At 47.0% G+C, this 60,000-nt stretch overlaps 1 pseudogene; it reads left to right on the top strand.

The window, feature by feature from the left end:
• Positions 1-27,479: 27,479 nt before the first annotated feature.
• LOC114682773 lies at positions 27,480-30,630 on the top strand (annotated as a pseudogene).
• Positions 30,631-60,000: the final 29,370 nt, after the last annotated feature.

The following is a 60,000-nucleotide window of genomic DNA, read 5'->3' as shown; positions in this document are numbered from 1 at the left end:
CTTGTGCATTCTCTACCGGGATTGCACGAGGATGCCGTCAGAGGGCCAGGCCAATGGACCCCCAGGGATACATACCCAGATACATTCTCAGAGGACCCTACAGAGACAACCCACCCGCTAAGGTGTTTCTACCCAGACAGCACCTCATGAAGACTCAGACAGATGCTTGCAGACAGACATAAACAGGCCCAGACGCTCCCATGTAGACTCAGCCAGACACCAGACCACCCCACACAGGGGGACCTGCACCCAACCCCAGACGTGCATGCACGTGAATGCAAGCAGTACTCATACACCTCCGCATAGCCCTGCTGTGCCCCTTGCTCAGGCCCGGGCAGAGCCTAGCCTGATTACGATCTCATCTGTCAGCACTGCCACCCAGATGGAGAGGGCCTGGGAATGGTGCCCCGGGGTCTCCCGCCCTGCTACAGGAGCAGGTTTAGAAGTCAGGTCTGCTATTGGGCCAGAGATGGGGACCCTGGAGTCAGGTGTGGGAGGAGTTCCTCTCAAGATCCAGAATCAAAGAGAGAGAAGGGGGATAACCAGCAAGGATACTAGAATAGAAAGACAATGATGGAGACACACAGGGTGGAGACAGAGATGCAGGGCAAGAGGGAAAGAGACACACACATGGGCAGCAGGGACAGAAAGGACAGCACCATGAAGAGATGGAGTCAAAGTGACAGAGAGGGACCAAGGGGAAGACAGGGAGACGGAAAGATTGAGACAGAGAAGGGCAGACTCAGAAATGGAGGGAGATCCCAGCACAGGCTCAGAGGCTGAATGAGGCCATTCCAAAGGATAGAACAGAAGACATGAGTCCTAGGGCTGTTGAAGAGAGACCCAGAGAATGAGAAAGTGGAACCTAGGTCAGAGCAAGAAGAGCCAGGAAAAGCAGGTGGGCTAACACCGTGGCCCATGTGGCAGCCTCTGTCTGCGGACCATACATTTTGTGAATATGGGGTTGTCCTGAGATCCACATACAGGTTTATCACAGGCAGTCTGCAGGGGCCAAAGACTCCATCAAGGGCCTATCCTACTCTATCAGTCCCCGCCCACAGAGTAGGGAGGTCCAGGGGAGATGGAAGAGCAATCTTCTTAGCCCTGAGGACCATGAGTAAGGCACTTCACTACTTTGGCCCTTCCTACCTTCGTCTGTGGTTAGGATATTTATAGAGCTCTCTGTGACAGAACATGCACCCTCTCTGTCAGTGGTTGGCTAAATCCTAGGGAGGCCACAGTGGAGATGGCAGTCTAGTAGATGAAGGCTCTGAGTAGACAGTAGATGGATGATGGGGAAGGCCCTGGGAAGTAGGTTGTTCATTCATGGAAAGAACCACCCTGAGGCCTGTGGGGAAGCTTCTCTGCCTGCTAGGGTCGGGAGAGAGTGAGGCATGGAGAACACTGGAAGCCGAGCCAGTACCCTGGGGAGGCAATGAGACTGGAGTAGCTTCACAACCTACCCCCTTCTGGGCTAAAGTGCTGGGTCATGTCAACAGGCCCTGCCCCTCCCAATTTCATGCTGAAGTTCCTGATATGGCCTGCAGGTATAACTGGGCATCTCCTGGCTCCCTCATCAGTTGAGGCCCACCGAGGGCCTCCTATGCTACCAGAACACCAGGACTCCAGGAGCAAGCAGGCCTTCAAACTGTCGCTTTTGTCTCCCTATATACCTTCGTTCTCTCTTTGGCACAGTGCCTAGGGACCCAGACATGGAGATGATTTGACTCACAGTGTCTCTTTTGGGCTCCTGGGCTCCCTGGAAGACAAATGAAGCAACAGCCAGGTGCTGACCAGCTTGAGAGATGCTGCCATTCCCTTTCACAGACCAGAAAGTTGAGCAGCAACATAAAACTTGGGGTCTGTTGGATATTCACAGCTTAGATGAATCCATCCCTACCATACCAGGTACCATGGCTGGGGCATGTGGGCAGTTCAAACTCCTTCTAGCATCCTGCAGAAGCAGAGGAGGTACCAGGGGAGCAGGGATGGGTTTTCAAGGTGGAGAGCTGTAAGAGGCTGTTTTCTCAGGATGCATGGGGGACTTGTTGAGTTTCAGGATCAGGCAACAGACTTCAAGTGCTTAAGGTGGCTGGAGGCCAGAGGAGGGTGCAGAAGAACCGCATGGACGTAGCTGCACAGGAGAGTTCCAGCTATATTGCTCCTAACAGCTGCTGTTGCAGCTTTCCCAAATAGTCAGAGTAGAAATGCAGTTCAATTGGCAGAGTGCTGACATAACATGTACCAAGCCCTGGATTCAATCCACCAGATGTGGTGGTGCATAGCATTCAAGAGGAAGAGCCAAGAGGATCTGGCGCTAAAGGTCATTCTCCATAGTGTTTTCAAATCCAGGCCTGACCTGAGACTCTTTCTCAAAAGAAACCATCAAAAACAAAACAAAACAACAGCAGCAGCAACAAAACAAAACAAAACAAAACAAAAAAACAAGAAGTAAATGGTCTCCACCTCCTCCTGTGGATATCTTCTCCAGCAGGGGTATCTCACAGACCCAGAGGAGGGAGAATTCTCAGCATCTACAAAGTTAACCCGAGATCAAACATCCCCTAAGCATTCATTGAACAGTATCTATGCTGGTGCCATGTGTAACCATGAGAGCACAGATGCAGGCCAGAGAAAGGAAAGCATCCTGGGAGAAAGGTTCACTGACAAATTGGATAAGAGAGTAGGAACTAACTCTGCACATGAGAGGAGGGAGCAACTGTGTGTGCAAAGGCCCTGAGATCCAGAGAGCTCAAGGCACTGTGTGACTGGAGCTTTCAGATCAAGGTCCAGGATGGTGGGAGGTGAGGTAGGAAACATGGCAGCATGCTTGGGTCATTATTCCAAGAGCACCAAAAAGGTGTGAACTCTGAGTCAGGGCAGGAGGGGTGAGCTGAAGGGAGCCTTCAGCCAGCTAAGTCCTGGTAGATGTCCTAGTTAGGGTTCCTATTGCTATGATGAACACCATGACCAAAGCAACTTGGAGAGGAAAGGGTCTATTTAGCTCACACTTCTACATCATAGTCCATCACTGAAAAAAGAACAGGAACTCAAGCAGGGCAGGAACCTGGAGACAGGAACAGATGCAGAGACCATGGAGGGGTGCTACTTACTAGCTTACTCCCCATGGCTTGCTCAGCCTGCTTTATAGAACCCTGGACCACGAGCCAGTGATGGTACCACCCACAATGGGTTGGGCCCTCCCTCATCAATGACTAATTAAGAAAATGCCCTACAGACTTGCCTAGAGCCTGATCTTATGGAGGCATTTTCTCAAATGAGGCTCCCTCCTCATTTTGTGTCAAACTGACACAAAACTACCAGCACAGAAGAGGTCAGAAGAGTTAGCTAGCTGTGAGGGGAGGTAGAGGACAAACAGAGTAGGATCATGCCTGGGCAGATGGGGTCATAGGACCCTCCACCCAGTGAGAGAAGACATTGGGAAGGACAAGGGTCCCCAGGCTTGGTACTTGAGGTTTTAATGCCTTTAAAACATCAAGTATGGGCTGGAGAGATGGCTCAGTGGTTAGGAGAACTGACTGCTCTTCCAGAGGTTCTAAGTTCAATTCCCAGTAACCACATGGTGGCTCACAACCATTCATAATGGGATCTGATGCTCTCTTCTGTCCTACAGCATACATGCAAATAGAGTGCTCATATATATAAATGAATAAATCTTTTTTTAAAAAAGACATCAAGTACAGGTCCATTTCTTCCTAATCCTTGGGTCCTCCCCCTCTTCCAAGAGGCTCCCAGGCAGGTGTGGGAGGCATGAAAGGCACCTGGGACACACTCTCCTGAGTCTAGCCCTCCTGAACAAGTTGATCACAGGCTGGATGTGGCTCCATGACAATCAGTCTTGCCCACATCTCTGATGCAGGGCTTGGGACCCGCACCAGTTTCTGGGCTGGAAGCCAGCCAGGTGCGCCAGACTGCACACTGTGTGGGCTCTGCCCCGGGGTCTTCCTCCTCATCTCCCTTTCCAAACTCCAGCCCAAATACCACTCCCTCACCCGCGGATCTTCCCTGTTTAGCACACCTGTCTACCTCAAAATACAGTGCCTACTTTACTGTCATTCCCGCTTCGGACCAGCCAGTGTCCACCAGCCTCGTGTGTAAGGTGACAAGGTGAGGACAAGGCTGCGGACATAATTCAACTCTCCTCCTTCCAGCTGCTGAAAAGTTCAAAACTCCACGCCCCTCTTCATCTTTGCCCCCAGCACAATGCCTGGCGCATGGCAGGTCCTTAATAAATATGTCCTAAAGAGCTGAAGTATTCAGTGTTGGAGCCCAGCTTCGGAGGCAGACGCTACAGCAGATTCTGGGCAAAGCACCACCTCTCTGAGCTTCGGAAATCTGTGATGGGTTTGTGTGAAACCCAGGTAGTAACACCCGCTTCGCTTCGTAGTTTGTGGCCCCTGAAGAGTCTAACTATCCTGTAGCCACAGCATTTCGTGGAGAGTCTGGGCAGGTTCTTGCCTTGGAGCAGAGGCTGTTTTGTTTGCCATCTGTCAGCTAATACGCCTTTATGTGTCTTTGCTCCACGGAGAGAGGCGTGGGAGGCAGCCCCACAGGAGGATGGCCTTGGTGGTTCTCAGACAGAGCCTGGTGGGGGTGGGCTTTGGGGCGGTTCAGGGCAGAGGGGGTGGCTGCAGTCCTGGAGCTGTCCCAGGAGGCAAGGCCCTGGGGACTGGGGAGGAGGCGGAAGCCGGAGCCGAGGAGGGATCCGGCGGAGTGAGGAGTGCTGACATCCTGTTGGGCGGAGGGGGGGCAGGGGGCGCCCACCTTCGGACTGGCCAGCTCCGGAGAGAGCTAGACAAGCCCCGCGGGCGTCCGAGGTGGGACCTGGGGTCCCGCCCGGGAGCGTCGCAGTCGGGCGGAGGGCGCCCCCTCGCGGTGCACATCGGCATTGCCCCGAATCGAGCGTCTCCTCGGTAGCCTAAGGTCCTCAGGGTGAAATTCTCCAGAGACATCAGAGAGACAGGAGATCCTTTGTAGGCTGGGGGTACTGTCGTCATCAAAGCTAGGGTGATCATTGTTAAGTGTCTGGGTGTACCAAATCCTGCAATAGGCGAAGTGGAGAGCTGGGACAGGACCGAAGCCCAGGGCCTCTGGGCTGGCACACAGATTCCAGCATGCCTGCCTTCCTTTTAGATCCCTTCATCAACAAAACCTCTGGGCCCCAGTGTGAGAGGCAACCTAAGAATGGAAGGAGTGAAGAGCTGTAAGCTATCATCCTTGGCCTGTGGGACTCACTCTATTAGTGGCCTCCCTTCTGAGTGGTGTGTGTGTGTGTGTGTGTGTGTGTGTGTGTGTGTGTGTGTGTGATAAAGGACCTGAATGTGTGAGAGTATTTGCATGTGTATGGGGGCAGTGTGTCCCCTAATATCTGTGCTTGTCATATGTAGAGTCTGTGTCGATCCAGGTCGGGTGCTCAGGTACAGATGGGCCTGTTCATGGTACACAGGTTGGGAGTGGGTGTATCGAGGCCATGAAGGGGGAGGCCACCCTTATCACCTTCCATCCAGCAGAGGGCTGGCTGAACCCTGTCTTGCCTCTTACTCTAGCACCCAGGATCAACCCTTTCATCTCCCTATGCCCTCCATGTCCAGCACTCCAGGTTTCCTTTGAGAGATGAGAAATCAAGATTTAGAGGGTCTGATTTAAGGACCCTTGAGCAAAAATCATGGAGCACAGCTCTGTTCAGCCTCCTGGCCTTAGGCTGAATTCTTTCCTCTCCCAGGAGGGCCCTGGACACTCTCTGCCCAGCCTGAAGAAGGGGTGTGGACAGGTTTCAGGGCTGGGCTCTGTGGAGAGCAGTACACAAGAGACCCAGTGTCTGCCCTGCCTCCCCTCCTGGCCCAGCTCCTCTCAGAGGGGTGAGGGAGTGTCCAGCGTCAGACTGGGCAGAGAGGCATGTGACATTCCTGCTCACCAAGGGACCAGCCTGGGTATTGGACCCACTTGCCCATACCAGCCCTCAGATGACTCTTACTGGGTGGGATGAGGAAGCAAATCTCTGCCCGGGCCTGGGGCTCTGGTGCCAGCTCTTAGCTGGCATTCACCCGGACCCAACGTGCTTCAGCTTGTCCTGCTCTGAGGAGGGATGGATGAGTAATTGAGATCACGGTGATACCAACAGCATGTACTAATAGGAGCATGTTCATGGCTACTGTTTGCTGAGGTCTGACTGTGAGCCTTTGCTAGGCTCTTTATATAAGGTCTGGGAGGCAAGGAAACCCAATGTTAGGGTCTGAGACCAGCTGTGTGACTTTGGGCAAGTTGCTTAACATTGCTTTGCCTCCTTTCCTCCACTCTAAAATGACAATTTATTATATAAAAAATATTCAAACCAAGTGTAGTGGTGCATGACTCTAATCCTAGCACTCGGGAGGCAGAGGCAGGCAGTTCTCTGTTTGAAGCCAGCTTGGTCTATGTAGTGAATTACACATTTGCAAGATCCTGTCTTAAAAAAAGGGTAGAGGGGCTGGAGAGTTAAGAGCACAGGATACTCGTCCAGAGAAGGTTCAGTTCCCAGCACCCACATGGGCGCTAACAACTGTAACTCCAGGTCCAGAGAATCCAAGGCCCTCTCCTGGCCTACTGGGCACTGCACACGTGGTGCACAGACATACAAGCAGAACAAAACACCCTTGCACATCAAATAAAAAAAAATATAAAAAATGAAATTAAAAAACATTAAAAACCCTTCCTTGGCATTGAGTAACACCAGCTCCTGTTTTGGGGTCTCCTTGGTGGCTCATGGCAGCCGGGATGGTAGGTTTTGTTGTTGTCACTTGATGAAGAGGAAACCGGGACTGACCGCTTTGAAATGGTCTAAAACAAGGGACTGTCCAAGTTGAGTGTTGACCCTAGCCTGAACCCATCGCTCGCAATGGCGCCTGTCTTTAGTATTGACGGGGCAGTTCCTAACTGGTAGGAACAACCCTCTGAGCCCAGAAAGGACTTTCCCATGAATCATTTGACTCGGTCCAGATCCTTAAGAAAGGTGTTTAAAGTCACCCACGCGCTTTCCCTCCCGTCCTGGCTTGCACCCCCTAGAGGACAATATCAGAAAATGATTTCCTTCTGGCACTACAAACCAGAGTGAACTAATGAGTGAATGACACTGGACACCTGAGTCAGGGCAGAGGAATTAGGAGGAGCCACCCTGAAAAGCAAATGTCTGTGTTGGAATGGAAGGGGCAGGTGTAGCCCTCCCCACACACACATACACACCCACACAGCCACTCACAATCTAGATCTAGAGACACATGCTGGGTGTAATTTAGGAGCTTTGTAGTCATCTCTTTTAATCCTCAGAATATCTCCCGTAATTCTCAAAACTTGTTTAGTACAAATTAACAGTCAGCCTGGTTTTCCAGATAAAGAGCTTCGAGCCGGAGCCCACGGAGCCCACGGAGCCCACAAGGTCATGCAGCTTGTTTAGCTGGCCGGGAACACTGGTCGTCCACATGCCTCTTCCAAAGTCAGGAGGGAACTGAGGAGGTGCGTGTGCAAAAACTGCAGGCCTGGTCCGGCTCTCCTTGGCTTCTAGAACCAGGAAAGGAGGCTTTAGGTGTAGCTCTGATGGCCCCTCACTTTCCTCTTGGCTCGCCCCGGGGTCCCACAGCTCGCACCCCGGCTGCTCCAAGCAGGGCAGAGCATGCAGCGGGATAACTGAGTCGGCACCTGCGTCCAGGGCGAGGCATTGGGTGACACAGGCAGGGTGGCCTGGAGCCAGATGAACACTGAGAGCCACTCTTGCAGTCTGGACACAGCCCCCACTCCTGGGGGGCCGAACCCAGGGGTTGCTGTGGCCTGCTGGATCCCCGGGGCTCCCTCAGAGCAAGCCAGGAACCGCCCTGCCACCGGGCCAGTGCGTTGTTTTTCCATCAACAAGCGGCTTACGTAAACTCCCCGCCGCCGCCGCCGCCGCCGCCTCACTGCTATGCCAGCGCGGGGGAGGCGCCCTATCTGATCGGGGAGCCGCCAGTGCTGGGGTACCCTGCGTGCCCAGGCATAGGCCACCAGCGCTCAGGCAGGAGAATGAGGTCCCCTCCCCTACATCCACCCAGGGGACCACAACTTCACTCTGTGATTCCAGTGCCCTGTCCTGCACGGAAGACTCTTTCACCTGGCCCCAGGGAGGAGGACAGGGTCCCTAGAGAGATGTGGGATGGCCAGCCACCAGCTCACCCGCCCTGCGCTCCTCCAGTGTGTCAGCGGAGGGGGAGCGGGGCAGTGGAGGAGGCAGATTGGCATCTGAGGGTGAAGACTAGAGCAACAATAAACAAGAAATCCGCAAACAAAGCAAAAACAAAACCACTTTTTATCGAGAAAGCTTTCCAAAATTATAGAAAAGTTACTATAGACCCGTGAACCTTCACAAGCCCTTCCTGGAGTCCCCAGTTGTGAAACTTTTGCCCCTTTGCAACCTTCTCCAAGGTACCTTCGAAGCAACAGCATAGTACTCTTTGCATTTTACAGATGGCAACACTGGTGTCGAGAGCCCTGAAGTAGCTTCTCCAAGAGACCGAGGGAAACTGGAATTTAGATTCATACCTCAGCTGAAAACAATTGACTCTGTGTTTTCTTAATTTTTAGAATTACATTTATTTATTTTGCGTGTGAGAGACATTTGGAGGTCAGAAGTCTGTTCCCACCTCCCACCTCGTGGGCTCAGGGATCAAACCTCCAGGTTCACAGGGCTTGGTGGCAAGCACCTTTATCGACTGAGATATCTCAACACTCCCTTCCCCCCTCCCCGCCCCCCCCCCCCCCGCCTTTTGCTTTCTTTGTAATTTATTTTTTAAAGTTACATTCCCCCACTTCCCTCATGGCTACCCTATACACATAGTCCATGCAAATATACAGAACTTTCCCTAGACATTCCTTACCAAGAACATTCTTGTGCATTTTTCCACAGACATCCTCTGCGCATGAAAGTGCATCCCAAAGACATTTCACAAAAGGTCTTTGTTGTTGTTGTTGTTGTTGTTGAGTGTGCAAGACTCTGCACGTTGCCATAGAGATTTTTCCATATCGGAAATTGAAAACAACGCCACTCTTTTAAACCAGTGCATATTATTCCACTGAGCTGACACTTGGACACTGCCTCTACCAGCTCCCCAGGGCTTAGGACGCAGGCGGCTTCCAACCTATCATTAGCGTAAGCGGAGCCGTGGCCAATGTGTGCACTAGAACTGCACATGGGTGAGGATATTTGCATGGTGGATTCCTAGAGATGAAAATTGTGGGTTAAAGGGTATGCAGATTTTTAATTTACTCAGATATTGCCAAATCACTCCTCAGGGAGGTTGCCCCAGTGTTCCCTCCCACTTACAATGAATGGAAATGCCTGTTTCCCACACCCGTGCCAACACAGCATGCTATCAAACTTTCTGATCTTTGTCAATCTGTTAGATAGAAAATGGTATCTTAGAGCTGTAATCTCATTTCTCCTGCTACAAGGGAGGTTGACCGTGTTTTCATCTGACTAAGAATCATTTACGTTTCCTTTCCTGGGAAATGTTTGTTTATCTCCTCTGCCTATCTTTTTAATTAGGTTGTCCACCCCCCTTCCTAATACGTAGGAGCTCTTAAAATAACAGAGATAGCAACCCTTTGTCAATAACATATGATATGTCTGCAATGTATGTGCCTTTTGACTTTGTTTATGTCATTTTCTCTTGTGGAAATAAAATAATTTTATGTGGCTAAATGTATCCATCTTTCCATTTTTAGACTCAGTTTTGCTTGGAATTCATTCCTAATAGGACTTTAGTGTAGGAATGGCTTTGAAAGTGCGTTCTCATTGTCTTTTTTCCAGAATTTGTTTTGGTATAAAGTGTGAGGATGAGATTTAGCTATTTCTTTGTGGGTGGCTATCCTGTTGTTCCCCTACCATACTTACCTTTTTCCCTTTTTAATGCTGTGTGTGTGCGTGTGTGTGTGTGTGCGTGTGTGTGTGTGTGTGTGTGTGTGTGTGTGTGTGCATAAACACAAGCAAGCCAGAGACCTCAGGTTCAGAATCCTTCTGCTTCTACACTTCCCAAGCTGAGACTGCAAGTGGTCCCACCACATCTGTCCTTGAACTTCGTGTTTATGGAATTATACAGTGAGTACCCTAAGTGAATGGCTTCTTGCTCAGCACAGTCATGATGTGATTCCATACATGGCTGCTCTTGGTGGTGTGTCATTTTCCTTTTGCCCCTGTATAGTTCCTCAGTGTAGACGTCTACCACAATTCATTTATGTAGTCTTTCCCCACTGGGTGTGTAAGTTGCTTCCAGCTTGGGACCTATCTTAGTTACTTTTATATTGTTGTGAAGAGACACCATGACCAAGGAACTTAAAAAAGAAAGCATTTAGATGGCAGTTTGCTTACAGTTTTAGAAGGTTAATTCATGACCATCATGGCGGGGAGCATGGTGGCAGGCTGGCAGACATGGTGCTTAGCTAAGAATTTATAATCTGGACAAACAGGCAGCAGGAACAGAGAGGGAGACCTCAAAGCCCACCCCCAGTGACACACCTCCTCCAACACACCTCTGAATCCTTCCTAAACAGTTCCATCAATAGGGAAACAAAATTCAAACATATGACTCTATGGGGGCCATTGTCATTCAAACCACCACAGAACAACTTTGAACAAGGCTTTGGTGAGCATGTGCAGCAGATTTTAATGGCGATTACATGCACTCAGGCCTATATTCAGCTTTGAGATGGTTGGGTCATAGGATGCTTGTATGTTTAGGAGAGCAGCTACTTACTACTTTTGTTATACATTTGCAAAAATCAACAAGTGACTAAATATGCGTACAACAGCACATGAGCCCTGAAGGCCTTCTCAAGGACACTTCTGGTCTCCTTTCCTTGTAGGTCAGAAGCCCTGACTCCATCTCCTGTCTCCCTTCCTCCCTCCCTTCAATCAACCACCCACTGTGGACTCTGGGCACTGAACTGGGCCCTGTGAACACAGGTGACTTGAGTGGAAGGGAATGACTCATCATGTAAACATGATTAGGTTTCCATCTGCCCATTTGACTGTTTCCTCACTGGGGCAAGAAGCTACATGAACAGTTTGGAAAGTATGTTTGGTGTGGTCTATCTTAGGGACCATGAAATCCTCAGAATGTTTAGGACATGGGAACAGAGGGCAGTATCATAGATATAGGCAGATGCCCCTTGGTGTGTTCAAATGCACAGTCAACAATCACACTTGCTGGCTGGGAGCCATTTGTCTTACAGTTACAACAGAGAAATGATGATCTGGGCTTATTTGTGTGGATGTGTTTTATTCTGCATTGAGGTAAAACCCCTAGATGGCCTTGAACTTACTATAAAGCCCAGGATGACCTTGAATGACTGAACCTCCTACCTCTACCTTGAGATTACACCATACCCAGTTTTAATGCAAGAGGCAGCATCAGGGGAGCACTCTCATGGCACTGGACACTACACAGGGCACTTGATCAGTCTCCTCCCAAACTCTTGCAGTGATGCAGGGCAGAGAGTGGACTTAAGCATTAATGTAGGGAGTTAAGTAGCTTCCCCAGCTAGCACAGGGTAGATGTGGAATTCAAACCCAAACTGATCTGTGAGATGCCTAGCCTGTGTTCTACATATCTAGTCTCCATTGCATCTTTCTCTGAGATCCCACAAATCATCATGTTCAAAGCTCCTGCTGGTGACTGGGAAGAGTGACTGAGGAAATCCTCTGGAAGCGGGGCTTTGAGATCAACATAGAAAACCCACAGCATGCTTGTTTACTAGCAATGACTGAATAGAAAATGTCACCCTACTAAAATAAGATGGAATGTGAAAACTGTAAGAACTTAGTAATCTGTTGACCAAAGATGTGTAATCATGCTATGGAGAATGTGTAAATATGAATGGAGAACACACACACTCATACATATATATATATATACATAGAATAAAGACACACCTACATACACACACATAAACATATACATGCACATGCATAGACACACAAGTGTATATACACACATACATACCACATAGATATACACTCACACACACATAGGCACACCAGTACATATAATCACAGATACACATATAAACATCACACACACACACACACACACACACACACACACACACACACACAAGAATCAATAGGGGGATAGATCTGGGGATGCAGCTTAGTTGATAGCTCCATGCATAAGGCCCTGGGTTCAATCCTTAGCCTTGAATAAAACCAGGCATGGTGGCACACCTGTTATCACAGAGCTTTGGAGATGAGGCAGGAAGATTACAAGTTCAAGGCCATTCTCAGCCACATAGTCAATCTAAGACCAGCCTTGGGCTACATAAAACCCTGATAAAAAGGAAAAAGAAAGGAAAATAACAGAGCAAGTTCATGGAAAAGGAAATCCAATGTCCTTCATTTTCCACATTTATTCACAGCATCAGTACCATATCAGTTCCAATGAGGTTGCTCATGAAATCTGCCAGCCTGATTCTAAAATTCTAAAAAGGTAAACACGAGAAGGGTAGGAGCAATCTAAGATAGGACTGGCATGGGTGCGACCTGGCAAATAATCTGCCTTGTTTGTAGAGCCTGGTTAATGACCCTAGCCTGGCGGTTAGTGTGCGTATGGACAAATGAACCACCAGAAGGAGCGGGGAGCCCACGGGGAGAGCAGGTTACACAGGATGCCATGAGATGACACTGCATCAGGGCTCCTCCAGGGAACTAGGCACAGTGACGTCCCAGTGCTTGGAAAACTGAGGCAGAAGGATCACCTGAGTTCAGGAGTTTGAGAGTAACCTGAAAAACATAATCATTTTTTTCCTAAAATAAAAAACAAAAAAAAAACCCACCTTTTTTGTGGAAGGTGGATAAGTCAAATGAAGTTTGGATCAGTAACTTTCCCTTCAGGAACTGAAATCAGCCCATCTTACACCATACACCATGTGAAGGATGACAAAACCAACCCCACAGGCATCCTCTGACCTCCACACATTTGTCTAGGGTGGCCTGGAGATCACAGACCCAGCTGCTTCTACCCTCTGAGTGCTGGAATCATAGGCATGCACCACCACACTTAGCTTTTTGTGTTTTGTTTTTAGTTTTGTTGAGATAGGGTCTTCCGTAGCCCAGTTGGCCTCTAACTCACTAAGCAGCTGAGGCTGGCCTTGCACTTGTAGAGTCCTCCTGCCTCCACCTCTCCAGTATTTAGGTTACAGGTGTGTGCCACCAAGACAAATTCTTTCATTTTCTTTTAAAATTCAATGTGTGCCGGGTGGTGATGGCACACACCATTAATCCCAGCACTCGGGAGGCAGAGGCAGGCGGATCTCTGTGATTTTGAGGCCAGCCTGGTCTACAGAGAGAGATCCAGGACAGGCACCAAAACTACAAGGAGAAACTCTGTCTCGGGGAAAAAAAAAAACAAAAATAAATAAATAATAAAATAAAATTCAGTGTGTGTGTGAGAGAGAGAGAAAGACAGAGACAGAGACAGAGAGACAGAGACAGAGAGATGGGGTACATGTGTGTTATGACAATTGTGTGGAGCTCAGAGGACAGTTTGTGAAGTTGATTCTCTTCGTCCACCTTCAGGCAGGTTCTGGGGCTTGAACTCAGGTTGTCAGGCTTGCACAGTGAGCACTTTTACTCACTGAACCACCTCACTGGCTCCACCTGGCTCTTAATTTTTAAAATGTTATATGCTGGGGTGGGGAGACAGTTCAGTGGGTAAGAGTGCTTGCTCTGAAAGTGTGAGGACCTGAGTTCAATTCTCAGCACCCGCAGAAAAGCCAGGCATGGCTACAGAAGCCTGTAAGCCCAGCACCAAAGGGTGGAGGCAGTCAGCCTAGGTGGCAAGCTTCCGGTTAGTGAGAGGCCTGTCTCAAGGTGGTAAGAGTAGTAGAGGAAGACAATATACTCTGGCTTCTGACAGGGTACACATGGGAATACACACCCACTCATCCTTGTACACGCAACACACACACACACACACACATTGTGCGTTGAATTGCACCACCACCCCCCGCCCCCCCCCCTACTCCATATGTTGAAGTTCTAACCATAAGAATCTGCAGATGTGGCTATATTTGGAAATAATGTCCTTTCAGGTGAGAGGCCATTAGCGGAGGGGCTGGTCATTATGACTGTCCTTATAAGAAGAGGGCTATCTGGACACAGACACCAACAGAGGAGATGGCCACATCACACCAAAGGCAGAGATGGTCAAGGAACATGGAACTAATGGCCACTGGATGGTAGAAGAGGCCGGGAGGATCCTGCCTTGAATCTTAGAGGGAGCCTGATCCTGCTGACCATTGACCTTAGCAACTGACCTTCAGCCTCCCAAACTGTGAGAGAACTCACTGCTGTAGTTTGAAGCCATTCAGTTTGGAATACTTTGTTAATGACACCTTAGGAAAGAAATATAAGTTGAAAGATGCTAAGTATAAAATCACATTATTTATCTAAAAATTAAAAATACACATAGAAAATACATACATTGTTTCTAGATTTGAAAAAGTAGACTAGCTAGGCATAGTGGAGCACACCTTTAATCCCAGCACTCAAGAGTCAGAGGCAGGTGGATCTCTGTAAGTTCAAGACCAGCCTGGTTTCCATAGAGAATTCTAGACCAACCAGGGCTTCATAGTGAGAACCTGTCTCCAAAACAAACAACAAAAACAAAGTAGACCACGAGGATCCTCCGCCTGGTCACGGCTGGCTCTGTGCAGGAAAGGGGACTGAATCTGGGGAAGGGTGTAAAGGGACATCACTATGGAACCTTCGCCCTCTGAAAAAAATGTGTCTAAGCAAAAATAACAAATATGCAACACTTATCAGGAGGCGCTAACATTTATGTATGTGCAATGTGCTTGCGTGTGCAGGTGTGTGTGTGCATGCCTGCAGAGGCCTGAGGCTAGCCTCAGGTGTTGTTCCTCAGGTACTGCCCATCTTCCTTTTTTTGAGCAACTCAAGCTCAGGCATTCCCAGAGGACAGTGGCCTCAAATAGGTCTGAGACTAGCTGGCCTCAGAGAGACGGATCTATCCTTGGAGCGGCCAATCCTCAGGGTCTGTCTGGGTTAGATGTCCTGGGACCTTAGCCCCTGGGTCGGAGTGACCCCTGGGAGCCCTCATTCTGGAAAGTGGGGGTGAGGACCCTCTAACCTATCCGCTAGTACACTATACTTCAGCCACCTTCTCCCAGGAGTGGCATCCAAGAATCCCTGGGATCCAGTGGGTACTGTGCTTGATGCAAACCTTGAAATTTTAAATAAAAATGACAATAATGGTAATAGCAAATCCACACAGTACTGACACCTCTTGTGGGGTGCGTTCTAACTACTTTACATACTTAATTCATCCAGTGCTCCTATGAAATGGGTACCATTACGTTCTCATTTGGAGAGGTGTATGTGACCTACAGAATAGTTATGTCACATACCCCAACACACACAGAGCTAAATGTCAGAACAAGCATTATGGCCCCAGGTAAGTCTTTCTCAAGATGGATGCTATCATCCCCACCTCCCAGATGAGTAGACAGAGCCTTAGAGCAGACAAGGGCTCCAGCTGCCAGGCCACAGCATAAACCCCAGTGATTTCTGCCTGGACCTTACCCCCACTTCAATCAACCCTAGGTCCTTCCTGGCCTAGGGGACAGCTGCAGAGCAGGATCTCAGTGCACCAGTACCCCCAAGGAAAGGGTGGAGAGGTGGGCAGGGCCTGAATGAGCAGCCTCCAGGGGCTGAGAAGTGGGGCCTGAGATCTCCAGTGGGTTTAGAGATCACAGGGCTGACCCCTGCCCTTTCAAGCCAGGTGGACAGGTGAGTGAGGTCTGTGCTGAGCTAGGTCCCTGTGGCCATGTTTGTCCTCTTCCTCAGAGTACAGATCTCTGTGACTATACCCAGGGATTGTTTAGATTTATCTGCAAAGAGCTGTGGTGATGGAGCCCTGCCAGAGAAATCAGGGAGGCTTCTGAACACCACCTCACACGTTCACCCACCCAGACTCACTATCACGCACTCTCCACACAGCACACCATCGGCCATTGTAGCCCAACAGAGGCCATCAGCTGCCTGACAGATTCTAGGAACTGCGTAGGGAATCAAGAGTGGTAAGAAAGGGAACAGGGAAAGGAGCCAGGCATGGGCGTTTCGCGCCTTTAATCCTAGCACTGGCAGAGGCAGGCAGATCTCTATGAATTCGGAGCCAACCTTTAAACATAAACAAATAACAACAAAAACAGCCTCACAGGAGCCCATAATGATTACTCTAATGTTCAGCCAGTGTGTCAGCCACAGCCAACACGAAGGGGGGGGGGGATAAAGGGATTTGGGGTCTGGCTCTGCCTGTATGGACTGAACACACAGTGTGGCATTCCTTCCTCATGGGAGCTGCATGCAAGGATGTGTTGCAACAATTGGAGTTTGGAATCCTGCAAATTTATACTTCTCTCCCACCCCAAATCTCTCCCGAACCCAAGCGAACAGATTTATTTTTAGCAATCCGTCCTTATTGCATATTTTCCAAAGCACTCGGTTTAGTTTTTTTCAACACATTCCTTTTGTTATACAGAGTTCATTTCTTTGTGTTTTATCTAGCTAAGTGATGTAATTACAACAATACACACAACACAGGCAGCGCTGTTTGGGTACAGACATCCCTGACTCTGGTAGCGCAGCTCAGTCTGTGAGAGGAAAGGTTGGGCAGAGTGAGGAAGGTTCTAAAAGCTCAAACCATAGGCAGTCAGTGTATTTGGGCCTGAGACTGGAGGATAGCCATGAGTTCAGCAGGCCAATGGTGGTATCTTCCGCTGGACCTAGGTCACAAAGCTGCTGAGACCACAAGAAACCAAGTAGGTCTCTGCCCAACACATGAGGGTCCTCAATGATGGGGCTCCTGCTGCTGCCGGCACTGAGCCCTTGGTAACACTGTCTGCCTGTCGTTAGGTCGGTTACTTTTGCAGTGTTGAGAACTGAACTTAGAATTTTTCCCATGCCAAGTAAGAGCTCTACCATGAAACTCCACCAAATCCTCTATATAAACTGTCATAGCTCTGGCCTCCAAGGGGTGATTCCCTATGTTACATAGGGACACACATCTGCAGGAATGTCAGGTGGCCTTCTGGAGACCATGGAAGCAACCTGGTATGACAATCTGCCCTGGCTCCTGCAGAGGTAGGAGGATCTCACAGCCTAGCCTGGGCTTTGGCAGGGGTAGGTTAAGCCAGCCTCACATCCATGGCTATGCAATTGCTCTAATTGGAGGCAAGAATGTCCAGCCCTCCATCTGGGCCCCCCTTCCTGTAACCTCATGATACATGCTCTTGACTCTTTTCTCATCATTAAAGTAAGGTACTCTTGATAGACTCATCATCTAATCATTAGTCATTAATACAAACAAAACTGCAATGAGCTACCACTTCAGACCAGAGCAGGTGTTGGGACAAGGAACCTCAGGTGATGCCGAAGACTGCAAACTGGTGCAAATCACTTTGGAAAGCAGTTTCTCCAAAAGTTCAGCACAGGGTTGGGAGGATAGCTCAGCAAGGGAATGCCCTTCCCCCACCAGCCTGATAACCTGAGTTCAAAACCTGGAACCTGAGATAGAAGGAGAGAACTAACTTCCTTAAGTTGTCCTTTGACCTCCACAAGTATGTGGCACGTGCTCACCCATGCTGCCAGACACAAATCATTACATTATTCTCTCTCTCTCTCTCTCTCTCTCTCTCTCTCTCTCTCTCTCTCTCTCTCTCTCACACACACACACACTACTATTACCACTACTACTAGCAATGACAATAATAATGCTGATAGATGGAATGATTTTTTAGGGAAGTTTAACAAAAAAACTACCATAGGACCCAGCCACTCCTTGGCATCTTCACCTAGGAGGAAGGAAAGCATTTTTCACACAAAGATTCCTATGATGGTGGTAGGAACTACATGGCTTATAATGCCTAGACCTGGAAGGGCCCATCACTGTGGATAGAGAAGCAAAATAGGATGGTATATGCACATAATGGAATATTACTTAGCCATGAAGAGGACCCAAGATTACCACTGCTGGATGGATGAGTCTTAACAGTGTTATGCTAAGTAAAGGGTGCTGGTTGATATGTTATTGCGTTTGTAAGAAGTTTCCAGAAAAGACAGATATTGAGACAGAAAGCATATTAGTGGTCACTTGGAGCTGAAGAAAGTGGGAAAGGGTCTGAGAAATCTTAAGGATGTTGAAGTCTTCTAAAACTGAGGGTTGGTGATGATGGTACTACTCAGAACAATTACTAAAATTTCATTAAAATGTGTGAATTTTACAATGTGCAAAATATACCTCAGTGAGGCTTTTTAGAAAGATAAAATGTACACAGATAATAAAAAGTGTCAGCCTCACACAGCTGTGCAGGCCAGCTGCATACATCACCGTACATTGAGTGCTTACCACATGCCAGGCACCACAAGACAGTTGGATTAACAGACAGCCACGTCGAGGCAGTTCAGTTAGATCCCACTTTATGGGAGAGACACATAGAGATGTTAAGGGACTGACCCAAGGCTGCAGAGGGGAGCAGGAGACCTGGCCTGTTAGGTCTACCTGCTGCCTTGGTAGTGCCACCCACTGGCAGAGTGACATTGATGGATTAGCTTCCACTTCTGCCCCTGTCCAGTGGGAGCAGCCATCAGGAGTCACACTCTCAGCTGGGAGGCCCAGTATGTCAATACTCTGGTCCTCTGCCCTCAAGTTGCCACAAGTGTTTTCAAATCTCTGTAATGGTGGCAGCGGGCAGAAGGCAGGATTTCCCACTCCCCACTTTTTGTTGAGATAGGTTCTTACTATGTAGCTCTGGCTGGTGTGGGACTTGGCATGTACACAAGGCTGGCCTCAAACTCACAGAGATCCACCTGCCTCTGCCTCCTGAGTTCTGGGTTAAAGGCGTGCGCCGCCGCTGTCGCCGCCGCCACCACCACCCAGTTGCTCCCCCTCTATTTTTGAGAACCCTCACACTGCCTGGGCTGAAAGCTGACCTTGCTCCTAGTCTCTAGGAAGTTGGATTGTTGGCTCCTCTGACCCTTCATTTTCTCTATAATAGGGCCACATCCTCTGCTCCTGATTGGTCAGTGCCCCTCAGGGGAGCCATGGAGCTTCTGTTCCTACCCAACTGGGCTCATTCTAGCCAATGATAACTTCTTCAGAAAGAAAGCAGAGTTGTAAAGGTATTTGTGTGTTCTATCTGGTCTCCTGAGCATCTGCCATCACCATTATAACACCCTCTGTATCCACTGCTCTTAAAATGAGAGTCACATGGATCAGACCTGGACTTGACCTAAAATCTGAGCCAAATCCAAGCAGTCCCAGAGAACCCTAGAAGAGCCCAGGCACAGTCTGCTGAGCACAAAGGCAATGTCATCAGACTTGCGGGCTGTTTGTTATACGACTTACTGAGGCAACAGAAAATAAAGAGCCCCAAACACCCCTCTTGTTACATGGTCTTACACCACTGCTTTCTCTTGCCTCTGTGGCTCCAGTGCCCAGGATGGGGGTCTTGGCTCTGAGGGGTGCCATCAAGGATTTGTTGACTATGCAAAATGTAGCTGTGGGCTGCTAGGTGTGCTGTGAGCTCCTTATCTCCCTCTTTCAAGGTCACCTGCAGAAAGGTTCCTCCCAGGTAGGGGCTTCCTGTATCTCTCCACCTATGTAGGGACTCATGGAAGGGTCTCAAGAAAGCTTAGCTTTGAGTCAGACACTATGGATGGCTAGAAGCCTCAAGCCTTGGAGAATCACAGTCCCTTAGACTATCCTTAAAGGGAAGGAGTGAGTGGATAAACATGCAGCCTCCTTGGTCCTCAGCCTGGCTTCTCCAAAGCAGCCCCATCACAGACTACAAGCTAAGTCAAGCCTCAGCTGCATGCAGGCTCCTCCCTGAACGGTGCCCTCATCAGCTGCCTTCCTCTTTCCCCCTGACCTGTTCTACTCTCTTTCTGCTTTGATCATCTCCCAAATTAACCAATCACTCAGTGTAACCAAATTATTTTGTTTGAATAGTAATGTAGCAACCTGTTGTTCTAACAGAGATACAATGTTTTCCCCATGGATACAGAACGTGCTCCCACCTCCATATAAGATATGGAAGGTAGCCTGTCTTCAGATGACAAAGTACAGATGGAGTAAAGTAGTTATTACAGGGACCAACTGCAGCTGTCATCTTCTCAAGAGCCTGACTGGGAACTAGTGTCACACACACACACACACACACACACACACACACACGTGCCCCAAGAAATTCTGGGAAGAAGGCAATTCCACACTAGGATCAGTCTACCTTGGATCCCAGCTTTGCTTGTACCAACCAGACCTTGGGGAAAGATGTTGCCTTCTTCAGGAGCCTCAGCATCCTGTGTGGTCAGACAGCCTGTATGGCAGCCTCACCCACCTATGGGGAGGACAGGGCAGAGATGAAGGGGAAAACTCTCAGAAAGCTGCTAAGGCATATCCCAAGCCTGATGGAATGACAGAGGGGGCTGTGGGATCTGCAGCTGAGCTCAGGATATGGGTGACTGAGGGAATCACTTTGCCTCCTTGGTTTTTCTGCCTGGAAAGTATAGATAATAACCTCCACTGGGAGATCTCACATATTTGGTCTTAGGATCCCTTTCTCCTCCTCCTCCTCCTCCCTCCTCCTCCTCCTCCTCCTCCTCCTCCTCCTCCTCTCCTTCTTCTCATCCTCTTTCCTTCTCCTTCTCCTTCTTCTTCCTCTTTTTTTTCCTCTGGGGGTGGCGATTAAGACAGGGTCTCACTATGCAGCCCTGGCTGTCTTGGAACTAGCTCTGTAGACAGGCTGGCCTCGAACTCATAGAGATCCACCTGCCTCTGCCTGCCGAGTGCTGGGATTAAAGGCATACACCACCATCATCTGGCCCTTTATATTCTTTAAAATGGTTATGAATCAGTGTTCGTTAATATTACCTAATGTATTGATTATTAGCTAAGTGATACTTACTACGAAACACCAAAGCTAAAACTTAAAGTATTTATTGAGTTACTTAAAAAAAAAAAAAAAAAAAAGACTAAGAACCATTAGCTGTTCACATAAAAACATAAAACATAAGAACCCATTAGCTGTTCACATAAAAACATAAAACATAAGAACCCATTAGCTGTTCACATAAAAACATAACCATGTAAAGGTGAAAGGAGAGAATTGACCCCATGGAGCTGCCCTCTGACCTTCACACATGTGCTGTGTCGTGGGCCTCACTCTCCAATAATAACAAGTAAAGGAAAGTAATTTTAAAAACAGGATCTTGGGGCTTGAGAGATGACTCAATGGTTAAGAGCACTTCAGAACACTGGCTGCTCTTGCAGAGGACCTGAGCTCTGTTCCCAGCACCCACTTTACATCTCACAACCATCTGTAACTCCAGGTACAGGGCATCTAATGCCCCTTTCTTTACTTTTGAGGGCTCCTGCACATACATGGTGCATATAACATACACACATAAAACATAAAATTAAGTCAATAAATATTTTTGTAAGTTCAACATAATCTTTATGAAAAATAATATATCCTTTTTTAAAAAGAAAAGTTTAATGAGAACATGGCTTTCTTTGCATTTTTGAAACTTGCAGAGGTTTCTTGTTGGAAGAAAACTAGATTCTCCTACTGGCTTTGGCCTTTAGTCTGCTGTGATAAATTGTGTTGATTGAACTCTGTGCAAAACATCTGGTCTGGAAGAGGAAGAGCATTATCATAGTTTTAAACAAGATAATTGTTTGATCCTACATCACAACCTGATGAATAGGAGACTTCTTATCTATCTATCTATCTATCTATCTATCTATCTTATCTATCTATCTATCTATTCATCTATCTATCTATCTATCTTTCTATCTATCTTTCTTATCTATCTATCTATCTATCTTATTGAGACAGGGTTTTCTATGTAACAGTCTAGGCTGTCCTGGAACTAGCTCTGTAGACCAGGCTGGCCTCGAGCTCACAGAGATCCACCTGTCTCTGCCTCCCTGAGTGCTGGGAATAAAGTGTGTGTGCCATCCTGCCCAACAAGTAGGAGACTCTTAAAGAGCTGGTTAAATGGAGGCTCCAGACCATACCAACCAAAAATTTTTGGTGCTGGAAATTAAACCCAGGGCCTCAAACATGCTAGATGAGTCCTATATTGCTGAGCAACATACCAGCCCCAGCTTGCTTGTGTATGTGTGTATACACATATGTGCATATGTGTTGAAGATTGCCTTTGTGTTGGCTCTTGTAGCAGAAGGGTTCCATGTACATACCCCGTGTGTTACCTAGCACATTAGGAAAAATTCTCAGCAGGTAAAGGTGCTCCAGACAAACCTGATGACCTGAGTCAATCCGAGATCTATAGGTGTGTGCTTTTGGCATCTGACAGCAAGAAGGCTAGGGGCTGGAGCAAAGTTGGTCCCAGATCAAGGGAAGCTCAACAAGGATAACTGGGTTGTGTGAATCCAAAGAATCAGGCCCAAAACCCAGAGCCACATCAGGGATGCTCCTCTGTTTGGTTTCTCTGGAGCCAGCACCCACCAGTGAGTCAACATTCAGGACCTGTTGTTCAATATGCATTTCAAAACTGTTTTTCCAACAAAAGACCCAGGATAGCTAAAAGAATCCTATATGATAAAGCAACCTTTGGAGGCATCACCATCCTGACTCAAACTCTACTATAGAGCTATAGTAATAAAAACAGCTTTGGTACTGGTATATTAAAACTGACATACGGACCAATGGAATCGAATTGAAGACCCTGACATTATTCCATGCACATATGAACACCTGGTTTTTGACAAAGGAGCCAAAACTATACAATGGAAAAAAGAAAGTATCTTCAACAAATGGTGCTGGCATTAACTGGATGTCAATATGTAAAGATTACAAATAGATCCATATCTGTCACCATGCACAAAACTCAAGTCCAAGTGGATCAAAGACCTGAACATAAATCCAGTTACACTAAACTTAACAGAAAAGAAAGTAGGGAAGCACTCTTGAACGCATTGGCACCGGAGACCATTTTCTAAATAAAACACCAACAGCACAGACCCTGAGCACAACAATTAATAAATGTGACCTCTCAAAATTGAGAAGCTTCTGCAGGGCAAAAGACACAGTCAATAAGACAAAAGACAGCCAACAGAATGGGAAAAGATCTTCACCAACCCCACATCTGACAGAGGATTGATCTCCACAGTATATAAAGAACTCAAGAAACTAGACATCAAAATACTGAACAGTCCAATTAAAAAATGGGCTAAAGAGCTAAACAGAGAATTCACAAAACAGGAATCATAAATGGCTGAAAGACATTTAAAGAAGTGCTCAACATCCTTAATCATCAGAGAAATGCAAATCAAAACGACTCTGAGATACCACCTTACACCTGTCAGAATGGCTACGATCAAAAACACAATGACAGTCAATGTTGGAGAGGATGTGGAGCAAAGGGAACAGTCTCCACTGTTGGTGGGAATGTAAACTTGTACAGCCACTGTGGAAATCAGTGTGGCGGTTTCTCAGAAAATTAGGGATCGAACTACCTCAAGACCAGCCATCCCACTCTTGGCATATACCCAAGGAATGCTGATTCATACCATAAAGATACATGCTCAGCTATGTTCATAGCAGCACTATTTGTAATAGCCAGAACCTGGAAACAACCAAGATGCCTGTCAATGGAAGAATGGATGAAAAAAATGTGGTACATATACACAATGGAGTACTACTCAGCAGAGAAAAACAATGAAGCATGCAATTTGCAGGCAAATGGATGGAACTAGAAAAAATCATCCTGAGTGAGGTAACCCAAACCCAGAAAGACAGTCATGGTATGTACTCACTCATAAGTGGATTCTAGATATAAAATAAAGAACAATCAGACCACAACCCATAGAACCATGGATATATATATTATATATAATATATATATATATATTATATATATATTATAATATGCATGGAGGTCCCTAGGACGACTGTGGCTTATAATAAACTTCGGTTTCACTCAATTATTGAAAAAAAATAGCCAAATGAATGGAAACACATGAACTATGACCAAAGGCTGAGGGGCCCCAGCTGGATCAGGCCTCTGAATAGGTGAGACAGTTGATTGTCTTGATCAGTTTGGGAGGCAACTAAGCAGTGGGACAAGTCTGTGCTCATTGCATGAGTTGGCTGTTTGAAACCTGGAGCTTATGCAGGACACTGCTCAATCTGGGAGGAAGGGACTGGACCTGCCTGGACTGAGTCAACCTGTGATCACAGTCCTTAGGGAGGATTTGCCCTGGAGGAGGTGGGAATCGGGTGTCCACTGGGGGTAAGGGAAGGGGGTGGGAGGGGGGAGAATAGGGGAACCGTGGCTGATATGTTAGAACTGAATGGTATTGTAAAATAAAATAAATAAAATAAAAAAATCCAAAAAAAAAAAAAAAACACCAAAAAAACTGTTTTTCCTTCAGCCTTGGAACTGATGTTGGGTTCTGGTCCTTTCTGAGTTTGCAGGAGAATGAGACCATCCACTTTAACTTCCCGTGGTGAAGTGTGTGACCAAGGAATAGCCAGAGCCCTTTTATCTGCTCTGTCCCACCAAAGAGCTGATATTGAAGTGGGGTCTTGAAGGATGAATAGGAGTTTGACCAGCAGAGAATGGACTTTCTAAGAAAAGTACATGTAAGGAAGGAATGTGGCTAATGCTGTGAGGTGAAAATACAGCTTTATCATGAGATGACTGGATCATCTAATTCAATGGATGGACTGATCCACATTGAACAGACTACTGGGGAGCAGGGGCACTGGTGGTCCCTTGCCTTTGAAGGACGAACTTTGTTCCTGGCCCTTCTCTTCTGTCTCTTTGTTCTTGGCATTAAGCAGCCTCCCTCCACTCCACCTTCTGGCACGATGTTTGTCTGGTAGCAATTCCCTCTGAACTGAAATGTTCCCTCACCCACCACCCACCCTGAGGAGGAGGGAGGTTAATCAGATTCAAGAAGCTGTAAATAAGCTGAAATTTATAAGAGGCACAAGGCCCCTCCCGAGGTTGTAGACACAGTCCCTTTGAATCTGTGGTCGGTGCCCTGTGGGAAGGGAGCAGGTGCTGTCACAGGATGCTCTGTCCTTACCAAACAATGGAGCTAAGATAAATCCTCCTGTCTCAAGTCATTTCCGGAGTATTTTGTCACAGAGACAAGACAAGTTAGTTCGGCACACCTGAACCACACAGTGGGCAAAGCCATCTCACACATAGTACGTTTTAGAAGGTGCTGTCTGCCTCATCGACTTTACTAAACACTGCACTGAATCCGACAGCAGCACCATAGCATGGGTGTACTGTGGTGCTGTTATGGGGTCAGCAAACATAAAGATCTATCTGTGTCAGTTACCATTCTCACTGCTGAGAAAAAACACTGGACAAAAGCGAATTCACAAAAGAAGGGTTTAATTTGGCTCACAGTTTGAGGGTACAGTCCATCATGGTGGGGAAGGCATGGGGTAGCAGGTCACACTGTGACTCCAGTAAGGAAAGAGGGAGAGTTGAATCCAGATGCTCAACTGCCTTCCTCCTTTGCTTCCTTTTTATTCGCCCAGGACTCTGGTCCAAAGAATGGTGCCATCATGTGGGTCTTCCTTTCTCAGTCAACCCCCCCCAAAGTTCCCTCACAGACATACCCAGAAGTGTGTCTCCTAGATTATTTCAAATTCAGTCCATGAAGAGGAACATCACATCATCTGCATTTGCTTAGCGCCTATTGTATGCAAGACAGGGAATGTCTGTGTGTTTAAGATGATGGACCAGCTCTCCTTCCAGCTTCATGGTGGATCTTCTGTATGGCCTTGGCCAATCTTTCCTCCTTTCATGGGTCTAAGTTTCTCCATTGGTAACAAGTTCTGTTAGACTTGAAGGTGTTGGTGGCCATCACACTCTGCCCATGTGCTCTGACAACTACCAACTCTGGTCCTGGGCAAGCTCCTGCCTCTCTAGACTCCAGTTTGCTCACCTGTAAAATGGGAGGTAGGGATGGCTTTTACCCTGACCACCGAGCATGTGCATTGTTCCCAACCTTTTTGCCCAGCCCAGGCTCCAGGTCCCCAGCTCACTTAGCTTCCTTCACCAGCTCATCAGGATGCAACATACTTTAAATAGCATCTGCATGACTGGCTGTTTTTTTTTTTTTTTCTTCCCGGAGAAGCTTTCTACAAAGTGTGCCAAGTGGCAGCTGTCAGGGCCGAGGTGGCATTTCCTCAGTGATGCTGACAGCAGCTGTCCCGGCACAGGCTGAACGGAATGGAAATGACATCATGTTTATTCAGGAAAGACGTTCCAGACCCAGATCAGTGTCAGCAAGATGCTGGGATGCAAGGAGTGAACACTCGCCCGAGACCATCAGTCAGTGGGGTTCCTCCCCTGTTGCACATGTGCCTCATGTCACACACCTCACACACCAACGTGAGGCATGCACACTCCACCCTCCTACATTCAATACTTGAAGAGTTCCACATATACCAAACCCTCACACACACACTAACATGAGTCACATGCCTCACACATACACATCACACATAAATACACATAGTTCATACCACATCCTCCATGCTCAAGACTCAAGGACCTCCATATACACTACACCCCTCACACATGAACACATGAACACAAGCCATGTATCTCATGCATACATAGCAAGACAGCATACACTTTCCACACTCAACACCATCAACCTCCACATACACTGCATGCCTCCCACCTCATGTATACATTCCCTCACAAATACACACAGCCTGACCCACATATCTCACACAGTATACCCCACACAAACACACAATGTAAACCACACACTTCACACCTCATACATCTGAAAAACACATGCCACACCTCTATACTCAATATCCACACCAGCACAGGCCCACACCTCACACACATACCCCTGACACACAGTCCACATACTTCACACATGCCAACATGAGCCATATACTTCACATAGCATCGCAACAACACACCACACACACCATGCCACAAACATAGATCACCACAGGCCACAGCTCGCACATCACTCAAATGAGAAGCCCTAGGTAGTCAGTAACTCCTGTGGGCTGACCAGGTGTGGACTCTGCAGTGAGCAGAGTCTGAAGCTTCTAGAAAGCTCCTCTATAACCAAGCCATGGGGTCTTGCTGTCCCTCCCCTGCCTGTCCCCACCTCAGCTTGGATTTGTCCCCATATTCCCAATGCACCCCAAAAGTCAACATGCCACTCCTGAGCTTAGACAAAGAACTGGTGGCTGTTATTTGTGGAGTGCCACTGTGTGCCAGGCACTTCCTTCCTTGGGTCATTGAGACTCCCCAGTGACTCCCAGGTACAGTCTCATTTCCATGTGGGGCGGTAGCACTTGAAGCTCCACTGTATTCATCCTGGCCTGAGCACCTCCGTCTCCCTGGACCAAATATATTCAAGATGGGCTTCCTGGTCCCACATCTGTCCATGGGAGATGACCAGAGATCCAGGCTGGGCCTGGGGGCTCCTGGTGTGGGCCCCTGCTGCCAGATATTTGATCTCACCGTGAACCCAGAGATTGTGTCATTTACTGGAAAACCTGTTTTAGTTGTGGTGTGGCCCAGCACTAGCACACACCTTTAATCCAAGAGCTTTCTGTTTGAATATTGTAAACAGAATTAAATAAAGTCTGTAGCTGGAGTTATCTCCAGTCCCACCCAGCAGCCATTCAGACTCAAATAAACACACAGACGCTTATATTATTTAAACTGTCTGGCCTAATGGCTCAGGCTTCTTGCTAGCTGTTCTTATATCTTAAATTAACCCATTTCTATAAATCTATACCTTGCCAAGTGGCTCGTGGCTTACTGGTACTTTACATTCTGTTCCCACGGTGGCGGCTGGCAGCATCTCTCTCCTCAGCCTTCTTTGACCCAGCATTCTCCTCTTCCTTCCTGCCTGGCTACTGGCCAATCAAGCGTTTTATTTATCAATCAATCACAGCAACATGTATTCACAGCACACAGGATATCCCACAGCAAAAGTCAATCTCAGGTCAAGAGGTAGAGCAAGCAACCTGTTGACAGGAAGTGAACATAGGATTATTTTTAAAAAATTATAGAGTAAGGAGGATGGCTAGAGAGATGCACAGGAGCTAAAGCAAGGAATATCCAGTCTGAGGAGTCTTGTTTGAGGTTGCAGAGGCGAAGAAGGAGGCTTCCGGGATGTCGGCAGAGGAGGAAGTTCAGCTGGGTGCTTTCTCTGCCTCTCTGAGCTAGCAGATTTTCACACCAGCATCTGCTCTGAGTCTTTATTGGTAAAATCAAACCATTGATACTTTGTTAAAAGCAGCAATCACTGGTCATCCTTCCCCACTCTTCTTTTGCCAGCAGCTGAGAATAGTACAGAAGCACAGGACTTAGAGTCAGTCAGATCTGTGTTTGAATTCCAGCAATGCTGGACGTCCTCAGGCAAGTGACTGAATCTCTCTGAGCCTCAGTTTTTCTCATCTAAAAACTAGAGCTAGATGGAAGATCAGTATACTGCACAGGCTTATTGTGAGGGTTCAGTGATAGATTGTAAACACATGATGCACAAAGGAAGCAAGATTGGCAAAGCAATTACAGCAGCTAAAACTAGGGAAAGGGATTCATTATGCTATACTATTTTTGTGTATGTTTAAGATTTTCTAAAATAATGGGTTTTTTTTGTTGTTGTTTTCCTGCTGCCTTTCACAAAAGTTAGCTATGAGTATAAGTGGAGCCTGCTCTTGGGAGGTTAGGTGTGGGGATGGGACAGGTGTGGGGTGTGGGATGGACCAGGTGTGGGGGTGGCCCAGGTATGGGATTGGGCCAAGTGTGGGATGGACCAGGTGTGGGGTTGGGCCAGGTGTGGGGTGGACCAGGTGTGGGTTGGGCCAGGTGTGGGTGTGGGCCAGGTGTGGGGATGGGACAGGTATGGGATGGACCGGGAGTGGGATGGACAAGGTGTGGGGTTGGGCCAGGTGTGGGGTTGGACCAGGTGTGGGATGGACTAGGTGTGGGGTTGGACCAGGTGTGGGGTTGGGCCAGGTGTGGAGGTGGGCAAGGTGTGGGGGTGGGCAAGGTGTGGGGGCGGGCAAGGTGTGGGGCTTGCCAGAAGAAGATTGTGTCCTCCCAGCCTGGAGAAGTCCCATGTTTTCCCTTAAGATATATGTAGCCCCTAATGGAAGAGCAGATGTAAGAACTCACAATTTGCCGGGCGGTGGTGGCGCATGCCTTTAATCCCAGCACTCGGGAGGCAGAGCCAGGCGGATCTCTTGTGAGTTCAAGGCCAGCCTGGGCTACCAAGTGAGCTCCAGGAAAGGCGCAAAGCTACACAGAGAAACCCTGTCTCAAAAAAACAAAAACAAACAAACAAACAAACAAAAAGAACTCACAATTTGTCTTTAGGTCTGCTCTTTTCCTTAGGGCATTGTCCTCTTTGGTGATATCACTCTTGTGACCAGGCTGGGTCCTTCTATCACATTGCACCACAGTGAAGGTATGACATTTAGTTTCATTTCTTTGTTTTTATTTCTGTCTGATTTTCCTCTTTCTTTTGAAAAAAGAAAAAAAGACTTATTGAGGTATTATCCACATATTGGCCCTTGTGGGTTTTTTGTTGTTATTGTAATTTATTTTTTCATTTTGTTTGACAAAGGTTTCACATTTCCCAGGCTAACCTAAAACTGACTGTGTGCATGAGGATGACCTTGAACTCCTGATCCTCCGGCCTCCACCTTCTAAGTAATAGCATTACAGGTTTGCATGTCCAAGCCTCATTGCTGCATTGTTTTGTTTTGTCATTGCTTGTTTGTTTTTTTGGTTTTGGTTTTTTGAGACAGGGTTTCTCTGTGTATCCCTGGCTGTCCCAGAACTAGCTCTGTAGACCAGGCTGGCCCCGGACTCATAGAGATCTGCCTGCTTTTGCCTCCTGAGTGTGGGGCAGTGGTGGCACATACCTTTAATCTCAGCACTCGGGAGGCTGAGGCAGGCAGATCTCTGTGAGTTCAAGGCCAGCCTGGGCTACAGAGTGAGTTCCAGGAAAGGAGCAAAGCTACACAGAGAAACCCTGTCTCCAGAAAGAAAAAAAAAAAAAGAAAAGAAAAAAGCCTGTGCTACTACCGCCTGACTTTTTTTTTTTTTTTTAAAGAAAAGAAAAACCAAAAACCTGCCTTTCCTCAGCTGCCGCCAAGGTATCTGGCGACTAGCCACGGTGCCGGCAGTCCGCAACATGGTCTGTCTCCGAGCTCGCCTGCATCTACTCCACCCTCATCCTGCTCATCAACGAGGTGATGGTCACGGAGGACAAGATCAATGCCCTCACTAAAGCAGCTGGTGTCAATGTTGAACCTTTCTGGCCTGGCTTGTTTGCAAAGGCCCTGGCCAATGTCAACATTGGAAACCTCATCTGCAAGGTAAGGAGCTGGTGGGCCTGCGCCAGCGGGCGGTCCTGCCCCTTGACTGCTGCTGCCCCAGCTGAGGAGAAGAAAGTAGAAGCAAAGAAGGAAGAGTCTGAGGAGTCTGATGATGAAATGGGCTTTGGGCTTTTTTACAAACCTCTTTGGTTAACATGTCCAATAAAAGGGTGAACCTGTTAAAAAAAAAAAAAAGGAAAAAAAGAAAAACCAAAAACCAAAGACCAAGGACTTGCTACATCACTCTGGATGACCTGAAACTTGCTATGTAGCTTAGTCTGGTCTCAAATTCTTGATCCTCAGGCTTCAGCATTTCCAGTGTTGGGATGACAGGTGTGTTCTACCACACCCAGCTTGTAAGACTTCCATGAAAATATGTCTATTCAGATATTGTTTACTCAATCTTTAATTGAATATTTGGCTTCCTATTTTTGAGTGAAGCATTTTTAAAAATACATTTTGGAAACATACCCTTTATCAGATATATGACTTACAAATACTTTTTTCCATTTCATTTCCTTAAAATTTATATTTTAATTGCTATTAGTAATTACTATTTTACATATTCATGCTATGAGGAAAGGTGTGATAATTCAACATAGGCTCATCATCACCAAATAAGGGTCTCGAGTCTGTCTCCAGCATGACTTCGTGTGTGAAGCCTCAGAATTCCTCGCTCCTACTTCTGTATAAAGCAGATAACAGGTTACCATGAACTTTAATTGCCCCACTGTGCTATGGGGTACTAGAACTTAATGATCTATTATCCAACCTCCCTCACCTCTCCCCACCTGGCCAGCACCAGTACTCACCGCTTCACAGTCAGACTGTTTTCTGCCTCCTCATATGAGAAGGAACATGCTACATTTGTCTTATCTAATGTGATATAGCATCCTCCAGTTCTACACATTTGCTACAAATGGCAGAACGATATTCTTTTTATTGCAGCTAATGATATTTCATTGTATATACACATTTTCTTTATTTACCCATCCATTGATGGCACCCAGACTGACTCTAGATCTTGGCCATTGTGAACAAAGCAAGAGTGAACACAAGTGTGCCAGCGTCTCTTCCATTTGCTGGCACCAATAATTAGAAGCTGAATGGCTGGACCATGGGTGTTCTATTTTAGGTTTCTAGACACTTCTGTAGTATTGTCCATAGTGTCTGTAGGGAACCTTGGAAGTTGGCTCAAAACACCCCAAGACCAAGTTCTCAGCACAAAGGAGATTTTCCCCAGAGGGACAGAGGGCAGGGAATAAGAGACAAAGACAGCAGACAGAGGGTGAGGGAGAAGGGGAAGGGAACAAGAGAGAAGGGAAAGAGGTGTTTGTTCTGGAGGGACAGAGGACAGCCTCTGGATAGAGAGGATGTGGTCCTTAGGAAAATGGCGGTTTATAAAAGGTAAAGGGGATGTGGTCCTTAGGAAAAGGTAAAGGGGAAACCCCGTCTTAGGACGAGGTGTTCAGTTTTCATTGGGCAGGTTAACTAGGTGAGCCACAGGGGGCTTCTGATTGCTGGACTAAAATGCTTTGATAGCTGGATCTTGTTAGTCAGCCTTAGGAGGAGGAAGTAGCCAAATAAGGGAATAGGCCTCCGTGGCAGCTTTAGGAATGTAACCTAAAGGTTTTTAGCAAGGCAGAGGGAACTGGGGAGAAGGGAAAGGCCTGCTGGAGCCATGTTTGCCATACTCAAGCTGGCTAGAGTTCCTTCAGGGTCTGTACTAATGTCCACCCTCATCAGTGTGCACCCTCCCCTCCCCTTACACCCCTACCATAATTTTTTTTTTCTTTTGAGACAGGGTCCCATTACGTAGCTCTGGCTAGTGCTGGCTAGTTTGGAACTTGCTATGTAGACCAGGCTGGCCTCAAACTCATAGAGATTTACTCATCCATGCCTCCTGAGTTGATATTAAAGGCATGCGCCATCACACCCAGGCAACATTTTTTAATAATGGAGGTTCTTACTGGGACACTGTCTCACTGTCATTTGGACTTGCATTTCTGTGATGGCAAATAGGTCCTTGTAAACCCATTGGCATTTCATCTTCTGAGAAGTAGCACTGTGTCTCCTGAGGCTAGAGCTGGATTTCACCATGACCTTAGCTCTACTCAGTGCTTGAAATCTCCCTGGGAGACACCATGTCCTCACTATGTGACCTTGAGCAAGAAATGCAACCTCTCTTAGCTTCATTCACGTCCTTCTGCAAAGAAAGGGCTATGGTGCCCAACTCACTGCCTCACAAGGAGAAATGGCTACAGCAAGCAAATACAACTTTTGAAACATACTTTCCAATAAATATTGCAGTCAGGACCTTCCTTAAATCTACTTTAAAACTGTTGGAGCTGGGAAATAGTTTCCTTGATAAAGTACTTGCCATGCAAACAACAGGACCTGGGTTTGAATCCCAGCACCCACCAGAGTCAGGTTTGCATGTGCACATCTATGATCCCAGTACTGAGCATGTGCACATCTGTAATCCCAGTACTGAGCAGGTGCACATCTGTAATCCCAGTACTGAGCATGTGCACATCTGTAATCCCAGTACTGAGCAGGTGCACATCTGTAATCCCAGTACTGAGCATGTGCACATCTGTAATCCCAGTACTGAGCAGGTGCACATCTGTAATCCCAGTACTGAGCAAGTGGGGAAGGAGGCCGTGGGCTCACTGGCCAGCCAGCTTAGTGTAGTAGTTCAAATGTAAGCGGCCCCCATAATTTCATAAAGAGTGACACTATTAGGAGGTGTGGCCTTGTTGAAGTACTACATATGACCTTGGTGGAGGAAGTGTGTCACTGTGGAAGCAGGCTTTGAGGTCTCATATTTGCTCAAACCATGCCCAGCATCCCAGTTCACTTCCTGTTGCCTGAGGATCAAGATGTAGGACTCTCAGCTCCTTCTCCAGCACCATGTCTGCCTGCATGTTGCCACGTCCCACCATGGTGATAATGGACTAATTCTCTGAAAATGTAAGTCACCCCAATTAAATGTTTTCCTTTCTAAGAGTTGCCACGGTCATGGTGTCTCTTCACAGCAACAGAAACCCTAACTAAGACAGAGTTGATACCGGGGCTGGGGTATTGTAATAGGCCTAACTGTCTTTTTGTTTGGAGGAATTTGGACTTTGACAATTGGGTTAGGAAAGCAGTCAAATGTAGCATGAATCTTAAATGATCTTATTAATAAGATCAAACCTGAGGCCAGTTATTGGGGTGAACACTGGAAGGTCAGAGAGACAGAACAAGCCACAGCCAACCTCACCTGGCCAACTTCTCAGCTGATCTTGTTTCCTCAGACTGGAAGCCTCTGTATCCTCATATCCGAATGGCTCTCAGCTGAACTGTGCTGCTCAAAACCTAAAAGCTTAACCAGCCAAATGCTTCTAATTTCTGGTCCTCACACCTTATATACCTTTCTACTTTCTACCTCCACTCCCTGGGATTAAAGCCTCCTTTCTGGGATTAAAGGCATGAGTCACCATGCCTGACTGTATCCTTGAACTTGTGGATTTCTGCCTATGGAATGCTAGGATTAAAGGTGTGTGCTACCACTGCCCATCTTCTATGTTTAATATTGTGGCTATTGTATCTCTGACCCCAGATAAGTTTATTAAGGTGTACAATATTTCGGGGAACACAATACCACCACAGTGGAATGCTTTAAGCAGAGTTCAATAGGCCATACTAGGAACCTACAAGATAATGGTGCTGAGAATGATCTGAACTGTGGGGGCTGAATCAAGAGGTTTCAGAGGAGAAGAATTTTAGTATGCTGCCTAGAGATCATTCTTGTGATATTTTGATGAAGAATGTGACTGCTTTTTGTCCTTGTTCAAAAAGTCTGCCTGAGGCTAAAGTGAAGAGATTTGGATTAATTTTGCTAGTTGAAGAAATCTCAAAACAGCCTAGTATTGACTCTGTTATGTGGTTATTACTGGTCACTCTTATACAAAATTATAATGAAAAGGAGCAAGCTAAGCAAATGAAAATACAAAATTCACAATTTGAGGAGAAGAGGAGCACCAGGAAGTGGAATAGAGCTAAATTCTGTGTTCCAGGAGATAAACAGATTAAGAAATGGAATAAAGGGAGTGGTGATCTCAGGGCAAGATCCCACCCAGCTATATTTCCAACTTGTGAAAAGAAATTAAAGAAAAGTTTAGAGCTGGGTGTGGTGGTATATACCTTTAATCCCAGCACTTGGAAGGCAGAGGTAGGTGGATCTCTGAGTTTGAGGCCAGCCTGGTCTACAGAGCAAGTTCCAAGACAGCCAAGCTTAGGCAGTGAAAGAAACCATCAAAAACAAGTTGGTGAAGATGTAATTGAACAAGGAGGCCATATTTCAGTTCCAGCAAACAGCAGAACTTGGAAGCTTCAGCCACATGGTTCTGACTTTAAAGTCAGAAGATTATGGAATTTGCCACCAAAATTTGTGAGACCAAAATGAGCCATCTTAGAAATAAGACCAAAATGTTTTCACCCTAAAATTAAGGCCTAAGATTTCTCCTTTTGAGAACAGGCCAGAAGTTACTGAGACCAGTCAGTTCAGATTCCAGAAACCAGGAAGTGTAAAAGTACAGAGTCACAAGGTAGTCAGGAGGTAATGGCTGCCAGACTATGGAATGTCCTCTCCCTGGCCCCCTAGGCAACTGCTTGACCATAGAATGTCCCAACCCTAGTTTCCATAGTGACTGTGTAATCACCAGATGCCCCCATCTGGGGGCAGCCAATGAAAAATGGTGGTGGGCAACTACTTCCTTAGAAGGAAAACTGAATTGTGATTTCTGGAATTCCTAGACACAAGCCAATCAGAATTGTACCTGTACTAGCACCCCTAAATGATGTAACCTTGTGACTTTTCCCTTTAAAAGCTGAGCTTGCAGACAGGTGGGCGCTTCCTCCAGCCTCCACTGTGTTGGATGTATTGGATGAAGTCCCTGCCTAGGCTTGTATTGCTTTTGGATATCCAGAATTAAACCTTGCTTTTGCATTCCGGCATGCTTGTCTTTGGTGGTCTCTCTGGGGGTCACGATCTGGGCACAACAAATTAAATGTTTTCCTTTATAAGAGATGTGTGGTCATGGTGTATCTTCAAGGCAATAGAAACCCTAACTAAGACACTTAGCCAAATCAGAGAGCTCCAGAGGTTCAGTGAAAGAGCCTAACTCAAAAAAACAATCTGGAGAGCAATTGCTGCCCACTTCCAGCCTCTATGTGCACATGTGTTCATGCACACCTGCACGCAAATGCACGCACACAGCATGAACATATACACATACACGCACACAAGTTGCTAAGGTTTCATTATTTAGTGGAAAGTTGTTTAATGCAAACTATATGACATTAAATTACCTTATGCAAAATGACTGTTGACGTAAAGTTATTGTCATCTAGAATCTACAGAATGTAGCCCCATCAATCACTCCTGTTAGAACCTAGGCATTCAGTACTCCCAGTTTAGATGAACACACAGGCTCAACTCTTGTCCCTATGGATCTCAACACTTTACCAAAATTAAAGCAAAGATGTTAATTTTTTTAAAAAAAGGAATGAGTCCACAGCGACAACAGCAAACGTGGGAAATGGAGATTTATCTTTCTCTTGTCATGATGACTTCAGAAAGCTAAATGGGTGAGAGCGGGCTGGGTGGGCTAGCAGGTAGAGCAGGCCCCGTGTGGAGCACACTCCTGCAGAGCGGCAGGGCGGGGTGCAGGCCCCTGAGGGGTTCCACCCTGGAACCCGCAGCTGGGATGAAGGGCTGGAGAGGTTGAAGGCAGAATGTCACCTGTAGGCCTGTATGTGATCACGGCCACTCGTCCCTCCAGCTCTGTCCCTTATCTAGTGCAGAAAACAGGCTGTGGCACTGTCCCCAGGCCAAAGAAAAACACCTGTCTCTTAACAGAGCAGAAGAGTCATCAGGGGAAGCTGAGGCCCCTGCCAGGCCTTGTGGTGTACTGTACGGAAGGTCTCCTCCTCCTGGCATTTGGAAGGTCTTCAACACAGCTGTGAAAACAGACTTCCAAGTCACGTGGCCACTTCCAACACCAGGCCAAGCATCTTCATTAACACTAGAAGATGCTTCTAGAGCAGCGGGCATCTGACAAGGATTGGAGACAAGAAATAAAGATGAAACTAAGGGGAAAACCTGACCTGGAGGAAGCAAAGCCAATGCAGGGGAAGCAAAGACTAAAGATGCTTTCCACAGGAAATCAGTAATTAGAAGAACAGAGATAAGACTGAAAGATTAAAATTAGCATGGGTGGCTGCAGAGATGGCTCAGTACTTACTGTCCAAGCAAGAAGACCAGAATTCGGATCTACATGAACACTGGATAGGTGTGGTGGCCTGCCTGTAATTCCAGCCTTGAAAGGTGGAGATGGTTGTCTAACTAGCTATATTGGCAAGATCTGTGTTTGAATGAAAGACCCCTAACTCCAGAAATAAAGTGGAGCCAGGCTGTGGTGGTGCATACCTTTAATCCCAGCACTCAGGAGGCAGAGGCAGGCAGATCTCTGTGAGTTCGAGGACAGCCTGGTCTACAGAGCAAGATCTAGGACAGGCACTAAAACTACACAGAGAAATCCTGTCTCAAAAAAAACAAAAAATAAAAAATAAAATAAGGCCGGGCGGTGGTGGCGCACGCCTTTAATCCCAGTACTCGGGAGGCAGAGGCAGGCGGATCTCTGTGAGTTCGAGGCCAGCCTGGACTACCAAGTGAGTTCCAGGAAAAGACGCAAAGCTACACAGAGAAACACTGTCTCGAAAAAACCAAAAAATAATAATAATAATAATAATAATAATAATAATAATAATAATAATAAAATAAAGTGGAGGAGAGATCAAGGAAGAGTCCCAACATTAACCTCAGCCCTCCACATGCACACACTTGTGTGCCCAACACATATTCATGCTGTAACACACACACACACACACACACCCACACACACACACACACGAGGAAAAAAACCTAGCATTGTAAAAAATATTTGCCACAAAGCCTGGAACATACCTTCTAGAACTCAGAGCTAGATGAAAATGAACTAGAAATGTTACTGATGGTTGAGATCTTTATGTACCATCACAAGTCCTGGAAAAAAGTGTGTGTGTGGTTGGGGGGGGCAGCCATAAATAAATAACAAAAAATAAATAACAAAAATAGCAGCAGAGAAGTCTCACAGGGTGCTTACACCAAGAGGAACCACCAAGTACCCAGCACACATACACTTAGACACGGCATGAAATACCCAGGTAGAGAGCAGATCCTTTCAGAGAGAAAGCTCAGTCTGCCAAGGCAGAATCGACATCAAGCTAGCAGCAGCCTTACTACCAGGAACACCAGCTTCCAAAAGAACATTAACATTCAGAAGGAAAGTGATTCTCAGTTTGGGTTCTCTTACCTTCGCATCGTTCAGATGCAAAGAAAAGAGTATTTTGGTTTTGTTTTGTTTCGAGACAGGGTTTCTCTGTGTAGCCCTGGCTGTCGTGCAGCTGACTTTGTAGACCAGGCTGGCCTCAAACTCACTTGCCTCTGCCTCCCAAGTGCTGGGATTAAAGGCGTGCGCCACCACACCTGGCTGAGAATATTAAAGATTCAACAATTCACAGACCTCACTTTCCATGTGTCCCGTGATGGTTGGATTCTGCAATGTTCCTCACAAGCTTGGTCCCAGTGGTAATGCTGTTTGGGGAGGCTGTGGAGCCTTTAGCAGGTAGGGTCTACTCAGCTGAAGTAGGTAATCAGGGGTGGGCCTACTTCCTGAAGCTTATACGCAGCCTCCTTTCTGTCTTCTCTCTCCTATGATAAAGAGCCCCTGCTGTTCTGATGCTCCAGCGCCGTGACTGGTGTGGCTTTGCCATGCCTGCCCCACCGAGATGAACCAACACTCTGGAATTACGAGTCCCAGGTCTATCTGCCAGGTGTTTTGCTCACAATGATATAGGGGTAGTTAACACATGTTCCCTGCCCTCCCCCTTAGGATGGTATATTAAGATTTATGCCAGCAAAATAAGTCAACAAAGAAAGAGTAAAATTGGGACCCTGGAATGTCAGATCCAACCCAAGACTAGTGACCAGAAGTCCCAGGATGACAGTAAGAATCCAGGTTAGTGAACAGTCTGTCTATTCCAGAGAGAAGGGGTTGGGGGTCCTGAGGAGCTGGTGGTTTGACTGATTACGAAAGGAATAAGACATTTAAAATTTTTGAAAATATAATAAAGTGTGCAGTCAGGATGGCTCAAGTGATAGCCCAAGTCTGATCTCCAGGCCTCTGGCTTCCATGCCTGTACTGCAACATGCATGGATGCACACACGCACGTAGGTGGGAGAGCGTGCACGCGCACACACAGATAGATAAATAAATAAAAATTTAAAAAGAAGAAGGAAATAAAGTGTGAAAGATAAAAAACAAAGGCATTTTAAAAGTTCAGGAAAGCAAAAATATGTAAGAAAATCATGGTTCAAAATCACAGTTCAGAGCAATTATACTAATGAACAAACCTGTGAAGTCAAGCAAACATGTGAAGGTCTAGGGGTCAGTGGACCCCTAGAGATCTGAACTCAGATCCTCAGCAAGCACCTTACCTGCTGAGCCATGCTACCAGCTCCCATGGAGGATTAAAAAATAATGATTAAGCTTTAAACACACACATACACATGCACATGCACACACCCCTTTCAAAAGGGATTATTTAGCTGGGGTGATGGCTGGAGCCTGTGATCCAAGACTCAGGATGCTGAGGCAGGAGAATTGTCATGAGTTCAAATTCAGTCTGAGTTACTTGGTGAGTTTCAGGAAAACTAGGCTACAGATTCAGACTCTGTCTTAAGGAAAAAGAAGCAAAGAGGGTATTTGACAGGAAGAGGGACACCACTATGGCAATGGGAGCTGTGTGAGGACATCATGATCCCTGGGCTGCCAGGTGCTACCGCATAACTAATTCCCATCTTTGGAAATCTTCCCTCTGCTCTGAGAGCCCTCTGATTGGGGCAGATTCCTTCTCTCAGCCTCAGTTTTCTCTCCTGTAAAAGGGGGACAGTGTTTTTACACTGCTAGCTTGTGGAGTGTCTCCAGGCTTGCCCCCCATTCCACCCGACTTCTTTTCCTCCATCCTAGGCAGGTATGTGGAATCTGAGGTACAAGACTGGTTTAAAAAATCCAGTCGAAAAAGAAAAAAAAAAATCTCAGTTCCTGAGAAATAAACTTTACAGCACAGCAGTGAGGGGGTGTTTGCTCAGTGTGTGTCAATGTGTGTGTGTGTGTATGGGGGGGTGCCTATGAGCATGGTGTGTATGTATATGGGCTTCTTCAAAGGTGTGAGAATATGTATGTATGCTCATAGATACCTGTGAGCATGTGTGTGTGTGTGTGTGTGTGTGTGCAAGAGTGCCTGTGAGCATGGTGTACGTGTACATGGGCATCTGTGTATATGTGCATGCCCATGGACATCCATTAGCATGAGTGAGTGTGTGTGTCCATGATTGTGTGTACATAAGTGCCTGTGAGCACAGTGTGTTCTGGTGTGCTCGTGTGTGTGTGTGTGTGTGTGTGTGTGTGTGTGCATGGGTGCCTGTGAGCATGTGAGGTGAGTGTGTGTATGTGTAATATCACTGCCTCTTTCATACTTGGGGAGGGAGTGTCAGATGGAGTCTGTCATGCTGCAAGCGTCTCACTGAAAGTGGAGGGCAAAAGGGTGACTGCTTAATGACTAGATGTTAAGTGTTCCAAACAATTTATACATTTAGAATCCTAAGTTTTCAAAACTCAGCGCGCCGCGCCGTTCTGCAGATCTTGTTTATAACACATTCTGCTAAAATTATCCCGGTGCCTCCTGCGCTGCCTGTGGCACAGATGCTCCGGAACCTGAAGCTGTTTGCATTCCAGAGACTCCTGCCCAAGCTATTTGCGTTCGCCGTAAATGAAACGTGAAACCGAGGAACCGCGGCTCAGAGGATTTTTATAAATATATGCCTAATCTTCACAGCGGGCACTGGGGTTCAAGTTTTATTTACGTGTGTTTTTGCCTTCTAGGGCCCCAAGGGACTTGTTTTCCCTTGTGTCTGCAAGGGCTTCTCTCTGTTGAAGCGGGGGGCAGGGTAGAGCCTGACTTGATGCCTGAGAACTGTGCCCACGTCCAGGAAGGTGGTTCACAATCTCAAGCCTCATGCTGCCCCATCCGAGCAATGGGGACAGTCCTCATTCACACTGGGGATTATGCAAAATACTCAACAAGGCTGCCTCACTCATTCAAAGGACATTTACTGAGGCTAGATGGTTTTTGTTTTGTTTTGTTTCAAATGCCTGCTGCATGTTAGTTTGGGGATAGAGTGCTTTCAACAACACAGGCAATCAGATCAAGCACTCCAGGCGTTGGGAGATTTTGAGGACCCCAGCACTGGGAGATTTTGAAATCTCCCAGGTGACTTCAATGTGAAATCGAGTCTGAGAACCACTGACCTAGATAAGTGGCTCTCAGACTTTTATGTGCAGAGCATTCCCCAGGGTTTGTTAAAGAATATCACACAGAGTAGGTGGGAGAGCAGTGTTGCTAAGCACCGTATATCTAACAAGCCCTTGGGTGATGCTGTTGCTGGTGTGTGGACCACACTGAAGTCCAGCATCTGGGCACTGGGAGAGTTCCTGGGGGCACCATGTCACACCAGTTGGCGGCAGCTGCTGCCCGTGTGGCTCTGAGGAGAGGCACAGACAATTAGACAGATGGTGACAGTAATACACATTATGCAAGAAGTACAGGGACCTATGGAAGCTCGCCGAAGGGGAGGGGGTGGCAAATGACCAGGCTCTGAGGATTTGGGACAGCCTTCCTGGAACAGGCTAAGCTTTAGCCAATGGAAAGGGGAGGGGGACACAGGCAGAGGGAACAGCAAGTGCAAAGCAGTAGAGCAGTCATCAGAGAGACTGGAGATTCCAGGTGAAGACAGAGTAGGGCTGAGTCCAGAAGTGGATGGGGAGGCAGAGAAGCCTCCAGGGGTCGGGAGACACAGCTGACTGGCCCTGTGGGACCATCACTCATTTTACTTATCCCTCTACTCTCCAACCCACTGTCAGCAAACTGCGCTGTAAGACGGACGATGCCTGCTGTGTGTGGCACTCGGGCCAGCTGCTGCCTGGGTAACCCTGCCCCATCTCAGGCCTTCACAAGCTCTCAACCTGTGTGTGGTTAGGGAAAAGGGGGAAAGACACACAGATCAGTGGGTCTGGGTAGGTTCTGATAGACCAGAATAAGACAACTGGGGCACAGGAGGTGTGCCCACAGATGGAGGTCTAGGAGTGTTCCTGCCAGGGGGAGTTTAAAGGGTGACATGACTTCAACTTGTCAGGGAAGACAAAAAAGGACAGCCTAGAGGTAGTGACATGCCAGGAGAATGGTGGTCAAGCCACCAAGGCTGCATGAAGGAGTCAGAAACCGGTTCTGCCCTTGACATCACTGATGCCCCAGTGCCTGGCACAAAGCTGGCACTAAAGTGTTTGTTGAGTGACTGTTGGAGGTAGGCTGAGCTTATGGCCTCCCCAGTCCATGCATTGAAGCCCTTATGCCCTGTTTTGACCCTATATGGAGAATGGGCCTTTGGGAAAAAATAAGTCATGGGGGTAGAAGAGGAGGACTCACATCCTCTCCTTCCCTGTCGATCATGATGTGAGCATATAACAATAGCCAGAAGGTGTTTGTCTACATTCCAGGAGGAGAGCCCTCCCCAGAGACTCAGTGATTCATACTTGACTAGGGATATCCCAGCCTCCAGAACCAAGGATATAAAGTTCCAAAGGCTGAACCCCCCAGTCTATGGCATTTTGTTATGGCAGCCCAAGGAGACTAGTACAGGCAGGTTCTGGGGGCACAGGTGGTCCTGCAGGCCACCAGGGCTTAGTTCAGGTGACATCATGAGCTTTTAAGACATTTCTGTTAATTGGCAAATAGTAGCTTACCTCACCTGCTACTACCTCTAATGCCAGACCAGCTTGGGATATCTGGGATATCTATGCCTCTCTACCCTCCAGTTATTAAAGGGTTAATGTTCTATATACTAAGGGCAAAGCCACTGACTGTCATTCTCCCATGATCCAACATTAGATACTAGGAACTTCACCCCTGGCTGCTACTAGCATGAGCCCCCTGGAAAATGATCCACGTGAGGCTATCAAAGGTTGGCTGGGTTGGTGATGGTGGTGAGGGGTGAGTACTTAAGTGATGGACTAGAGCTAAAAGCCCCCCACCCACACCTCCCAAACTAGCCCAGTGGATGTTCTGTGTCTCATGCCCTACACTTGCCTCTAGGCTTCTGGTCCACTGCACCAGCCTGTCACCTGGCCTTTTCTTCTCCTGGATCAGCACGATCAGCCTGATTCACAAGGCCTCGCACACAACAAGCCAGTGAGCAGCACTCCTCCATGGTCTCTGCTGTAGTTCCTGCCTTCAGGTTCCTGCTGACCTCCTGCCTGGCTTCCCTTCATGATGGGCTGTAACCTATAAGATGAAATAAACTCTTTCCAACCTGCTTTTGGTCATGTGTTTAGCATGGCTAGGACTGGCTTGCTCTCTGTGGCTTGCTCAGCTTGCTTACTTATCCAACTCAGGACCACTGGCCAACTTTGGCACTGCCCACAGTGGGCTGGGCCCTCCTATATCAATCATTAATCAATAAAATGCCCCACAGACATGCGCACAGTCCTTCTGAAGGAGGCAATTCCTCAAGTAAGGTTTCCTCTTCCCAGGTAACTTCAATTTGTGTCAAGTTAGCAAAAGTTAAGCAGCACAGCCCCTAACTGGCCCAGCTTCAGTACCTAATCATCTCATGACTGGTCAACAGTGGTTCATTGGTGGGCCGTGCTGACGGGTGTTTATGATGTAATCCTGTGAATGGAATGCTTGAGTGTGTGCACATCATGTTGTCTGTGTGCTGGAAGCTGGAAACATTTCCCAGAAGGAGAAGACGACAAGCCCTGGATATTAGAGATGTAGGTAACAAATAGTAAGTGTCAAGGAGTGTGTGCTTCATATCCAGGTCCTGCAGAGTCATTGAAGGTTCTGGAAGCATAATGTGGTATGTGGTGGGATTTAGGAAAGGTGGTTCTCATGGTGATGCAGAGAGTGGAGGAGGACAGGAGAAGCCACTGCAGTAGCAGACAGGAAGGAGGAGGCAGGCAGCAGAGATGACAGGACTGGGAGAATCTAGACAAGTCCTGTTCACTCCCTGGGAGTTGTTGCGAGCAGATGAGCAGGGACCCTACAGAAGAGGGAGGAGACCTGCCTGTGTGATCTGACCAAGTGGTCCTGCGGTCACATCAAGATCTGATGAGCCGAGCCACCTTTCTTCTTCTTCTTCTTCTTCTTCTTCTTCTTCTTCTTCTTCTTCTTCTTCTTCTTCTTCTTCTTCTTCTTCTTCTTCTTCTCCTTCTTCTTTTTGGTTTTTCGAGACAGGGTTTCTCTGTGTAGCTTTGCGCCTTTCCTGGAACTCACTTGGTAGCCCAGGCTGACCTCAAACTCACAGAGATCCGCCTGGCTCTGCCTCCCGAGTGCTGGGATTAAAGGCGTGCGCCGCCGCCGCCGCCACCACCACCACCACCACCACCCGGCTCCCGAGCCACCTACTTATCAGGGTTTGCTGAGCTGCACCTGTCTTGGGCATATGGTTTTGTCTGAACACAAGACCTATTCTTTGGTGGATCATTTTGCCTGTGAAGCCTAAAATGTCTACTGTGTTGTCCTTCCACAACCACGGATCTCCCTTTCCTCTCATTGCCGTTGTCCCCAGCCCGAGCCAGGGACCAGGCATCGCTTCTTCCACAGGGTAGGACACAGGCAGCCTTTGTATTTTTAATCTAAAAGTGAGTGCTGCCTGGCTGACCAGGACTCAGCAGGCAGTTTCAGCATCGTTACCAGGTTGTATCCCAGGGGGCCTAGTGCAGACAGTGCCCTGCACATCTATACCACGGTCCCCACCACCCCACAGCACCTGGACCTGTGGAGGGTGGGTGTCAAAGAATCTGCAGAAAGCTGAGGCTGCAGCATGGAAGGGCTAGCAGGCTCTCTGTAAGCAGATCGTGACAGTACAGGTGTGAGGGGCCAAGGGCGGAGGGGAGAGCAGGGGGACATCAGTACACACACCCAGGCTACTGCCAAGTTCAGCCACAGTGGAAGGAGTAGCATCATTAGGAAGGACTATGGAGAGCAAGAGAAGGTGGGAGCATGGCTTTGGAGACTCAAAGGCTGGGGTGAAGCCAAACTGGTGAAAGATGTTTAGAATGAACGAAAGAGGCTTTGGGTGTGTCTGGGAAAGAGACACAATCCGGATCCCCACTGCTTAGTGACAGGATGAGGCTACCAGAGGACAGATCATTCTGTGCTCATCCTGTGAGTTCATGAAGGAAGAAGGGCAGTTTTACAGCATGGATGCTGTGTGTCTGCAGCAAGCCAGGCATTAGGCATTCTCTTTGTATCTCAAAGCTCGTTACTAGAGTAAGGCGAACACATGACAACATGCACACATTTGAAGTGGACAGTTCAATAGCTTTGTACAAATTGAACAGGCACACATGTGTGCACATGCATATGCATACAGGTACACATAGACATACACACTTAATATCCACATGCATATATACATGGATATATAAAATATATCCATGGATATATAAAATATATACACAAGCATGTGCAGACACACATGTAATACATATTTATATATATATGCACATGTAGACACACATCTGCACACATCAACACAGGAGCACATATTCACACACATAGACATACATATCTGTGTATAAAGATGACATATATGAATATTCTATACATTTATTTGCATACATACACACAACACATACATCTACTGTATAGATATATGAGTGAATACACATATACATAAGCTCACACAGAGGTACACATGTGTACATATATACACGCATAGGCACAGGTATACATCCATGTATGAAGATACAGGTAGGCACACATGAACAGCCCTATTTTGCTAGCAAAACCTAAGGAAATTTCCCCTGCTGGATCCAAGAAGTGGTCCTGCTGAGGAGGCCTGCTGGGCAAGAGGTTATGGTGGTCCTCATCCCCTAGCCTACAGTGTTGGGGTCACCAGTCCCCATAACTTCAAATCCCTGCATTTTGCCAAGGACCAGAGGGAGGTTGGTGTGGATTTTCCCAAGCAGAGCCTCTGAATGGAAATGAAGCCTCGTGGGCACCCTGACTCAGCTTCCCAAGTTCTCACATGGGGGCTTGGGACCCATGAAAGCTGTGGGATTGTTTTAGGACACTGAGCTTATGGTCAGTTGTTAACCACTGGGGTCAGGGTCTGTGTGAGCAAGGTGTATGTCAGCCAGGCTGTGTGAGCAGTGGCTAGAGATGCGTGTTTGAATGTTTGGTCTTCATGTATGTGTCTGGGGTGCGTGTTTGTGTTTGTAGATACCCACGAGAGCATGTGTTGATGTGGCCAAGGTTGTTTTATGTGTGCCTGTGAGTGAGCAAGCGTGTACCACACATGCGTGAGCTGTGCTGCCCCCTCCTCTTTTATTACTTCCTCCTTGGGTTTGATGTTGTGGGTGAATAAAATTTAAAGAGCTCTAAATTTTTTAAAAAGAGCCCTAAAGGGAGTGGAGTGCCAGTGCGTGAGTCATTACTTGAACACCTGTGAACCGTTGATTTTAATTGGGCCACAGCTGTCAGGTTGTGGAGTGGGAGGGATTGGTCCCTTGGCTGGTCTGACTTCAGCACCCTCCCCTCCTGTCAGTCCTTTGTGTAGGTAGGAGACAGGAGCAGAAGGGCAGTGTGGTTCCTGGAACCCTGGCCCTCAGCCTCCTAAAGGGCAGCAGGAAGAGGCTATGTGCCCTGGGCAGGGGAGCTGGCTTGGGCCCAGTTGGGTGGCAGTTTTTCTCCTTCCCTGCTTGGGGTAGCCAGGAATCACCCCCCGAGACCTGTGACCATCCACTTACGCAGAAGCATCGGACTGTGACTGCTCCTAGCTGCAAACTCACCTGAGTAGGAAAACCAGCAGAAGACAATGACTCCTAGCACGGGAGGTGTTCTCTCCTAAGCACTGGACATGCACAACCTCATTCCTCAGGACAGCCTACCCAAGTGGCACAGATGAACTCCGATCTAAGGCACAGGAGGGCTAAAGACTTTCCAAGGCCTCACAGCACTGAACAGTCACAGTTATTTTAATCCGCACACTCAGTTATGTCCCCTCTACACATACTCACCCTTGGAGAGATTCCCACACATTTGGGAAAAAAATTCTCAGCAGCTCACCATCCTACTCACAGCCACTATTAGACACGGAGTTTGTCCATACACAAGCATGCGTGTGCACACACAGACATACACACTCACACAACACTTGCCAATGTACTTCCTCCACCCATACACAAGCACACACTGGGCCCATTCTGCCTCAGACATTCACCCCACGAACTTCCTTGAACACCCTTATGATATGTGCTTGACACTCACTAATCACAAGCGTGGTGATCTGTGCCTGCCTACAAGCTGTCTCAGGCCCCTCCAGGACACACCGGCTCCCCTTTCCTCAGACAGGAAGCACCCCCTTGTAGGTCTGCCTCACTAGGCAGCGCTCCTAAGAGCAGCTCCCCCAACCTGCTCCCGTGTGGCAGGGCTGTGTGTGTTTCTTGTAGCCACACAGTGGTCTGCATGCATGGGTACCTGGCAGGTTGGACAGGATTTGGTCATCCTCACACCTGCTGGTCCTCAGGAGCCGCAAGGAAATGACTGACCCCTGTCCTCTGTCCTCGCCAATTCAATTTGCTGTATCCACACCAGTAGACATGTAAGCTGCAGGGCATGATGCATGCCCTGACATGCCTACCTTTCACCCTCGTTCAACAAATCACATGGAAGGAGAACTGTGTGATCCAGTCATAGGCTAATCGTATGTAGCTGGAGTTTTCTCCAGTCCTGCCCAGCCCCACGGACCCTTCTGGTGTGGGACAGAGAAACATCAATATTGGTTCCTGGCTCTTGCCACCCTTCACCTGAGCAGTGACTCCTGTCTCAGTGCATCGGCACATGCCACTTGCTATAGGCACAATCACAATGTAGTTAATACAGACTGGAGGCCATCCCATAAGTTACAAGAGAAGCTGGGGTGTCATTCCATCCCTGTTTGAGGGCCAAATAAGTCTATTCAGTGAGGAACACATCCACTCCACAAAGAAAATACATGCTGATAATCAGGGCTGCTCTCCTGATGATCCACCCAGAGACACTGCTGGCGAAGGGGCATAGAATCAGACACAGACACAGTAGAACAGTGTGGGGTAGCCAACTGCAAGGAGGTAACAGAGTACAGGAATAAGCCAGGGGGCCTTCCTGGAGGAGGAGTTCAGACAGCAAGGACTCAAGTCATACCACAGAGCATGGACCAGAGAAACACAATCCACACCACAGATGTCCCCGCTGCTCTGAACTCTCCATCTCTGGAAACCTGGCTTTCCTCTTCCTTAGGATGAAGGTGAAGGTGAGCTGCCTTCCCCTAAGGAGTGGCTCCTGCCACCTTCCCCTCCTTCACTCACAGTCCTTTTTCAGCGACATCTCTGGTTGACAAATTTAGGAAGAATGATGGACTGGGCTCTGTGCTTCCGGTAGCCCCTGAGCAAGCAGCCCACAGGCACAGGCAACAGGAATTGTCTCCTTTGTGCCAGGAGAACTGCCTGTGGAGGTTCCCAGGCACTTGTCAGGGTGTGTGTGTTACCCCAGGGCTCACCCCACAGGCCCATTTGCCCTCACACAAAGCTGTACCCCAGCCTGAATTTGGAGGGCCAAGGTGATAGCTGGTCTTCCATGGCCTTTTCCTCCTCCCTCTCCTCCCCCTCTTCCTTTTCTTCCTTCTTCTTTCCAACAAACCCAGGGATGATTCTCCTGCCTCAGCCTCCAAGTGCTGGGATTGCAGGTCTGAATCACCATTCAGAACTCGGTTTCTCTTGCTTTCTAAGTCAGTCAGGTGACTCAGGTGGGAGTCACTTCCTGAGCTACAGGTGCCCTGGCCTCCCTGCTCTAGCTCTCTCTGTCCCTTGTCTCTGCTCAGGTGACAGGGGCTCAAATAGAACCCAGTCCCTCCTCACACCCCCCACTACTTGAAAATACAGCTTCATTCTGTTTAGGAGGGAGTTTTCTGCATGATTCTCCCTATTTTCTCACATTCTCTCTGGACAACGAGTCTATTTTTATTTTGTTTCATGGAATTTGTCTTTTGAAATAATTAACCACCTTCTTGCAGTAACTTTTCTTTACCTGGGAATGCAAAAATCACACAGCACATTGGACTGCTTCTTAACAGTCCTCTCAAATTATGCAGTTGCTGTATTGTGATAAATGTGTAGATGAGCCGAGTTGGGGTATCAGGTTCCTGGAACCACTCACCCTAGTTTAGAGGAGTATGGCTGTACCATGCTGGGGCGGACAGGCTTAGCCAAGTTCCCCAAGACGTTAAAAGCAATAACTGGTCTAGGCTCTCCCTTCTGCCAACCTAAGACCCAGAACACAGTTCCTTCCACTAGGCTGCTGTCCTCACCTCCGGGAAATGCTGTGACATATTTTAATCTTCCAAAGTCAGACCCAAATGTACAACAGACACAAAGTGGTCCAGGACTTGTAACTTCTCTAGGATGTGGGCTCTCAACTGCCAGACAACTTGAGATGTTCCCAGAGCAAGAGGACAGCTTCCTGACCCCAAGATGACTCTTGCACACCTGTCTTCTCCTATTCACTCTTTCCTCCTCGTGCTCAGCTGATGACCTGCCCCTTCTTGTCCACTAAGCACAGCTGTCAGCGATCAGCTCTCAGGACAGCCCTTGTGCACCAGAACGTCTGTAGAACTCTGGGTGTGAATGCCCCATGGCAATGGACTTTCAGCTGCTAATGGTTTGCTAACTCGCTCACACTAGTCCAGAAAGTTCACCCTGTTTCCAGTCAGCTCCTTTCCCCCACTGAAACCTGCCTGCATGAGCTGCTTCCTGTTGTCCTGCTCAGAGCACTTGTCTGGTTCCTCCACGGGCTGGTGTCAGCCTGGAAAGACCCCAGAATCTCCCTCTTCATGGTTATCATGAATCCTTCCTCAGCTCCCTTTTCCCTCCGTTTCATCTGTCAGCATTCAGACATGCTGTTCCGAGCTTGGGTAAAACACCTTCCCATTACCCCTCTGCTATGCATCTCATTCTCAGGAGGGCTGGGGGGTAGTGGCCCCCTCTCTCCTGCTTACCCTCCAGCTTACCCCATTCGGACCTTTGTCCCACCACTCTGAGGAACATCCTGGCCAAATTTATCAAGGTTGTCTGGGAACCATGGCTTCTGGATTCTTGGCCTCTGCCCTCTGGAAGGAGTTGGAAAGCTGTGAAGAGCCTGTTTAGCCACCACGGTCATGGTCCCTGCCTGCCTCTCCTGCTGACACTGTCTTCATTCTCCTGACTGACTGGCTGGTCTCCCCCAGTTCCCCCAACATGAACATCTCCAGAAAGCTGAGCTTCTTGTTTGGGGCACTGACACATCCCCAGTGTCCGGCAGTGTGCAGCACACAGTAGATGCACCTGAGTGCTAGAGCTCAAATCTAGATCTGCTGGCTTGCGTGTGTTTATCTGCTGTTCTATACCAGAGGCCACAGGAAGCCACTCCTAAAATTCAGCTGTGGTCTTGTTACAATAACATTTTGCTGAAAGGACTTACCTGCAAATCAGAAATCTCTTTCTCTCTTGCTAATTTTTTTCATGATAAAATAGGAAGAAAATACATACTCTTCAGCATGATAGGTCCAGTTCTCATCTTCCAACACTGAATGCCATAGTCTTGCCACTCTCCCCTGACCAAGGTACCCACACAGACAGCTGGGGACTTGCAACTCCCTAGCAGGTCAAGCTCTATCCTGTGTCTGTCTCAGTCTGCCAGGACCACTGTCTTAGTCAGGGTTACTATTGCTGTGATGAAACACCATGAGCATCCTGTAAAGGGAAGGGTTTATTCAGCTTACTCATCCACATCACAGCTCATCATCAAAGGAAGTCAGGACAGAAACTCAGGGCAGGAACCTGGAGGCAGGAGCTGATGCAGAGACCATGGAGGGATGCTCCTCACTGGCTTGCTCTTCATGGCTTGCTTAGCCTGCTTTCTTATAGCACCCAGGACCATTAGCCCAGAGATGGCACCACCTACCATGGGCTGGGCTCTTCCCCATCAATTACTAATTAAGAAAATGCTCTATAGGATGCCTGCAGCCCGATCTTATAGAGGCATCTTCTTAATTGAGGTTCCCTCCACTCTGGTGACTCTAGCTTGTGTCAAGTTGATGTAAATCGATCAGCACAACCACCATCACAAAGATGGGTTAAGCAACAGATATGTCCTCCTGAAGCGTGAACCTCCAAGATCAAGCTGTCAGCAGGACAGTTCCCTTGTCCTGGGTCTCTTCTTTGGCTCACAGGCAGCCATTGCTCCCTGTCTTCCCACGATTTTCCCTCTGCGTATGCTTATATTCATATCTTTTCTTATAAGGACATCGGTGTGATCGGCGTCACCAAAAATGATCTCATTTCAACTAATTACCTTTTAGAGGTGCTATGTCCCTACAGTCACATTCTAGTGTAAGGAGGGTGATATAATTTAAAAATGGTGGGGAAGAGTCACACCGCACAACAGGGCCCATGTGGGAGGTTTATTGAGTGGAGGGGAGTGGAGAGGCAGAGAAGGGGGCAGAGACCAGTCCCTAGGGACAAGAGCAAAGGAAGAGAAGAGATGGGAGGTGGGCAAGGCCCGTCTTTTATAAGAAAGCACAGCGAATGTGCACAGGGGGTGCTCTTAGTGGCTGCAGCTGAGAATGTATCCTGTCAGGACCCTAAGGGCAGGCCAGTACAGAGGCCTAAATGCTGACAGGTAGAGCTCTGACATAAGAAGCTGAGGAGGAAAAACTTCAGTCCATAACACATGGCCTGGCTGGCTCTACTCCATACAAACACCCCTTTCACTGACACCTACCCCAAGTACTACATCGACCACCATTTTCATGGCTCCTATAAACCCTTGCACTGCCTCCTATCCCAAGATAAAGCTGATCAAGACAAGCGTGTTATGACTTCACTTCCCTTCCTTAGACTACGAGGTCATTAAATGTAGACAAAGCCTGAAGTCTCCATGTGACCAGCACCAAGCCTGGCAAATGTGTCTAGTGGCTTCCTCCTGGCCTGGCCCCTGCTGTCTCTAAAACAATATCCTATGGTAAGATGACGAACCAAGACATCTTTCCTGCTTCCACAGCCAAGGATGACACTTGCCTCTAGCTTTTGAGAAACCAAGGCTATAGATATCCCCTTGGTTCATTTCTTTCTTTTTTTTAAATTTATTTATTTATTTTGTATACAGCATGTATGGCTACAGGTCAGAAGAGGACACCAGATCTCATTACAGATGGTTGTGAGCCACCATGTAATTGCTGGGAATTGAACTCAGGACCTCTGGAAGAGTAGTCAGTGCTCTTAACCTCTGAGCCATCTCTCCAGCCCCCATTTCTTTCTTTTTTTAAAAATTTATTTACTTTTTATTTCATGTGTTTTGTCTGCATGTATGTCTGTGTAAAAGTGTCAGATCCCTTGAAACTGGAGTTACAGACAGTTGTGAGCTACCATGTGGGTGCTGAGATTTGAATCCAGGTCCTCCAGAAGAGCAGCCAGTGTTCTTAACTGCTGAACCATCTCTCCAGCCCAGGTTCATTTCTTCGGTTTATTAGTTGTACTGGGTATCAACCCCAGCATGAGTATGTAAAGTATTGTACTTAGATAAGTCTCTAACATAGAGCCAAATCTCACCTATGTCCTTTGCATTTAATTCTGTCTACTTTTTCTAGCTTACTCTGAGCTTTGCTGTAACCATTTTACCTCTGTGACCATTCCTTTGAACAATGGGAATCAGAACCCCTGTCCTGTTACTGAAGTCATATGAGACAATAGGGCTTTGGGAAAAAACCCACTTTAGTTTGGGGGTGTGGCTCAGTGGCAGAGTACTTGCATAGCATACAGGGGGTCCTAGGTTCCTGAGAAAGGAATTTTTATGATGTCATGTTATTATTATTGAATTGTAAATAGCGACTTTGCAATTATTTCCCCCGAGCACAGTATATATTACTGTTAAATAATGGAACTTTCCTGGTTTGGATTAATGGGAGTGTGTTTGAGAATTAGTGATAATTCTGAATTATGGGACATTGCAAAAAAAAAAAGTATTATTGCTTTCAAATTAATGGGAATTAATGACTAATCCTGTATTGTCAAAATGTGGTTCCTCAAGAGGCAGCATCAATGAAAAGACACAAACCATTGGTAATTAAGCACTCACTGTGGGCAAGTGGCCTCGCCGAGTACTTACAAAATGTTTGGGAAACTTTTGTTTAAAGAGTTCATCATCCAGTTCGATTGGTATGTCTAAGCTGCCTGCTCATAACACTCTGCCTAATTCAGATGAGAAACCCTGGGCAAGCAGGATTGTGACTCACTAAAGCATGGTGGGAGACATTGCACAAAGTGGCAGGAGCCAGCAACCAGCAACCAGCAACTTTGTAAGCTGCTGGAGACCCTCCAAGCCTGCTGTTAGCTGCTGGGCTGCCATCATGTCCAGCAACTACACACAGATACATGACCACCCTGTACACACATTCATACATGTCCTTAACCACACTATTGCATATATACTTTCACAAAACCACAATCATGTGACTCACCTTGTTCCACCTTGTGCATATACATAATCTTACACACACACACACACACACACACACACACACACACACACACACCACAGTAATGGCATCTGAATATTCCACCAAGGATCTCAACTCAAGAGATAAAAATGTGTCCTAGACAGTAGGCCGTGGGTTCTGCAGGACACATTGCATAGATGTTTTCCCAACAGATGTGAGTGCATCAGATGGATTTTCCACACACCAGTGCAGTCTGCTTTTAGAGAGGAGAGAGTAGATCTGTGTATAACGCTGTATGCTCCCGCTACTCAGAGAGAGGAATTAGTGCAACCCCTAAGGGAGGGATGGCAGAAACAGGACACTCTGTGTAAACAGACATTTCTGTCCCACAAGCAGCCCCCAAATACCTGGCAGCCCCTTCTCAAATTACTACACTGAGTCTTATGTTAATTACAAATGCTTAGCCAATAGCTCTGGCTTATTACTAACTAGGTCTTACACTTTAAGTTAAACCTTATTCCTTGTTTACACTCTGCCATTTGGCAGTACTTTTATTAGCATGGCACATTCATCTCCTTCTGTGTCTGGCTGGCAACTCCTGACTCCATCCTTCTTCCCGTCATCCTTAGTTTTGTCACCCCGACTATACTTCCTGCCTGGCTACCGGCCAATCAGCATTTCATTAAACCAATTCAAGTGACAAATCTTTACAGTGTACAAGAGGATTATTCCACAGCATTTCCCCCTTTTTGTCTCATTAAAAAGAAAGGTTTTAACTTTAACATAGATTATATACAACAAAACAGTTATCAAGTAAGAATTTCAGTTACAATATTCAGTCTATTTGTATTTGACAAAATCAGAGAAAACATTTAATTATCCATCCTATCTTGGGGAGTCCAAAGTTTTATATTTAATTTACCCTTTTATAATAACTATGAAAAATTATAACTATGACTATTTAGTCTTCAATTCCATCAAAGACTCCAGAAGGATGAAATGTTACCTAATGACAGGGACATCAGGCTGCCTAGACAGTCACTCAAAGTTTCCTGAAATGTTGGGGCATCCATCTTTGGCCTACAGGCCTAGCATATCTGACAGATTTTCCTGTGAAGCAGGGAATTTTGAAGAACCTTGTCTTGGCAAAGTTCAGCAGTCACCTTCTTGCATCCTGCTAATCCAGTTGGGACATAACTGTCAGCATTGAGGCAAGGGCAGGTTCCTTGCTCACATGGCTAGCTTTTGCCATAAAGAAAACAAACTTCATGTGGAGTTTCTTTCATGCCCATCATCTTTTCTGGACTATATTGGTGCTGCCAGGAGCAGATGTGTCTCACTGTCATGAAAAGCCTTAGGTTATTAAACATATTAAATGACATATTATGTAGGTCTTTGAAATGTTTGAAGATTATCTATCTATCTGAAATATATCTTTGTATATCTAGAAAACCCAACTAACATGAATATAAGTTTAACTATTATAGATGACTTTAATCTCTATTTTTAATTATATATTACATTTTTAGTTGAGCTGTAAAAACAACAGTAGAAATATACATGCAGTATAACAAAATTTACTTTAAATTTGTATCAATAAACTAAAATCCATATCAATGTAAAATATGTAAGATTAAAAGTTGTTTTTGCATTAAAGTAGATTCAATAATCTACCCTTTTATCCTACCATTTCTGTATACCCCCTTTTTCTTTTCAGAACAAGATACCTGAATCTAATCTCCGTTGTTTAGCTTTTTTTCCTGACCATTATCCATAACAACTTGTAACCCATCCCCCAATCAATGACAAACATTCATAATTTATTTTTGGAAATATGGGTATAGTTCTCTAGACTACATCCTGTTGATTGTGGGTGCTGGTAATCTTTGGGGGAACCCTGAGAAAATTTAGGATTATGGTCAAGTCCTGACTGGAGTTGTCTGTGAGGCTGGATTATCTCAGCCATGAGCCTTGAAGCAGTTCTGGATGAAGAACTCAGAGGAAACTGCAACAGAGGCACTCTGAAATGTTGTATCATCTAGGCCATTTGTTCCCCTTGGAGATTTTTCAGGGGGTCTTCCTAGATCAAACCTGATTTTTCTTAACCCAGAATGAATCCAGAGCCTCTCGTTTCCTGTGGAAATAAAAGCAAAACCTCTCCCCAAAAGTGACATATCTTTTGACTTTAACTTTGGAGTCAAGATATTTTTAAAATATATAGTTTAATTTAGTAATTTTTACAATCAAATTTCTCTCCACAGTTATCATTCACTCATTAGCAGTCAAAAAATCCAAAGACAACACAATAAAATATAGAATCCAGACTCTCTGTGTATTTTCCATCTTTATGTGGCTTATTATAATTTTTTTAAATTACTCTATTCCTTTTTTAAGGACTTTTTTTTTCTTTTTGGTTTTTCAGGACAGGGCTTCTTTCTCTGTGTAATCGCCCTGGTTGTCCTGGAACTCACTTTGTAGAGCAGGCTGGCCTTGAACTCAGAACAGAGATCCACCTACACTCTGCCTCCCACGTGCTGGTATCAAAAGTGTGTATCACTACGCCCAGCCATTTAAGGACTTTTCCTACCCTTTTTCTTTTCTCTCCCAAGCTTACACATATTTTTAAAACACTCTAAACCATTTAGAGCTTTGTTTGTTTGTTTTTGTCTTTACTGCATATCTCTGTCTTTTTCTGACCACATGAGCCTTTGAACTGCTAAGCAAGTGTGGCTAGGACCAAAGTGATGGCTTTGGCAGCTGGCTCTGCCCTATTCTTTGATTTCTTGAGAGGCTAGTCTTGTGGTGGAGGTACATTGATCACCAGCTCTGGGAACCATGTTTACCACCCTCATTCTGAGAAGTGGATTCACACTGCCACCAAGTAGTGTGCCACCCATGGCTCATAAACTCCATTTAAGTGCTTGGCAGCAGGGCCTCTTAAAAGAGCCACTCAGTTCTTTGTTCTTGTGTGTCTAGAATCCTTTTTTAATCTTTGTCATGTTTTATGTAGAAATTTTGACCACATGTTGGAATGCCATTGTAAATGGATGTTTCTGTCCCACGAGTAGCTCCCAAACACACAGCAGCCATTTTCCAAATTACCACACTGAGGCTTATGTTAATTACAAATGCTTAGCCAATAGCTCTGGCTTATTACTAACTAGGTCTTACATTTTAAATAAACCCATACTCCTTATTTACACTCTGTCACATGACAGTACCTTTATTAGCATGGCATGTTCATCTCCTGCTCCTTCTGTGTCTGGCTGGCGACTCCTGACTCCATCCTTCTTCTTCCCGTCATCCTTAGTTTTGTCACCCCGTCTATACTTCCTGCCTGGCTACTGGCCAATCAGCGTTTCATTAAACCAATTCAAGTGACAAATCTTTACAGTGTACAAGAGCATTATTCCACAGGAACTCTGGCTGGCACGTGATGGGTGCTGAGCATGTGCATCCAGGATCTTTGAGCCATCTCTCTTTTGCTCTCGGCAAAGGTGATTTATTGTCACCATTTTATAGATGAAGAAATGAGTTTAGAGAGTTGGGAGAAGGGGCCATGACTAGTGAGGACCAACTTGGGATTCCAATGAGATCTGCCTGCATCTCGATTAACTGCCTTCTTCACTGAATATTCAGAAGAGACAAGGATGGGGTTTGGGATGAGCGTTACACTGAACACAGAAAGAATAGGGAAGAGACTGGTGGTTTGGACAGTACAACAGCCCGCAGGAATGGGATGGAAGGCAGGCCTTCCAGGAGAACCCCAGTACTGAGGAAGATGGAGCTGATTTAACAGGAATTAATGTCCAAAATAGTGATGACGATGATGGTGATTATGATGATGACAATGTTGCCACTTTATGGAGCATTTTTGAGATGTTGCCACACATATCAGGAGCAACTTCACTTTGGGTCCTCCCACTAATCCTGTATAGGGGGAATTGTTAACCTTTATGGGAAAGAAAACTCAGATTTAAAATTGTTTATTTATGTGTATATCTGTGTGCGTATCCATGTACATGTGTGCACACTCTCATTTGCTATGTGAGTGCAGGTGCCCTGAAGGCCAGAAGAGAGCATCAGATTCCATGAAGCTAGAGTTACAGGTGTTTATGAGCGACCTGTCATGGGTGCTGAGAACCAAACTTGGACACTGACCCTTTGCTCCATCCCTAGGTAAGAAAACTCAGGCTCATGCCAGGTGTGGTGGGTGGCTCACATCTTTAATCCTGGCTCTCAGGAGGCAGAGGCAAGTAGATTTCTGAGTTCCAAGGCCAGCCTGGTCTACAGAGTCAGTTCCAGGACAGCCAGGGCTACACAGAGAAACCTTGTCTCAAAAAACCAAAACCACAAAAAGGAAAAAGAAAGGAAGGAAGGAATGAAGGGAGGGAGGGAAGGAGAAAGGAAGGAAGGGAGGAAGGAAAGAAGGAAGGAAGGAAATGAAAGAAAAGAAAAATCAGGCTCAAAGAAGCTGCTAACCCTCAGATCTAGAAGCCATGCTGGGCCTCACTGTGGCTTTAACTTCATCCCTGCCCAGCTGTGTGAGCAAGAACTGAGGGTTTGGTACCCTGGTCATTCTTCTTACACATGCTCAGAAATGGGAAAGAATGTAAGAATGGAAAAGTGGGAGACAGTAGTTTTTGAGGTGCTGTTGAAAATACTTGGGTTTCTGGGTTTGAGACTGAAGGGATGGGAGAACACGGTTTACAGAGTGGTAGTTAATAAATGCCTCTGTGACTTGTCCTTTTCTCTCCTAACTGTACGTCTGTGCCATGTGGAAGCCCTTGGGCCAACACAAACGGCACTTGATGGAAGTGGGTGGTGCAGAAAGAGAGCAGCATGTCAGCCTGCATGGGGTCCAGAACCCGCATCCTTCAACCGTGCCTCAGGCCTGATGGAAAGTGTTTTAAATGCTGTGAGCTCACCTACATCAATCTGAGAATGTCACCAAGTCACCTAGATTCTGAACTTAGAGGATGAGAGAGTAGATTTTTTTAAAAATTTTATTTGCTTTGTTTTTGTTTTTGTTTGCTTGTTGTTTCTTGAGACAGGGTTTCTCTGTGTAGCCCTGGCTGTCCTGGAACTCACTGTGTAGACCAGGCTGACCTTGAGCTCACAGAGATCCGCCTGCCTCTGCCTCCCAAGTACTGGAATTAAAGGCATGCGCCACCACTGCCCGGTGTGATTGGGTTTTTTTAAAGACAAGATTTCATGTCTGGGTGGCCTCCAATTTGTTAGGTAGCCGAGGGTGGCTTTGACCTTTTGATTCTCCTGTATCATGTAAAGCTCTTGTGTTACAAACATGTACCACTGCATTTGGTTTATATGGTACTACTCATTGAATCCAAGATTTCATGCATCCTAGGCAAGCACTCTCCTAACTGAAATGAGTGGAATCTTTATTAGCACCACGGACAGCAGCCAAACAGCCATGTTTGGGGAGCTGTCCCGAGTGCTAGGACTAAGAGCTGGCATGCTCCTACTCAGATCAAATGTTGGCACCAGTCCTGTGTTGCAAATGTATCATCTCACTAATACACCCAACAGGCCAGTTATAGGCATCATTCTTTACATTTTACAGATTCAAAGGCAGGTGGCAGAGAACATCTTGTCTAGAGTCCCCACAGATTGAGATGGAATGTGAATCTACAATAATCTGGGTAGTGATTTAGCCCTTCTCCCACATTTCCTCCACATATATTCCCAAGGACTTCCCACCCTCCTCTCTCACCAGGTGTGAAAACCATGCTGAACCTCTACAAGACTGTCACAAGCACAGGCCACGTCTAGTGAGAACTGGTTCAAGAGCTGTTAGTGTTGTGAACAGTGTCCACCCTGAATTACACTTCCAGCCTTGAGCAGCACTGTGATTCAGGAAGCACAATCCTCAGGCTGCTTGTGATGGATAGAAAGAGCTCATCCAGTGGTTATGGCCCCAACCATAACTACCCCAGGGCCTTCCATGGGCTCAGCTCCTCCCCAGTGGGCTTCCCATAGGATGTCTCATACCATCTGCTCCCTGGGATCCACAGCCAAGGGCACCACCTGCAGCAAGCAAGATGAGTCTGAAGAGTTAATCCCAGGCCTGGCTTAGAAAATCCTTGAAGTCTAAACTCATTCCCACAGGAAATATGGAGACTCCTAAAAAACACTTTATTTTTTTGAGACAGGATCTCATGTAGCACAGGCTGACCTTGAGTTCACTATGTAGCCAAGGATAACCTTGAACTCCTTACCCTCCTGCCTCCATCTCCCAAGTGCTGGGATTAAAGATGCTCACCCCCCCACCTGGTTTATGCAGTGCTGGGGGCAGAACCCCGGGCTTAGTGCAAGCTAGACAAGCCCTCCACCAACTGAGTTCAATCCAGCCATACTCACCCATTTTTAAAGCCTTGACTCAGATCCAGATGCTCAATCATTTCCAGACTTTTTGTCATTCTGTCTTCATCACCCCTCTGTCAGGAACTCCTCTAAGGCAGCTCGACCTTCCCTTTCCTAGTTAATGCTCCTGGCAGGGGACTTATCCCAGGCTGAGCTGCTGAGGGCAGCAGAAACCCTCAGTGTCCTTCCTAACTGCAATGGCTCATTTTTTGTCAACCTGATCAAGTTTGGGTCATCCAGGAAGAGGGAACCTGAATTGAGCAAATGCCTCCATTAGATTGGCCTGTGGGCAAGGCTGTTTTCTTGGTTGGTGATTGATGTGGGAGGGTCCAGCTCACTGTGGGCGGAGTCACTCCTGGGCAGGTAGGTGGTCCTGGGGTATAAGAAAGCAGTCTGGAGTCAGGTGACAACATGAGATTTGGCTTGTTTGATTAAATTCC

Source organism: Peromyscus leucopus, chromosome 4, assembly GCF_004664715.2.
Source record: "Peromyscus leucopus breed LL Stock chromosome 4, UCI_PerLeu_2.1, whole genome shotgun sequence".
In the NCBI taxonomy this organism is placed as follows: domain Eukaryota; kingdom Metazoa; phylum Chordata; class Mammalia; order Rodentia; family Cricetidae; genus Peromyscus; species Peromyscus leucopus.
Note: the sequence above shows the minus strand (reverse complement) of the source record. Positions and strands in the feature narration are given on the sequence as shown.